The sequence below is a fragment of the Vidua macroura genome, chromosome 2 (assembly GCF_024509145.1).
Source record: "Vidua macroura isolate BioBank_ID:100142 chromosome 2, ASM2450914v1, whole genome shotgun sequence".
In the NCBI taxonomy this organism is placed as follows: Eukaryota; Metazoa; Chordata; class Aves; order Passeriformes; family Viduidae; genus Vidua; species Vidua macroura.
The window spans coordinates 88,979,338-89,051,426 of record NC_071572.1 but is presented as its reverse complement, the minus strand read 5'-3'; positions in this window follow the sequence as shown (position 1 = coordinate 89,051,426).

Below are 72,089 nucleotides of genomic sequence, written 5' to 3'. Positions count from 1 at the left end.
AAAAACAAACAAGAATACAAGCATCTTGAAATTTTGGACAAGAGGGTAAGTTACTCCAACTGGGATGGTGGTATAGAGCATAAAAGTTTTTTCTGTGAATTGCATGGTTGTAGAAATGCAAGACAGGACCTTCACATCACATAAAAGCATGCAAATGTAATGTAACTTGATGAAGCTTTCTGTGAACAGTACATATTTTCTCAGAGTGACAAATATGAGCAAAAAGAGATAATCCACTGAGTAAACTGCAGCATTTTCTTGGAAATTACTCCCTAATTCCTGCTTCAGATCTCACTGGCAGTGATGCTGGTGCCTCTTCTGAGGGTCTAGAAATTACCTGTGCCTCATGGGAGTAGTAATTTGGGTGACTAACCCCTGTGTTTTCCTCTTCAGGTGTGCTCTCTGCCTCCATGATGCTTTCCTAGGGCAGCACATCTCTAGGGATGCCTTGTGGCAGTGGCACAGCCACTTGCCATTGAAAAGGAGACATCCCAGAAAACACAGCCCTTCCAAATAGTCAGGTACAGGGAGAAGGGAGCAGAGGGCCTTAATTTGGGCACAGCTGTGGTACCTCTCAGCTTACTCATTTGGTGCAAAGTGGGAAATACCTGGCATGAAGTGATAACCTCTTTGATAACAAAGTTCCATGTGCTTGCAGCTCTGAGATGCTGTCAGGATGATGTGAAACCCTTTCCTTACCCTGGAGCCTGGCACTCTGTGAGGAAGGAGAGCCCTTCATTTCACCGGTCAAGGGAAGATGGGATAAGACACCAGGAGGTGCACAGCAGGTGGAAATGTTGGGTATTTCCTGGGTCGAGGGCTGGACTGCACACAGGGCTGAGCTCTGTACTCTCCAAGGGGTTTGTCCTCTGCCAGCTTTGGGAGTGATTGTGCTCCTGGCCATGGTGTGCAGGTGCATCTGGGTGAGGAAATACACCAGCACTTCCTTGGAAATTTTGCTCATCTGGTGTGACTTGCCGCTCTGGTGTGGGTTTTTTTTTTTTTTTTTTTTTTGGTCGTGACTTGCCACTCTGCAAGGACACGTGCCTGGCTGCATCCATTCGGGACGGACTGGAGCACCCCGGGATCCCGGGCCTGCTGGGGCATTCCTGCAGTGCTGCCTGTGATGGACAGGTCTCACGGGTGCGATTCGGGATGAGGGCATCTCCGAGATGAGGGCTGGCAAAGGGGGTCTTCCTGCGGCCCCGGGCGCTGCTACCGCACAGCGCCGGTCCCCTGGGCACACGCAGGACATCTTCCAGAAAAAATGCTGAGCTGGATTCCAACAGTGAGTGGTTTATGCCTTTAGGACGGCACCGTCTAGCGGGCTGTGAGAGCACTGCTGAGAGCAGCCTGAGACTGTGCTTAGCTCAGGGAGAGGCGAGGAGAGGAGAGGAGAGGAGAGGAGAGGCGAGGCGAGGCGAGGCGAGGCGAGAGGAGAGGAGAGGAGAGGAGAGGAGAGGAGAGGAGAGGAGAGGAGAGGAGAGGAGAGGAGAGGAGAGGAGAGGAGAGGAGAGGAGAGGAGAGGAGAGGAGAGGAGAGGAGAGGCGAGGCGAGGCGAGGCGAGAGGAGAGGAGAGGAGAGGAGAGGAGAGGAGAGGAGAGGAGAGGAGAGGAGAGGAGAGGAGAGGAGAGGAGAGGAGAGGAGAGGAGAGGAGAGGAGAGGAGAGGAGAGGAGAGGAGAGGAGAGGAGAGGAGAGGAGAGGAGAGGAGAGGAGAGGAGAGGAGAGGAGAGGAGAGGAGAGGAGAGGAGAGGAGAGGAGAGGAGAGGAGAGGAGAGGATTGTTGAGATGTGCCAACAGAGATGCTGTAGATGGAGGGGAGGGAGAGTGCTGAAGTCCATAGATCTGTGCAGTGCTCCTGTGCCTCCAGAGGTCTTAGGCAAGATGTGGAATAGTAGTGTCAGGGCCAGAGGATAGAAGAGACAAAAGTTACTGAAAAAAACCAAACTTGGAAAGCCCTGAACCACCTAATGTTATTTTGAAGTTGTCTTTGCTTTGAGTAGACACTGGACTACATGACCAGCAGAGGTGCACTGCAGTGTAAATTATTTTGTGATTCTAATTTTGCTCTTTGTCTGCCTTTTAGAACAGAATTCACCTTTGATGATATATGATCTTTTGGGAATATTACGGGCATTAGCCTCATAAAACTGACCACTTCTCTAAAGTGCTGACACATCTGTCTGCAGCACAGGCACATTTCAAGTGTTACTGGAGTCATCTCCCTTCCTTGGAATTACAGACATTTTCTGACAGCTTTGGAAAAGAAAGACTATACCGCAGGGTACAGCTGTCAAATTAGGGCTTTGACTACATTATTGGAACTATGTTTTAAAAAGAAGAAAAACATATTTGCTGTTCACAAAACTGGCCCCACATGGGACAGAAATGAAACAGTTTTAATTTGAGGGAAAAGGACACAGTGGATCTTTCCTGGCTCTGCAGAGTTTGTAGCAGCACTATTACTCCATATAAGCAACAAGATGGGCAGATTTCTGGAAAGACAGCAAGTGCATATTCCAGGAACACTTACAGTGAGTAATAGTTGAATTTCTGAAAAAAAAGCCACAAGGTCAGTTAGTGCCTTATGTTAGTACAAGCAATAGGTAGAGGAAAGGCTTAGTTAATTTTTTAGATCAGTGAACTTGAAAGACCAAAGTGCAGGTGGCATTGCTTGTGTCCCCTGCCTGCTGAAAAAGTGGTCCTGCCAGAGATTTTGTTCCCTGTGGTTCGGGGTTGCCCATGACTATATGAGGGTGCAGTGACTGAGCAGTGATCAGTGCAGGCACATGAGAGTGAATGCAACAGGGCTGGGCCGTGTTGCACAGGCCACTGTGCCCTGCTCAGTCCTGCTCTCCTCCCCTGTGCACACAGTGGGTATGGGATTTACCACTTCCCCCACATTTCACAGCGGAAATCTGAATAGCTGCCTATGCTTAAGTTCATAGAGGTATCAGGAAAAGAAACTGTTTTGATTATTCTGCATTACCAAGGCATAAGAGGCTGGGAGAGGGAAAAGAAATCCACGTCTGGAGCTGTCTGCAGCATTACACAGCCATGGCACTCCCTACTCACTAAAAGCTCATTTACCCTTCAGTAGTTTCCACATGATTAATGCTTAGGAAGAAAGGGGTGAGCTCTCCAGAGATCTGTGTGATGTGAGGCATGGCAGGTGCCCAGATTTGAAGCCACACCAAGTATCAAGTCAGAACCACAGCAGACTACTAGCCCTGCTGGCTCTACCCGATCTCAGTGGCTGGATTTTCTCTGGAGTGTCATATGCCCCTGTGTGCCCCCCAGGACAGAGCAGCCCCTGCAGAGGGGGTCGGGGAAGGAGCTGGTGTGAGACTGGTGCCTGGTTCCCAGTGCCAGTGGTAGAGCTAGACTTGTTGCCATGTGGGCTGTGGTCCTGCATCCCCTGTGAGCTGCCAAACTGAAAACTGGAGAAGAAACAAAATAACTGAATTTTAAGAAATAAATCCCCTCAGAAGCAATATAAAGAAAAGGATTTGCGCTCGCTTGTGCCTTCTAATAGAACCATAAAACAGAGCACTTTTGTGTACTTATATTTCTATTCTACAGACACCTGCTGAATATTTATTATAGTAATGTCTCTTGTGCCTTTCTGTCTGTTCATAAACAGCTCAGTACCACTGTTTTCAGCATTCATTGCTTTAAACTGAAACAAATAGTTTCTGAAAGTGCTTATTGCACACAAATTCCCCACATCTTCAGCAGAAAAGGTGATTAAGGGACAACTGTAACTGTAGAATATGATAATGATGCCCTGCCTTTGGGAATGAGCCATAATTAATTACCTGCCTTAGAGTGATTTGATTCTTGCTGGTGGGTTTCAGACAATCCAGCTCCCAGGTGCACTTCTCATTTTCCTTGTAGGAGGAATAGCATCTGTGTAGTTGAACTCAGCATTCCACAGCTGGAAGTCTTGGATCTCTAATGGTCTGTAAGCACCTGTAAGCAAGTGCCTGCAAGTTAAGAGCAAGGACTTACCATGTTTACATGTAGGCAAGGGAAGAAACCAAGGAAGTGATGATGAGTTACTAGCGATATGGCACTCAGAAGTGCCCCCAGCTTTGGAGGTGAGGCCGCCCCAGTGCAGAGCAGAGCAGGACAATCCCCTCCAGGCTGGCCATGCTGTGCCTGATGCCCCTCAGGACACCACTGGTCCTCTTGGCTGCCAGGGTACTGCTGACTCATGTCCAACTTGCCACAGACCAGGACCCCCAGGTCTCTTTCCACAGTGCTTCTCTTCAGTCTCTCATTCCCCAGTCTATACATACAACCAGGGTTGCCCCATCCCAGATGCAGAATTCAGCACTTGCCCTTGTTAAACATCATATGGTTGGTGATTGCCCATATATATTTTTTTTTTCCCTGAAGTAAGAACTTCACAAAAAGGTCAATTTTTCCCCTCCTAAAAATGGCACTTGTCCTTGGTGGAAAAATAACTGCCTGCTCACTCCTTTGCTTGGGCTTCACAGTTTTGTGAACATGCCTCAGTAAGTCCTTCTCAGTCAGATGTGTGGAATGGGGAATGCTGATGAAGACACCTAGGCCATGGAGCATGTGCTTAGAGCTGAAACTGAGATGAATACCTGCCCTGAGTTCCTGCTGATTACCAGGGAGGCAGCACCTGAATTCTGGAGCTGATCTGGCTATGGGAGCACACTCTACTCTGGTTCTCGCTGGCAGAGCTCCCTCAGGCTGCTTGTCCTGATCACTCAATCAGAGTGGTGACCTGCATTATCATGGGGTCTGTAGTTAGAAAAAATCACCATCTATCTTGGCCAAATTTATGTCTTCTCAGAATGCATTTCCTTTGGGGTTGTACTAGTTTTGCCCATCTTTTCTTTTTAACATGGGAAGGTGGGAGGAGGATTGGTGTAGCAGATAAGGCCAGTGGATCCACACCAGGGCTATGACTAGTTTTGGCTGTCTGTTAATACAGACTGTTTGAACAGTCTATCTACTAATTCCTGGCTGAATTTTCTCAGGAAATGAGGCTTATGGAATCAGGTCATTGCGCTCTCACTCTGTGCTTCTCTCACTAGTAATTTTGGATTCAGTTGCAACCCCACTGGACAGGAAAGTAGATATATCAGATTACCAAATAATACAAAATATTGGCACATATTTAGTGAAATTAGTTGGAGAAGCTTGGTTTCTCGTGGAGGCAAAAAAGGAGGTCAGGTCTTATGAGACACCAGAGAACCTAGCCCAGGTGGCTGGGATTGAGAGAGAAATGCTGGATGCTGGGACATCCTGGTTCTGCTGCTCACACAGCTGTGAGAGTCAGTGTGAGTCAGTTCAGCAGTGGGAAAACACAACCCAGACCACCTCCAGTCCCTCGCCAGCAGAGCACTGCTGTGAGCACCAAGTCCTGGTCTCTGCTGCCATTTGTGAATGGCTGCTTTGAGCAGTAGGGGTTTAGAGGAAGGTCTGGCCCCACTGTTTGAATAGGGGTGGTCAATGACTGGGCCACCAATGCCTTCAGCATCTAGTGGAAGAGACTGCTGGACCCAAACTGGGTGACAGGATGGTGCAGCCTCGGCCCAGACACTCCTCTGCAGGTGTGGTTTGTGGTGATACTTGGGCACATGTGTTGGCTGTACCCATTTTTTTCAGAAGAGGGAGGGAGGCAAGTGGGAACAGAGTGTCTTTCTGTGCTCCAGAGGGGATCATCATCCAGCAGGACTCAGAATGTGCCATTGCAGGAAGGGAAATTGAGCACCAAGTTGTTAATCCTATCAGTCTGCTCCAGTAGTTTAAATATGGCTGTCTTATGTTGGAAATGGGTGTGTGTATTCTATTCCTATCTGTGGAGCAGTCATCTTCTGTTAATTGGGCAGTTTTCTTTATCTCTTCCAGAACCAATCCTCCCTCTTATACCTTCTGTTAACGGGCCATTGAGTGTCACTGCATGACTGATAAAATTACATCATCCCATTGTGAGAAGCTCCACACAGAGGAGCCAAGCATTCCTACCTGGATATAATCAGAGATTTGGAACACCACAGCCAGCCTTTTCCAACTGGATTCTCAGAGGAGCAGCTGTCTTCTCCACTGGATTCCCAGAGGAAGACCAGGCCCATCTACACCACCACTGGACCTTCAGAGGAAGACTACACCCTTCTACAGGATCACTGCCTCAACAGAACCACACCTGTCACTGCAGGAGGACTGCAGCCACCATTCAATCAGACTGCTACCAACACCCTGATCCCACAGGGTGTCAGGTCCTATTCTGACTCTGTCTGGAGGGGTTGTTTTGTTTGTACTATTACATTTGTATTTTCAGTTTTCCTAGTAAAGAACTGTTATTCCTGTTCCCATATCTTTGCCTGAGAGCCTTTAATTTCAAAATGATAACAGTTCGGAGGGAGGGGGTTTACATTTTCCATTTCAGAGGAGGCTCCTGCCTTCCTTAGCAGACACCTGTCTTTTCAAACCAAGACAATGGCGTTCACCTTCTTTTTCCCCAAGCTGGGTGCAGAACTGAGACAGTCTGTATCAACAAGGGCAGTTGCTCTCTAAGAAAGAGTTTCATTCATCCATCCATCTGCTTAGTATCCATGCAACAGCAAAATGGAGCAGCTCTTGCATATTTATACCCTTGTGCAGCCTGTGGCATTATGAGAGCCAAATGACATGATCACAGGGATGTTTGCCCATTTAGAAACACTCCAGCAACCATAGCAGGATAAATGCGCACTGAATGTTATAATTTAATTTTTGTTAATGGTGGAGTGGTGGAGCTGCCCTTCAATACAAGAAGTGGTTCACACACCATATTGAAGCAGAAAGCACAAGGCCAGGCTTAAGACAGGAGAGCCTTTGGCAGGGTGAGAGGAGCTGTGAACAGCTTATTGACAACATGGAGATAGCCAGGGATAATCTCAGGGCTTCTGAACCCTTCCCATGAAGAGACATTAAAATTACTTCTATGGATAGCTCCCAGACACAGGAAAATGTGGACCTGCTAAAATATTTGCCATTATAGCCACTACTGTGTAAAAGAACACTCTGGCTCACTGGGTTTTTCATGCTGCAGCAGGATGGGTATAACACTTTTCTATGTGTCCAAGATACACGCCCATATACATGTTCAAAAGAGATTATGGTTGATAGAGGCAAAGCAAACACCATGTGCAGGGGCAGAAATGGCATATTTTTTGGAAATTGCTTCTGGAATAATAGAATATTATTATTAATAATAATATTTAAGAAAGGAAAAAATGCTGCCCAACTGCAGCCAGAGAGAGGAGTGAGAAAATGTGAGAGGAACAGCTCTGCAGACACCCAGGCCAGTTCAGAAGGAGAGGCAGAATGTGCCCCATCTCCAGAGCAGAGATTCCCCTGTTGACTCCAACCCCCATGAGCACATTTTCTCAAAGCTTGAAGTAAGATTGAGGACATATCTTATTGGGGAATATTTGCATTCAATTTGTTGTGACTGGTTGGACAGTTGCTGGTTGCCTGACATAAAGTATGGATGTAGCTGGGCAGGAGTAGCTGGCTGTTTTGAGCAGGTGAGCATCCTTACTGGCATCAGGTCTTTTTTTGGGGGGGAGGGGGGGGGGTCAGGCTTTACAGTTTGTTCCTTTTCCAGCTCTTGTAGTTTAGTTAATTCAGGTTGTTGTTCTTAAAAGGCACTAAAGTTCACTAATGTCTGCTAGCTTTTATGTTTTCAGCTTCAGTCCTCAGCTCCATGATGTTCTGAAATTTCCTCTTCTGTTTCTGCCTCCAGTGTTCTGCAAAATTTCTGGCCTTTGCCTCAGCTTTGAAATACTGGTTTTCTCCATTAACCTTCTCTTCTATGGAGCAAAAAATTAGTGACATTGTTGCTGCTTGGATTGTTTCACAGACCTTACTCTTTCTCTTTATGTCTTCTAGCTATCTGTGCCTGGTAAAATTGTTCTGCCAGAATGATTTTTCTCTTAAGCTAGAGCTGAGTCAAATGCTGTTGATTTATGGGTTCAACTGCCCTAGCAGTTGGTACCAATTCATCCATCACTGCAGGTTCACTGCAGGTTTGAACCACAGCATTAGGTTGGTGTCTCGGTGCCTCCTGCATGAGAACTGCTCTTGCATTCAGTACCTGCTTTCTTGATTAAAACCACCCCCTCTGGTCCTTGCTCAGCTTTCTCTTCTTCCAAACTGAACACCTGCACCGTGTTAGGGAGAGAAACAGTGCCTCTGCAGTCCTCTGCAGTGGGAGCTGCTGTTCTCCCACAGCTTCTTCCCCCGGTGCTGCTGACACTGGGATGAGGTTTGACAGCGCTGCAGTGGGGTTGTGATCACTCCCAGCCATTCCCAGGGCTCTTGCACCACTCCTGTGCAGCAATATCCACACAGGGTCCCAGCAGCTACCACAGAGCTCTGACTTGTGCCAGGCTCTGACTGTGGTCTGGGTCAAACCTGCTACTGCATCTCCTCAGCAGTAACTCTGTGCCAGCGGTGACCCGGGACATGAGGAGGGCCAGGGGTCCAGGGCTTTACTGAGGAGAGGTCAGAGGGGAAAGAAGGACCTGGTGGCTGCACATGAGCCAGCCTGGGATCTGACCACCTGCCTTCCCTCCCTTGCCCAGGCGTTAATATCCCCCCTGGAATCTTGGAGGGCTGCAAGCCACTGCCTGGACAGCTATTCCAAAGACTCCGGCAAACCAAAGCTTCAGATCCGTGCCACTAAGTCTCTCTTGCCATTGTTCTCACAGGTGGTCGTTGCCAAGCTGGATCCTGATCTCAATTGTCTGCTTTATTAGTCCTTGTAAGCCATCTCTCACATCCTGCCTGGGCTTGCTTCCCCACGGGTGTGGATGAGGACCTCTGCCGCAGCGGCACACGTGTTTGCTTCAATCCTTAAGTAATTCAGTCTCTTATTTAAAATCAATCTTTCCTTTTTCTAGACCTGCAATTTTCTCTCCAAGCCTTCCCTTTATCATTTTTAGTAGTCAATGTAGCTTCAACTTTCCACAAAGCCTATTGCCAACAACCTCAATAAGTCCTGACTTTAGTGCTCTCCTGGCACTGTAAATGTTTCTCTGCTTCCTCTGGAGCACTTTTCACCCATGCAGTTCACCAGCTGCTGTGGCTAGGCTCATACTGCATTACTGAGATCCTAAACTTTGCTGTGACTATATTCTCCCTGGGAGCAGCCTTGTTTGTACCTGGTTTGTGGTGCTCAGCACAGGAGCTCCAGAGAGAAATGAGCCTCCCCTGGGGTCACTGTTTGCATGTGCAAGGAGGTGCTGCAAGCAGGACACACAGACCTGTGCAGAACAAAGCTTGAACACAAGCTGCCCAGCTGAACACAGGGAGCTACCAACCCCCACAGAGCACCCAGCCCCTTTGCTGCTGCACAGCCACCACTTCAGGGGAAAAGTTGGTCTCTGTAGCCCCAGAGCACATCCTCCATGGTGCTGAGTTTCCTTATTTCACCTCCTTTTTTGCTTCTTGAGTGTTTTATACCTTCTTGCGGTAGGGCTTTTCTCACAAACCCTTGAGCTGGTAGTGTTGCCATCTCAGCTGCCCTGTGTGCCTGCAGTGTCACCTTTGTGGCCTTTCCTGGCTCTGTTCTGCAGATGTCCCAAGTTTTCCTGGTAACTCTAATAGCCACAGCAACCCAAGCCACAGCCACACAGCCACAAGGGTTGTATCAGAGCTGGGCTCAGGGGCCTTGGGTGCAGACAGCCGGCCCCCAAGGGGTTAAGGAGATGACAACTGGGACTGCAGACAGAGGTTTACATCCCCAGCTGCAGCAGCTGCAGTGGAGGGAGCTCTGGTGACCCCCTTCTCAGCTCATAAAAACAAATGGGTGCTGCTGGTATCAGGTCTTCAGGACCAAAACATCTCATTCCTGAGTCCAGCACCATCAGTTTTGGGACAAGGTGGTGTGGTCCACTATGCAAGTTGTAACACTGAGCAGAGACCTACACCAGTGAGCCCTAGGAATGGCATTAAGATTTTTCCCTCCTCCACAGAACAGAAAGGTTTCCCCTGAGCAAAAGAACTGGCAGTAATTGCGGTGTATCAGCAGGATGTTTGAGCAGCAGTGATTGTTTGAGTGCAGAAAATAACAGGACTGAGCTGCAGTGGTGCACAGAGAACTGGAAGTTGTAATTTTGTCTGTGTGTGCAGGTTGGGACATCACTTTTGTAGCTGCAAATCAAGCCCATCTGTATGATTTACCTTCTCCTCCTCCTGTCTCCCTTCATTAAGGGAAATCAATCATCCCACTGCTCTGTGATTTATGGCTTTATGTTTTGCTGGGAATCTGTTACAAAGTAAAAAGTGGAAGTTTTGATGTATTAGTAAAACCAAATTTTCTGCCTAGGGTGAGATTGGAAGAATTTAATTTCCTCTTGGGTGAATTCTGATGGATTATAAAAAGTTCCATCCTCCCCTCTTCTTTTCTCCTCCTCCTCAACTCACACCTACAAAGAAAGGCCTTGAAATAGGTGATGGATAGGCTCAGGCATTTCCCAATCTGTCAGCCTGTTCTGGCACACCTTGACCTACACCCTGCAATTACCTTGAAAGTGACACTTTAGTGCTCTGTGACAGCTCTGTGTGAAGCCATGGATGCATGGATGGAAGGATGAATGAAACAAGCTTAAGAACTCAGCCCCATCCCAGACTGCCCTGATGACCTCCAACAGCTGAGTATGGCTGGCATCAGCTGTGGCCAGCTGAGCGTTCAGTGACTCCAAGGATGGAGATGTCATCATCTAGCTGTCTGAGCAGCAGTATATGGTGTGGCCAGTCTTTATCTTCCCCAGGTTCATCCAAAAGAAAAAAGGTTAATCCAAGGAAAATCTGACCATCGCAGGAGATGTTGTGCTGAGGGGAAATGGAAAAGGATTTTCCCATTGAAGTGAAGGCCCAAGGTCACAGCCTGTGGAGAACTGCAGTCCAAACATACTGGATTACCCCACACCCCATGTGTTTTCTGTTCTAAATATTGACATAGAGTTTTATTTTTGTGTTGGAGGAACAGGCTGAGGGGCAGGTATGGCTCTGCTATGGCACTGTTGTCTCTTTCAGAAATGGAGCCATCATCTCTTCCTGTCACATCCCTTAAATTGTGCTGACTAACCCAGGCAACACCCAAGATTTTCCTTCATGTATCTCATCCTTTTCCTGGGCCCTGGTTTACAGAGCCTCATAACTATTCCATAGGGGCACCTGGAAAGGAGAGGAAGGGGATTTGCCTGCCACCTCAGGCCGGGACCTGCCTCCATTCCTCCCTGTCTCTTAGGTCCCCTCCTACCTGCTGGGGAGAGGATATGGAATCCTCTATGTCCTGAGGTGCAGTTGGCTAGTACTCTGCCTCAGAGTGCCTGGGATGCTCCACATGGGACACAGTGTCCATATCCATTACCACTGTGTGTGGTCAGACCAAGCTACAGTTCTGTGAATGCAGAAAATTCTACTTTGCTTCCTGCTAAAAAGACAGATACAATGTTTGTCCAAGCCTTACATCCTTAGCCACAGCTCATGCCCCAGCCACTGCAGCACAAGGTTTTACTTGCTTTCCTCTTATGCAACTCAGAAAGAAATAAAAGAAATTTTCTCAATACCTGAGGGAGAAGAACAGGTGAATTAAATATGAGGCATTTGTGAATTCAGCAGAGCATAACGACAGCTGGACCCTGTCTGTCCAGGCAGAGCACCCTACCCATGTGAAGTATGTTCAGAGCAGGAGGAAAAGCACTGGGATGAAAGCTGAGCATAGTGATGAGACTGCTGTCTCAGATGACCAGGGAGAGGCATACAGTGAGCCAAGGACATGTGTAAGCAGGGTCAAGAGGTCTGCAGTCCCTGGGCAAGCAGTGACTGTCCAACACTTTCCCCTCACAGAGTAACACAAGTGTTGAGCTGTTGAACAGCAAGGATCTTCGTCCTTGCAGCCTTATTCAGCCTCACTGAGCAGGCAAGCTGCCACAGCCCTTAGCTCAGCTCATGCTTCTCTCCAGAGTTCTGGCAGGTCCATCAGGGTAGCTGGTCTTCATGCTGTGTTCCTTAGGCTTGTCCCCAACCCGGAGATCTCCACTGCACTTCCGAGCTTCATACCCACATGCAGAGTGGCCAGTGCCCAGCCCCGGGCACATGGGTGGTGGAAGGCACATGCAGACCTGGCTGCTGAGATCCATTCCTGGTCCCAGGGTTCATAGGTACCCTCTGGCGGAACAGCCACCACTTCTAATACCTTCTGCCAGAATGGGATCTGCTGTACCTGCCAGCCAAACTCAGAGAAAAGGCATCTCTAGGCTCCTTAGGAAAAGCAGAGGAGCTGCCAGTTTGTCACTGAAAACACCTTGAAAGAAGCAGGGCTGAAAAGCTGCCAGTATCGACTTTATAGAACTGCACGGCTGAGAAAGGAAGAATACTGAGCTTGAAGCAAAACCACAGCATTATCATGTTCTCTTTGAACATATGTCTGTGTTACTCTATTGAAGCACTTGCTTGATTTATTGTTTAGGGTTTAAATTTTTCTAAACCTTGTATTTAAGCTTCATTCTTATTGTTCTTTATTTTTTTTTAAGCCAACCAGCTCGTCAAAAGAAGACACTTGAAAAGTAAAATTCCCCTGTGGAGTTTTCAGTGTTTGAACCTCTAAATCCTGCTAAGAACCACGGATACTGGCATTACAATGCATCATATTAAATAAGCTGTTTGCATCAAGGGATTCTGAAAACAGAGTAGCAGATGTTACTAGATATGTTTTGCCTGTTTCTTTATCAAAATACAAGTGCAAAGCCTGGCTCTGTAACATAAACTACATTATCTAGGAGACCATTGTCTCTGTTTACATTAAACTGACAATTGCCTTATCTCATTAATGTCACTTCATCACAATACCAAATTTTAAGACTAGAAAAATATTCTAAGTTATCATGCTAAAGTCCCTATCACTATTCCAAGCAGCACATGTAGTAGCCAATGAGCACTTCAGCTGAATTATCTGTCATTTTTATGTAATTTGTATTTACTCAAATCATTCTTGCCTAAACAATCCTTTTGTCCATGTCCATGTGGCTAGAGTCAAGTAGGAAGAATTCTTCCTACAGGGTTTTCAAGTAGCAAAGTTATTTAGTCCTGGTGATATATTAAAGCAAGTACTTCCAAAAAAGTCTCAGCCCCTTCAGAGAAAACAGATTAAGTAGTTTGTTATCTTTTCTCCTGATCTTGTTAGAAACTGCCACTTTATTTTACCACCAAAAGCAATACTGTGGGGAATGATTTGTGTGGCAACATGTTGCGGTTTAACCTCAGGCAGCAACCGAGTCCCACAAAACCACTCACTCACTCCCCCCATGTTGGGATTGGATAGAGAATTGGAAGAGTAAAAGTGAGAAAGCTTGTGGGTTGAGATAAAGACATTTCAATAGTAAATCAGAAACCACACAAGCAAATCAAAGCAAGGCCTTTATTCACCACTCCCCACAGTCAGGCAGGTGTTCAGCATCTCCAGGGCTCCATCACATGTAACGGTGACTTGAAGAGACAAATGCCGTCACTGTGAATGTCCCCCCTTCCCTCTTCTTCACCTAGATTTTATATGCTGAGTATTGTGCTGTATGGTATGGGATATCCACCAGGTCAGCTGGGGCCAGCTGTCCCAGCTGTGTCCCTCCAGCCTCCTTGTGCACCCCCAGCATCCTCATTGGTGGGGTGGGGTGAGAGACAGAAAACACCTTGACTTTATTATAAGTTTTGCTTAACAGTAACTAAAACATCCCTGTGTTATCAACACTGTTTGCAGCACAAATGCAAAACATAGCCTCACAGCAGCTATGAAAAATTATCTCTATCCCGGCCAGAATCAGCACATTCTCCACTCATACCATTTATGTCACGCTCATGTCCCACACTATCCAATACATCCTTAGTAACAACCTGCCTGCCTTCTCATCCTTTGATACACAGATGTCACTCCTCTGGTCTATGGACCACCCCAGCAAAATGCATGTGAAATATCCACAAATGTCCACTGTGTTAATTTAGTCTATGAGTTTGGGCTCCATCTATTTTGGTGGTCACTCAAGACGGGAGGGTGGTGTGTTGCATGGAGTTAATTGGGCACCAAAGTCAGCTCAGGCCAGCTCACTTCTGCATTTGCACTGCTCCTTGCAAGGCTTTCCTGCACTGGTCTAGAGGTTTCCTGCTGATGATAAGCAGCACAGCACTACAGTAAGCAGTGAAAGCAAAAAGCAGCTACCAAGGAGCACTAGGCTCTAATTTACAGCCTGGCAAGCAAGCCCCATGGCAAACGCTGGAGCCTGTCAATTAATAGCTGAACAGCAAGAACAGTGATAAATTCAGTCTAGCACATTCCAAACAAACCTGTCATTATCTTGAACCCTTTGAGCCCCATGAGAGCCAAAAAGGACTGTTATGGTTTGAACCTAGCTGGCAGCAAAGCATCACACAGCCACTCACTCGCTCCCTCCATGTCAGGATGGGGGAGAGATCTGGAAGAATAAAAGTGAAGAAAACTCTTGGGTTCATATAAGGGCAGTTTAGTAGGTAAAGCAAAAATTAATTCCATCCCAGACAAAACTAGCACACGACAAATACAGATTAGCTGACTGAAATAACAATTTCTTGAAATGGGGTCATTGTAGGTATCAGCCCTTAAAAGGTTTTCAGCTCAGCAGAAATACAACTAGAAGAACAGCTGCTTCTAAGGCCCATATCATTCAAAATAAGTGAATGAATTGTGAATAGGATGACATGCAGCAGCTATAGTTTTACCAAGAAAAGATTAAAGTGATTTTACTTGTTAGAAAAATGTTCAGCTTGAATTCATGGCATTTCTGTAGAGTTGCAATGCTTGGGCTTACTCAGGAGGATTGATTTGGGTAGCAACCAAGTGTAAACTTTAAACTGTAAAGTAATGCTGCTATAATGTCGAGAAGTGCTCAAGATGGTATGATGTATGTGAGAGACATACATGTAAGGTTAATCTGTAAAATTCAGATGCTGTAGTGCCAAAACAAAATCTAGAACAGGGAAGGCTTGGAAAAGAAAAAAAAAAAAAAAAAAGAAAAAATAAAAAGACTGTCTGAAGGTGAACGTTTATATGTATCTATGTTTTGATATGTTTCTAATCTTCCCCTTAACTTACCACTGCAGTTACATCTTACTTTTCTGCTATGCCATCTTAGAAACCTAGAGAGTACCAGCATGCCAGAGAGGTCATAAGCTAAAGTTGGTCTTGTGGATATGTTTTATCCCCTGATGGAGAACAACTGCTTTGACTCAGAAATGCAGGGATATTTACTCATGTCTGTGTTCATGTTCTGTTGTGGGAACATAAGGCCTCCTAAAGGGAAATACCCTCTGCTTTCTTGAATAATCCACCTCTTGCTCCATGTGCCACAAACATCTTAAATATTCCCTGTCCTTACCAGTCAGGAGCTGGGCTCAAAAACCACAGTTCTCAGGCCTCTGTTACTCCCACCAGCCTTTGAGAGGGCTGAGGAGTCACTACAGCCAGCTGTTCAGCTTCTTTCCCTTTCCCTTCACTGTTGGTTATTTCAGTCAAAGTTTTATACCTAAGTTTCACTGAGGATCTGTTCCCAAATAGCCAGATGTGTCTTGAAAATGAATCTTAGAGTCTGATGTTCAAAACATTGAAACATGCAGCCGGATAACACTTCATTTTCCTCATAAAAATAATTAAAATCCTACTCAATTCAATGTAAGTATAGGCTTCAAAATTGTTGTGCTTTAAATCATGATTTTGCACTTCTAGAAAATCAGATGTTCTTTTTTATTTCTCCCCAAGGTGGTAGATTTCATTCATCTCCTTCCCTTCTTTTATTTTCTTATTTACTTTATGTCTTTTTATTTCAGAGACCCTTAGTCCTGTTGCATTTTCTGGGGAGTGAATGTTCTGGTGAAGTAATGCTGCCTGATGTCTGGACCAAAGCTTAAGCCAAACCAAACCTTTGAGTTTGACATTCATGAGGCTCCTGATCTATTGAGGTACTATTTTAATCCCAGCGCTGCTTTCATTTTGTCATTGAGAGAGAAAGAATCATTAGGAAGCATCAGAACTCTCAGGAATCTGGAAAAAAAAACCCAATGTAAAGCATTTTGCAAGGCACAACATTTGTTCTAAATAAAATGAAATCCTGGCATGGCAATACTGTGATTAAAATGTCATGAAGAAGCTTTAATCAACATCAAAGACATCATGGCTATCTCTTGCTTTAATGACCCTTGATTAATTATCATATGGTGCTTATGCTGAATGTTTCTTTGGCAAATTAGAAATTCTGCCTCAGGCCTCCAGACACTGCACTCCCAAGTGCTGTACAAAATGGATGTGTGCTAAACAATGACAGGATTTGGTTCAAAATGCTGAAAGCAAGCCAAAGCAACTGCAGATCTTCCTCTGTCTAGGGGCATATCTGCAGAAGGAAAGCAGAGGTTGCCCCACAGCACAGCTGTACAGGGAGGTTGTGCGAGAGTTATGTGGTAAGCACAGAAGACACATTTTAATTCTAGAGTCTCTTGCCTCCTTTGGTTAAGGTTAGAAGATGAAGTTAACCTACCTGCATCTGATTTGTGGCACCTTGCTTTTGGGAGAGTGACAGTGCATGCAGGTAATGAAGTAGTTCATGTATTTGTGTGCCTTAAGGCACCTCTCAAGCAGTAGAAGAGAAGAGCTCAAACAGAGAGATTTAGGTGCCATTTCTGAAAGATCTTGTGGAGTCTGTGATGCAAACCTTTCAGAGCTTGTTCAGAAGTTTATTTAATTGTCAGTATTTTCTCTCCTGATTCCTCACTGATATGCTTTACAACACTACCTAAAAGTTTTCCAAATGAAATCAGCAAAATGCATATGCCAAATCAAGATATTAATCTGATAAATTGTGAGTGCAACTTATTTACACACCCAGAGACCTAAGAGCTATACTTGTTCTTTAGCCATATAGATTTGTCCTCACTACCATAAAACTCAGAGAAATCTTAAATTCTAATTCTGCAAACCATTTTTAGCCATGTAAATATCAACATAAGTTCCTCTGTTTTCTTACCATGCAGTTATAATGGGCAATAAACTTTTAACCTTTAATTTTCAATGGAAAGAGTTCAAGCTGTAGTTCTGTTCTTCTAAGTATTTTAGCAACAGTTATTGTCTCAGTGTGGCATGCTCCCCTGGCTGCATCTCCTCAGTAATCCTTCTCTCTTAAGGAAGAGAAATAAGTACTTAAGAAATAATCTTAAGTACTTCATGTATCTAAAGACTCTGTTAATTTATTTTGGCATATTAAGACTAGATCAGGAGGAAAGTGAAACTCTTTCCCCCCGCTGTTATAATCTGAATTATTCTATCTCTGCATTTACCACTGACCAATGATCCTTTTCCTTCCCTTAGGGTGTTTTTGGTTTCTCCCTGTAGATATTTTTCTGGTGGCAAAATGCAATACCTTTTCAAAGAGCAGATCATTTCGAGAGCACACAGACTATGTCTAAGTTATTATACTTGGGTACATATTTATTTTGTCACTGGGATTTACAGCATAGCTATGTATTTCTCCATGTTTGGTCTTAAGTGATTGCACAAATCTAAGTGACTGCATGCTACTTTGCCCTGAAGAACAGAATAAGTGGTTGTTCCTGAGTTGCCCATCTCAAGTCTTTCTAGATGGTGTTAATCAGAGCTACACAGCTGGTCCATAGGTAGCTTGGGACATGCTTAGCACCCCATGGTTTCTGACTGAGAAAGTGCAACAATTTGTAAGCCTAAAAGCTCAGCGAGCTTTTCTGCAGCGAGGTATTAGCCAGCATAGACATGCATAGTGCTGTCTCCCTCCTGCTAGTTGCCAAAAGCAAGTGAACCCCTGCTCAAAAGGGCAGCAAGCAGCTTATCAGTTACCCAATATGGACCATGACTTTCCCCATATGAAAACTTCAGAAGTTTCATACAAGCAACTTAATTCAAATATCATCAGTGTTTCAGTGAGTGTAGCTGAAAACACTTCAGTCTGCTGGGCTGTCACAGGGCAACAGGGTAAGAACCCCTTTGTCCCAAGGAAAAATTACAGTCCAGCACCCCCCTCTTCTCTATCTGAGTAACCCAATCACCTCAATTAATTTAATGTGTCTCTGTGAAGGTTATTTGTCACTTAGAGCAATTTATCCTCAGGTGCTTACTGTCTACTCCAGTAATTTGATGTTAATTACTTGTTTACTTATATAATGTTGCTAATAAAGGGACTGTGGGGGGATCTCATTTAGTTTCCTAAATAAAAGCCATCTGCTTAACCATATTTACCCTTACTAACTCCTGTTTTCATAGCTATAGAGTTGTCAAAGACTTTGGCTGTTGCTGCCATAACCTTTTTTATTAAAATCCATATGTTTAACAAGGTAACAAAGATGTACTGAGCACTCCTGGTGCCTTCGTTTTAGCTCAAAGAATCATAGAATAGTTTGGGTTGGTAGGGACCTAAAATATAATTTATTTCCAACACTCCTGCCATGGGCAGGGATGCCTTCCACTAGACCAGATTGCTCAGTCATATACAGCCTGGCCTTGAACACTTACTTTCAGAGATGGGGCTTCCACACCTTCTCCAGGCAATCTGTGCTAGTGCCTCACCACTTACACAGTAAATAATTTCCTTCTAATCCAAACCTACACTATTCAGATTAGAGTCATTACCATTTGTCCTAACATGTCTTTCCAAAAAGTACCTCTTTATCTCTCCTGTAAGCCCCATTTGAGTACTGGAAGGCTGCTTGAAGGTAGGAGCCTTTTCTTCTCCAGGCAAACAGCCTCAATTCTCTCAGCCTTTTCTCATGGGAGTGAGTTCCGTTTCTCTGATCATTTTTGAGTCCATCCTCTGGATTTGCTCCAACAGGTCCATGTTTTCCTTATGCTGGTGATCCCAGAGATGGACACAATACTCCAGGTGGGATCTCCAGAGAGCAGAGCAGAGGGAGAGTATCAGTTTCCTCACCCTGCTGGCCATGTATCTGTGGAAGCAGACCAGGAAACATTTAACTTTCTGGGCTGTGAGTGCATATTGCTGGTTCATGTTGAGCTTCACATCAACCAATGTCCCCAAGTCCTTCTCCTCAGGGAGAAGCTATTACTTTACATCCATACTTGTATCCATCAGGTTAGATCAGTGTTTTCTTCCAGAACTCCTCTTCTATGTATCAAAAGAGAATAGAGACCTCTGCAGCTCTAAGAAACCAAGAAAAAAGACTAATGCTTTCAATATTCTCCTTTTCTAGAATATTTACCTAGTTGGTAGTATTTATGCTTAAATATTGGTTTCTTGCATCTTTATAATTTTGTGTTTATTTCCTGAAAGCCCATGCCCTTCTCTTCTCAGGGAACCACTGCTGTTTGGCTGTTGCTTTTTGATGAGATTAATCCAGGCAGTTGGTGACCTTTCCTATACCCCCTATTGATTCTCTGGAATGGCTCGGCCTGACAAGGGGAAAACATCTACAGTGTTTTAGGGTGCCCAGTACTTGTTTGTTTACCTGGTTATGCAATGACTAATAGACTGTTGGCTCATTGATTTATTGCTGCTTTGTACTGCTGCTGGCATCCTTCTGGGAACCAGGACTGGAAAAGGCCTTTCTGCAACTGGGAGTTTATGCCAGTGTCCACGCATTAACAAACTACATGTAAAGCATTTCAGTCAAAACCACTCCTTGTAACCCATGACTGTTCATTTGCCTGGGGTTTTGGATGGCAAATCTAGACTTATACATGCTGTCAGACTGCCTGGTGGCAGTGCAGTGAGTTACTGCTGAGACAGGCTTGTGTCAAAATCAGTATAAATGAAATAGGGAACAAGAATTGTAAAACACAGTAAAAGAACTGCTCTAACATTTGATACCACTATGGAACAGCTTCTAAAAGAGTAAAATAGATATGGGACAAAACCAATTTTTTTTGGTTCAGCAATATCAATTCTGTGATTGTTCTGTGAAGACCTAGGAAAGAAATTGTTGGATAACTAGCAGAGCAGGGATCTATGGCCGAAGTATGACTGTAAAGTGTGAATGAAAGGGGGAGACTTATGTTGCCCTGGCAAAACAAGAAGAAACCACTTCCCGTGGTCCAGAAGCCCCAGCATGTTTTTTACCTCTGTATCTAACTTGAGACAGCTGATCCATGTGTTGTGGGGGATGGGGGTGTTAGGTTAGATATAAGGGAAGGGTTTTGCACCCAGAGGGTGGTTGGGCTGACTCTCCAGGGAAATGCACACAGCACTAAGCTTGCTAGAGTTCGAGAAGCATTTGGACAACACTCTCAGGAGCAGGGTGTGGGTGCCTTCCAGCTCAGGATATTCCGTGACTCTGTGTGAGGAGCAGGAATCGTTTGACAAAGGAGAGTGAAGGTGGGGTCTGGCTGGTCACCGGGCAATAGGCCAGTTAAATGCTGTTGTACATCATGGTCTGCCACATTCCCTGGCCCTTGAAGGCAGACCATAGCCACTGAAGGAGCTGAGATCCATATGAAAAAAAGGAAAAGAAAGGTGGGGAAAAGTTAGATTTCGGATCTGGGAAGTGGGCAGTACCAATCTTAGAGATGCTTATGCTCCTCTCTTAGGTCAGATAATTTTCTCATACTTTAAAGCAACAAGCTATCAGCTGATCACTCAAGAAAGAGTAAACTTTCTTCTAGTGACTCAGTCAGCACAATACTCTGAAATGTACATGCTCTGACCCACATCTCTTATTTGTCTGCAAAGCTCTGGATGGTGTGATGGAGGTACCACACTACTCCTCTTGGCTGAAGCTGTTTATGAGGGTAGTTAATCACAGTGGGGTTACAGTGTGTCTGGGGTGACTGATCCCCAAAATCATTGTTAAAGGGATAGATAATACCACCCCCTTAATATTTGGGAACAAGAGCCTTGAAACACGCTAGTGAAAAGTTTCCTCTGCCTTTTAGTACTAATCAGGAAAAGAGAAGAACCTGAGCAGAAGAACTATATAATACTGGAACGGCCTAGCTCCATTGGAGGAAGCTGAAGTCACGCTGTCTGTGAAAGAAAAGGTTTAAGATTTTGGTCTTCGGTGCATGGTCACAACAGGTGTGGCAGTGAGGTCCTGGCTGCGGGACATGTGCCAGAGGCACCGGTCGGCTGTGACTTCCCAAGCGCGTGCCTTTGCAGTGCCACTTCCAGCCTTTCAACACTGGGTGGCACCAGGAATATAAAGAATCAGGGCCACGTCTCCAGACTTGCAAAGGGAGTTGCCATCCTGGGAGAGTGAGGTGCAATCCGTTTATTTGTTTATAGTCTTTACGCAGTGGATGAAAGAAAAACATTATTCTAGAAGGAAACCTCAGGTAATGGTAAGATTAGGACCAGGTGAGGATATAAGACTGGAAAAATTCTCTGTAAAGTTTGATTACTTCTACTGTGAAACTATTTCAGCTAAAAAAATCTCACCTGTGATTAAAGGTTTTTTTAAACTGTTGTTGTCATAAGTAAACCCTCTCCTCAAGCACAGGAAAAAAAAAAAAAAAAGAGAGAGAGAGACAGAAAACAGAAAAGAAGTGCACCAGTAGAGCCAGTCCCAGGTTCTGTGCCAGTGTTGTCCATGTCTCAGAGATTGCTGGAGTCAGGAATGGCCCTTGTGGTTCCCCCACCTTTTTGCTTTTTGGCCACGTTTCCCTGTGCACCAGCCAGCAAGGCAGGACACCAGGGAGAGGCAGAGCCTCTCCATCAATAACTTGTTCTTTCTCACACCTTGTCTAACATGGAATGCTAATGGCAGATAAAACCAAGTTCTTTAGAGAAATACTTTGTTGTTTTTTTGGGTTTTTTTTTTTTTGGTTTTTTTTTTGGGTAGGGTTGCTTAGAGGCAGAAGTTTCTAGATGTGAACTGGGGGAAAGCCATGTGCTCATTATTGATTGCTAATTGCTGACTGATAAATTCCAGAAGTGTAGTAACAGGAGCAGAAAGTCATGGAGGAGCTGCCACCTTACAGAGTATTTTGCATGCCTTCTGTTTGTGACCAATGCCACTGAACGCAGTTATCCAATAAGATGCCAAACTGTCAGCATTTCATTAAAATATGCTGCAGAGAGTAGTTCAGTAAACTCCTTAGCATGCCAAATGCACAGTGTGTGCCAACACATTTATCGTATAATGTTCTTAGGAGCTCCAAGCCTCTGTTCATTGGGAGTAATCAATTCTATTTTCATATGCAGGGGACCTTGAACCTTGCACTTACACTGCAACAATTTAATTTTTCCAAGGGACGACCAGGGTAAGTAGATGCAGTACCTCTACCAGGAACATTGGCAGTAAGCTTTATTGATATTCTGAGCTAAAAGAGCCCCGCAGATCTTTGCACACTGTGGGGAGGATCTAAAAATACATAATAAAAGCTTGATTAGTACAGCATGCAACACGGCAAAGAGCATGTGCTGCTGAACAGAAATAAAATCTTGACAATGTAAAAGCAACAAAGCCAAATAAAGTAATTCAGCAACCAGAGTATTAAGCTCAGCCTTACTGCAGTATGAGAAAAAGGACAGTTGCGTTTGCCATGGAGCTGAAAGAATCTACCTCTGTGATGGGTAAGTAAAAGTTCAAGGACTGCTTCAGTCCCCCGATCAGTCTTTGGGTTGCCTCATTAGATATTGTCAGTTTCTGGGACACGCAAATCCTGTGTGTAAAAAAGCACCGGTTTTCACACACTCAGTGACCTTTCTCATCTTTTGTATCCCTTCTTTCCCTTCTGTCTGACTACCCCAAAGTGCTTATAGAGACAGTGTTCCCAGGGAATTACTTGGTGTCCAGCTCTGCCACAGCCGAGTAGGGTCTCTCTTCTATACTGAGAGGTAGGCAGCACTTTGTTAAGGCTGGATTTGTGTACATGTTCAGCAACCCTCCACAGCTTCTCTTGGTGGGAAACCCATCTCCTGAATCCTGGGGTTTTATCTTTCCTCAGTATTAGGTGCTACCAAATAGCTAAATAGTAAAACCCCAAGGCCAGCAAAGAGGCATCAGCATGTTCCTGAGCCCTGTGTCCCTAAACCTTCCCATACCTGGAAATGGGCTCCTGTGCCCTATTGTCCATATCTCTTTCTAGGGCAGACAGAAAATATCTGTGATACCACATATCTCTTTAAATCCTAAAATGCGATTCTGGCTCTATAGCAACACTAATATATATCATCTAGGGTTTTTTTATAGCTAGAAGGCTCACAGAGGCCCTATTGCAGAGTTTTGCTGCTACAGTTAAACAATTCAAACTGAGAAATGAGAGCAAGCTAAAATCTTTATACCTCTGCTGAGCATCCTGGCCTGGATCAGCACTGGTGTGGCCAGCAGGAGCAGGGCAGTGACCGTCCCCCTGCACTCAGCACTGGTGAGGCCACAGCTCCAATCCTGTGTTCAGTTCTGGGCCCCTCACTGCAAGAAAGACATTGAGGGGCTGGAGCGTGTCCAGAGAAGGGCAGCAGAGCTGGGGAAGGGTCTGGAGCACAAGTCCTGTGAGGAGCAGCTGAGGGAGCTGGGGGTGTTCAGCCTGGAGAAAAGGAGGCTCGGGGGGAACCTCATCACTCTCTGCAACTGCCTGAAAGGAGGGTGAAGGCAGGTAGGGGTTGGTCTCTCCTCCCAGGCTACAAGTGACAAGAGAAGGGGAAACAGCCTTAAGTTGCATCAGGGGAAGTTTTGATTGGATATTAGGGGGAAATTTCTGCACAGAAAGGTGTGCCAAGCATTGGAATAGGCTGCCAGAGAAGTGGTTGAGTTACCATCCCTGGAGGTATTTAAAAAATGTATAGATGTGGCACTGAGGGACATGGTTTTGTGGGACTTGGCTGGGTCAATGGTTGGACTAGATGATGCTAAAGGTGTTTTCAACCTATTCTATTCTATTCTATTCTATTCTATTCTATTCTATTCTATTCTCTGATCATGCTTCTGGGACTTTATTTCAGATCTCAGTGCAATCTACAAAGAGATATATTTACATGATTTACAAGCTTCAAATTCAGACTCCATATTAGGTTTCCAAAATCAGATGAGGAAGCCCAGTTCTAAGCATCAAAACCCCAATAAAATAGAACATGGAGGATACACTAATACTTGCAGAGACTGTGTATACATTCGAAATATCCTCATAAAATCAAATAACAGTTTCTCCCCCAAATGGGTGTCTCCTCAGGACAACATAGCTGAAGGGGAAGATTTGGGGAGGAGTTAAAGGAAAGAAAGGAAGAAGCACAGGAATAAATTAATTTGGGGAGGAGTTAAAGGAAAGAAAGGAAGAAGCACAGGAATAAATTAATTTAAAGTGTGCACAAAAGGAGTCAGGAAACCTGTAAATATATCCAGGGTTATAAATGATAACTGAAGCAAAGGGCTTTTAAAGATGTGAAATCCACTTGCTCTGCCAAGCAGAGTTGAAGACAAATAAAGACTTATGATCTGTGTGAGACCATTTGCCGGATGTTTGTCCTTGCCAGCACTGCTGTTTTTCCACTGAGGAAAGTGGACTTTTTTTCTTCTATGGAAAAGATAGTGGCCTGGAGTGACACCTGGAAAGCAGCTCCTGTGCTGCTGCATAGCCCTGATATATATAAAATGAAAGTTACTCTTAATTATAAGCGAGTCTCAGACCTTGATTATTTGGAGGAGAATACTTGAGTGGTCAGCTCCTATTGCAATCTTAATCACAGCAGTAGCATAATGAAGAAATTCTTCTCCTGCATTATGTAAATATTTTTATGGTCTGTGTCAGCTCTTCTGTGAGTGAGAGCTTGTTTTAATCACTCGAGAGAGGATGTGACTGACATAGATGCAGATCTGCTGAGTATAGGAATGTGTAGTCTGGTAGAGTTGTTTTTCAGAGCGAAGTTTTCAGACCTTCCATTTATTTCCAGCTGTTCTTTTGTTTCATACCTTTGATACAGCACACGTGACAAAGAGTCAATGCTTGAAGGGAAGGCTGCATCAGACTAAGAATTAATTTGAAGGGATGAGTTTACTTCACATGTATTACAGGACCACAGTGAGACTTTGGTCATACATTTCCAGTGTATGTGGCAGTTTTTAACAGGGAAATTGATGCAGCCATATTTAACTGGTACATTTTTACTGTTAATGATAAAACATGTTTGGGCAATGGGTTGATAATAATCATGCCATTTACTGGTGTATTTATGATACTGTTCAACACACAGTTCCCATGTCTTTAGTACATTAGTGTCCTTCCTTCCTTCCTTCCTTCCTTCCTTCCTTCCTTCCTTCCTGCCTGCCTGCCTGCCTGCCTGCCTGCCTCTCCCTCCTTCCCTTCCTCCCTCCCTTCCTCTGACACAGGATGAAAGAGGCCTGTGGTGAGCTGTCCAACTTTGTGAGTTTGTTGTAATTTTCTGTGTTCCTACTGGAATGGCATCCAAACACTGTTGATACACTCTCCTCACTTTTTAAGCTGCAGGTTATGCTGCAGTCAGGAGGGGAAGAGCCTTCATGCTGCAGCTGGGGATGTCACCATTTCTTCACACTTGCAGAAACACAGGTCCCACGTCTAGGAGCTTATTTGAGTTTGTACCATACAACTTCTGCTGGGTAGGACTCAAAAACGTATACAAAATCTGGCAAAAAAAGAAGAAAGGGACCATGTTTTGTAGATTTAGGCAATTCTGTGTCACACCCTGTTCTCCTGCTGCTTTTTTAATTACTTTTTCTTCTATCCAGCAAGGAGGATAATGAGAGGCACTTGCTCTCTGTTAATTTTGTTGTTATTGTTGCTTTACGTTGTTTTTTTTGGGTTGGGGTTTTTTTGTTGTTGGTTTTTTGTTTGTTGGTTTGGTTTTTTTGTTTTGTTTATTTTTTGGAGGGCTTTTGGTTTGTTTTGTTTTTTGTTTTTTTTTTTCTCAGATTGTGCCTATCACCAGTGCAGGAAAAAATTTGCTACTGTTTTCTTTTTGTTTTTTTAGTACTTACCAGTTTCAGAGGCTATAATTTCTTTTTTTCCCCAGTGGGCTAACTAGACTTTTCATGGCCTGGGGAAGAGAGACATGAGAGAGGAGCACAACTGGCCCTGGTGAGGCTGGTAGAGGCATGTGGTGGGAGTGGGAAGTTCCTGAACCTCTGTGGCTGCTCTGGTCCAGCCAGCCAGCCCTGTATTCATTCACTGCCTAGCAAAGTTTTAACAGCTTGCACTGAATTTACTTAGTGGCAGATGCCCCAGGGACACAGACATAGCATTTATCAGGTCCCAGGCAGCAAACTCTGCTACCTTAGTCAGTAGGCTGAAGAGCCACTGCTGTGTCAGGAAAACAATATTATATACAAAGCACCTATTTATAGTCTTATCTCTGTCTACAGTGAATCAGCGTGGAATGCTCAGGCTTCTACCCAAACTGCAAATTCAAAATGTTGTTTGGGTTGAGCACACCACAGGGCAGAAAAGCAGTCTTGAGCAAGCTCCTAATCCAATATAACTGCAACTATCCACAATGAAGCTCCAAGTGATAAAGATTGCTCCTGAGCACATCCATCAGTCTCTGTGCAGCCTGACTTTGCTGCCCTTGCCTGAGCATTGACTGTTCTCTTTTCAGTGTTTCTCTCCCCAGTATCACAGGTTGGAGGCTATGGCTCTTCTCCAGGAGGTGAGTTCTGCCCTCCTACTGACAGATGCTGCCTGTGCCCTTCTCTGACCGAAACCTCCTTCCTACCTGTTTTGTATGCCAGTTCAATCATCAGTGTTCATGGCACTAAATTCTGTCTAGCCATCCATCACAAGACATTCAGGGCATCCATTATGATATGATTCATTTGAGCAATCTATGTTCATTATTAATCTTCCCTTACTGCAGGGTAAAGTAACCCTGGCTTGTAAGGTCTCTCTTCTTTTCAAAGCTGTCTTTACTTTAATTGCATTTTCTGCTGGATCTGCTTGCTTTCTTGCTTCTTAGTGCTTTACAGGGTGTTGTCCCTCTTCATAACTTCCGAACTGTGCCACTCTTCCTGAAAATATTTATTGGGGATTAATATACAGACAATCACTGGTGTGGTTGCAACTTCTGAAAGTCTGCTTTGAAATATAGCTCATCTTTCACCAGACTGAAGGGGTTAAACACACAAATCCCAATCTTCTTTCCTAAATTCTTGCTCTCTTGCCCCCCCAAAAAGAGGATTTTGGAACCTTAACAGAACAAAGATTGTGATTTTTCAACCTTTTTAGTGTTTTTAGTGTTAATTTTAAAAAAATCTACCTGTTTTCCCCACTGACTATCCAGACACTGCTGGGTGCACAGCGCTGTTGAGTATGTGTACTGTTGCATGGGTAACTAAAATGTCTGTAGCTGTATTACTTCTTTTGGCTATTGAGAGCTGGATTGTCCCCTCCCTGCCATGCAGAATCAGTGCTGTGGCATTTTTATCCTCCTAGGAACAGAAGGAACATCAGCTCACTTTGCCTCCATCACACTGAAAGAGGCTACATTTTACGTTTTAGAGAGGAGGTGCAAGTTGCAACAACAGAACTGAAAGCAAAGGAGCCGAGAATAAAAGGCAAGCGCCTCTCAGGAGAAAAGGCAGAGGGAATACACAGAAAACTTCTGCTTGGCTGATCTGATGCTCCTCTCCCCAGCAGTGCCCTTTCTAATCACAGCACATTGTGCACGCTTGCACTGCTTTTCTCACCGGCAATTTCATTTTGGCTGTGAAATTAGCCAGGAGAGGCAGGGTGGGTAAAGGAACAGCAATCAGATTGCTCGGTAAATCTTGACTCTGCCACAAACTCACTGCTCACCTCCTGTTTGCTTCCTTTCTCATCTTTGTCATCTTTGCTTCTGGGGTACTGCCTAGGGTCCAGATGCTTGTTTAGGTATCTAAACAAGCATCCTTAGGATTGCTGCTGCAAGGTACAGCATAGCTGTGTCCAGACACTCTGTGTCTTACTCAGATCAGCACTGTCCCCATCCACCACCCTTGCACACCAAATCTTCACAGGGAATTTGGTCCATCTAGTCCATCCCCCCCACCCCAGCCAAATTGTTCTTCGGTATCTTGGACTGCATATGTGCAGAATGTAACTTGGAGGAAAGCTGGTCTGGATTAGACGTGGTGGATGCTATCCCCTGAAAGTGGCTAACAAGTAAAATCCACATGACAGCGTCAAATAAACAGAAGAGGATGTTTGGTTCCTGCTACTGTTGTAGGTCAAGTTATAGATTTAGGCATACAGACTTAGGCATTCTGAATGTTGTGGTTGTGAAAGCCAAGAATGAGCACAGCAGCTAAAGCTTTTCAGCTACAGCAATTTCAATCTCTTAAAAAGGGAAAAAAAATATTGTAGCTTGAATATGACTCAGCATTTAGTGGTTTTCTTTCCCTTTTCAGTTGATTAAATGTCCTCTTCTATTAAAAACCTCTTGATAACAAAATGAGACCTTCTAGCAGCTCATAAGAATGTTTGGTGTTGCCACCTGCCCCCAAAAGAGAGGGTAACCCTGGTTCTTCCTTGGGGCAAATTAGAGTGAACCAATACTGAATGATTGGTGCTTAGAAATATATACGTGTGTGTGTGTGTGTAGGGTTTATTTTAGAACAATTTGGTTGCAATGGAAAGGAGGCATGTAGCCATTTCGGTTATTATCTATACTAATATAGCAATATAAAAGAATAAAGATATCACTTAAGAACATATATAAGGAAAAGAAAGAGAAAGGAGGGATAGGAGTAGAAAGATATCACCACCTGTGGATCCAGTGATGAGACTTGATTGCTGCAATTTCAATATCCTTTGGTTGAGGTGCTGGTCCCAGTCTTAATCTGCTGGGAGTGGGGGTAGCTTGGGAAACACCAAGTTTGATGTGTTAATATATGTTCAGGCAAGGTAGGAATGATAAGGTACCTCCCCTGGCGAGGGTGGGTGGGTAGTTTAACACTGTTACAATGCTGTGGGTCATGCTCAGTTGTCCGGTGGAAGACCCCAGAAATGAGTCTGGGGGCATTTTGGGGATCTTTGATGGTTTAGGACACTTTCTAAGGAATGACAGCTGACTCTCATGTCAGTGTAGTTGAGACAGTTATGCTCCATCAGAAGGGATGAACGCTGTCATGCCTGTGTGTGAATGTCCCAATACCTTCCAAGGGGCACAGGGGGAAGTTTTAGAACTGTTGTGTAATTGTAATTTTGTGTCATTTGCATGACAAAAGCACTATCCAGCCTCTGAAGGATCTGTTTCTTACCTGCCTCTTCCCTTATCTGGTTCAAAACCCTGCTTGTAGCCTCTGGTAGTGGCTGTTCCCCCACTCTATCCTATGTGGACCAGAGGTTTCGTTACCACACTCAAAAAACTCTCCTCTTCCCCTTGGGTTTGCGTTCTGTTCTGGGGAGGTGCAAACCTGGCCTCATCAACACACCTGCTGCCTCCCACATGGCCTTTTGTTTGAGTCATTAACCATTAACACTTTGGTCTCCCACAGTTGGTAAATAGAATTACAACTCTGAGCATGAATACTGCAGATAGCATACAGCAAGTAAGTAGCATGGCACTGTAAGCAGGTTAAAGTACTGTGTTATGCTATCAGGTGAGTTCCTAGAAGACAATCAGGGGAGCTGTCATAACCTGGCTGAGGTAATCACTGAGTGATAAATGCAGGAAGACAGAAATATATCACATGTACAGCTGTAAAATCTACAAGCAACTTTGTCCATTTGATGTGCTCTGGCCTGAGCTCCAGCAATGCCCTGTTTACAGTAGGCAGACCGTGTGCACTGCAGACTCAGCTTGGGAAGGTTCCCCTTGTCTTCCATGGATGACATCCTTCATTCAAAAGGCACTAAGCTCACAGTAATCTCCCCTTATTCTAGTGCCTGCTTCCTCGCATATTAAAATCCTCAACTGGTTCAGTTGGCAATGAGAGCACGTATTCCAGACAACAATATCTGTAGTATAGACACAGCCTCGAGAATGCTGAAATCAACCCAAGTGCCAGAGCTGCTCTTTAAAATATTAAATACACAAATATTCTACAAATAGTATTCTAGCTGGGAATAATAATCAAGTAGTGCCTGGCAGAGGCAGACAATTTACACCCTTTCCATATGAGCTGTTTTGCTGTAACTTCCAGATGCCAAATAAATTATTAATCAAATCTGAAAAATACTCTGAAGCCTTCCTTCCTGAGAGGAAGGGTAATGTTAGTCGCCAGATGAATTTGGCATGTAAAATCACATTTCCATGAAAAAACCAATCAACATTTTCACCACCATTTTGCTGTGTTCAGGGTTTTACTTGCCTAACTCAGAATATGTTGCAGGTGTGCACTAATTCCTTCTTCTTCAGTGGCACCACTGATGATGTACATTTGCCCTGTCATTGGCATGGTGACACATGTAGACACAATCTATAGTGCAGATGGCAGAACTGCACAGGGTGTTGACAAAGCTTTAGAAATCACAGGAGAAAACCCCTGTGGATCTTTGTGTTTTGAGTTGGTTTTTTATTTGTTTGTAGTTTTTGGTTTTTCTTTCATTTGAGCTGTGATTAATGGCTGTGTCAGACATCACAAACGGAAGGATGCAGTTGTGAACACTCCTGCGTTGACTTCAGGACAAAGTGATAGGGAAAAGGAGAAATTTCTGCTATTTTTATGACTGAAAAAAATCAAATGCTTTCCCTACTGATTCTCTGCTACTATCTTTTAAAACGTATTTAGAGCAATCTTTTAAGTGTCCAATTCTACACTGACTATTTTTTGTCAAGAGAGATACCTCTCTGTAACCAGAATGCACAAAGGCAACCCACAAATACATTCACACACAACATATCTTGAGAAGAATAATACTATTTCTTCACTCCTCTGCATGCCTCCAGCTCCCAGTATATCAGAATCATCTCTTGGCATCTGGCTTAGTGATAATAAATCAGGCTCAGCTGCTATGATCCAGAGCCAGGAGGAATCTTTGGTACATACCTAGCTGCTAACCCATCCTCTAATTATCCAAGTGTGTACGTATTCATAGTGTCTCATTTACTAATGAACTGAGTCATTGGGAAGTCAGATGCAGTCCCAGCAAAGCAGTACCAATTAATTTTCTTTCCCCTTTCTCCAATCAGATCATGGTATAATGCCTCTGTCTTCAGTGTGACCATCACCCTGTTTTGTTAGGTACTGTATAAAAACAAAAGGCTCTGTCTCAAACACATAAACCACATATAAATTAGGAGGCAACACATGGTAGAGTGAAATGGTAATATCAGGCTCTCAGAAAGGATTCTTGGTGTGCAGTTGCCTGCCCACTGTCAAGATTTCTGTGACAAAAGCTACATTTTCCAATTTGTTCTTTACAGCATAAATATAAATAGTTGGTGATGATGAAGGAAACCCAGAGACCCTGTAAATTAAATCACACTGAATAAGACCCTGCATAAAGAGCATAAGCTGGCAAAAGATTGTGACATGTTTTTGATCCCCCTCTTCAAACAGAAAAATATCTCCCTAATTAATGACTGGGGGTATCAATATAACACAAGATTTTTATGTCTTCAAACTCAGTTCTGCCCAGAAGGCCGTGATGCATAGGAGTGTATATCCAGACCAACACAGACATTTTCAGTGAATGAAGACACCAAATCCATCTCTTCTACAAGCACATCTGCTGGTTTGATCATTACTCCCAGGAAGTAGCCAAGCAGTTGGAGCTGGTTCCTAGCAATGGAAGAAATATTAGAAACAAGGCAACTTAAATCAGTAGAACACAAATGAAAATGGAAAGTTTGGGTTTCCCTTTATATTTCTTCTATTTTTTCTTTCTCACACTTTATTTCAGGGAAGTGTGAAAGAGAAGGTTTCATCAGCCAAACAGAAGCTCTCTCTGTTGCTTGCAAAGGCACTGGGGGTCACAGCAGCTGGTGGGACCTCCCCTTCACAGGAATTGAACACAGGGAAGGCTCTTCATCCTGCAATATTGTCTCCTGTACACTGTTTACTATGGGCATATATTCCTGTTCTGTATAATCCCCAATGACCTTTCAAAGACACTGTCCTTTATCATAGAAGATATAAAGGAGATCCATTTTTCATGTGATCCAAAGCACAAAAAACGTCATTCAAAATGGATCATGAGGCACCCATTTGTGAAATCAATGTAAGCAGGCCATTCAATTTTTTGCTTGTTTAGGTGATTAATTTGCCTATGTTACATGGTACACAGGTATGATAAACAATGGCTTCTCTCTCTTGCAATGTTATTTTCTGTTAACAATGTGTTCTAAGAGGGCTATAAATAGACACATATGACACATAAATGTTCTTCCAGAAATAGACAGAGGGAGAGACTTCCTGAACAGAGACTTCTTGGCATTTCAGTGTCATGGGATACAATACTCAAGTTGATCCTTGAACCTGATTGAGAATGATCAAGAAAAAAAAAAAAAAAACAACAAACAAGGGCCAAATTCAACTTTGTAGGCACCTCAAAGACCATGGAAGTGAGTCTCAAGACTTCATGTGAGCTTGAAGAGGCTCTAGTTTTGCATTGACCTTGCTGACAAATGAGCAAGGTAAAAGGTGCAAGGTGCAAGATTGGCGTTTTGTTATGATGACTTTTAACTGATAAATATTGTGTTGAACAGCAGCATAATAGCGAGAAAATACTTCTTGTAAATCCTCACACAAACAAAGAATAGCAGTCTGCTAGAAGCTGCAAAGAAAATATATAGCAACATTTTCCAGAACAGCTTGGAAGAATTTAACTACAAATGCAGTACACAGGGATTATTTTAGTAGGATGACTTAGGGGCTCTTAAACTTCAGTTACTACCTTCCCCTCTCCACTGGCACCTCTTGCATGCATGAGCTTCCTCTGGAGAGAGCGCATGGGCAGCCCTGCTGCCTTTCACTGGCTCTCAGTGCACAAGATAAATGGGCTTTGACCCAATGGTGTAAATGGAAAAACTCTCATTTCAAGGTGATTTTTGCCATGGAGTTCTCCTTGAAGAGGCAATGAAATGGTATCTGTGATTGCCTCTCTGCTCTGATCATCCTGTTGTACCAAATTCGACATAGACATGCTCCCTTGGAAGTTTCCATATGCAAGTTCTACAAGGAAATGCAGTTCTGTGTGCTCCATGGACTTCCTTACTTGCTTACAGGTTTTAAGCAGAATTGATTCAGATCTGAACTGAAGGCTCTTCCTGTGCCTATTAATCACCTTTCCTCACACAGCATTTTTGCAGCTGCTACTATGTACATTCCTTGGGCACCACTCCACCTTTTTGCACCTCCCAAAGTCATGCCATAATCACTAGCACTGATTTTTCATCCTAGGTGGTAGGACAAATCTTCTAGGGCAGCTCTAAGTGATAACTAACTCACCCAATTATCCTGACACGTCACTGCACTCTCAGCCAGTTGACTAGTGGTTTAAATTACAATGATACTTCAGTAATATTCAGTAATATTCAGATCAACTTTCTGACCAAGACATCATTTCTATCTTGTCATAGAACATAGAACCAGAAGAAACCACAGTGATCATCTCTTCTGATCCATGCAGAAGTCTCAGGATCAAGGCCTGAGTCCAAAAAGAACTACAACATATCCTGTACAAACGTGTCCTGTATTTGCAGAGATGGATAACTTGCAAGCCGTGGGAAGCTGCTCCAATGTTACTCAGGAAAGTGGCTAAGATGAGATCATTTTGTGTGAAAAAATCCTTTTGAATTTGTAATTACTATGTAATTTGAAATGTCTTTAAAAATAAGATAAAAGGGAAGTATTCATACGCAAGGGGAGTAGTGTATAGAGAATGCAGGTTTCCTTTTATGTCCCTATTACTCTGTTTGATCCTCTTCAGTTTCTATAATTGCCTTCCATGTGATTATCTTCAGCACAATACATTTTCAATTCAGTGCAGACTAAAATTGTACTGTAATACTGAGGCTGCTTTGTCTTCAGTACCTCTTTAATAAATTCATAGTCAGCAGCAACATTATTTGGAAAATAATATAAAACCATGACAGGTTTGCTTAAAGCAGGAAAAACCTCAGGATGACTGAGATGTAAGAAACAGCTCTGAGTGAGCAATTCAAATGGAGGAGGCATGTAAATAATCAAGTTCCTTTTGATAGGATTTTCCTGCTGCAGTGGAAGAAAGGAAAAATGAATAATAACTAAAACTCTCTTTCTTGCCTGAGCTGTCTCTGACTGCATGAAACAATGGGCTTCAGTTCAGGAAAGGAATGGCGCTCAAACTATCCTCATAGCTGAAGAAGATCTTTATAAAGGAAGAGGAGAAGGAGGTAAAGGGGCCTAGGCTCTGGGGACAGGAGGGTGGGGTGTGAGCTTTTATACCTGTGCTGATGATCTAAACAAGGAGATCAAGTGCACACACAGTAAACTTGTAAATGACACCAAGTTCGGCAGGAGTGTTGATCTGCTGGAGGGAAGAAAGGCCCTGCAGAGGGATCTGGACAGGCTGATCAAAGGGCCAGGGCCAATTGTATGAGGTTCAACAAGGCCAAGTGCCAGGTCCTGCCCTTGGGTCACAACAACCCCAGGCAGTGCTGCAGGCTGGGGAGAGTGGCTGGGAAGCTGCCTGGTGGAAAAGGACCTGGGGGTGCTGGTCAACAGCAGCTGAGCATGAGCCAGGGTGTGCCCAGGTGGCCAAGAAGGCCGATGGCATCCTGGCCTGGATCAGCACTGGTGTGGCCAGCAGGAGCAGGGCAGTGACCGTCCCCCTGCACTCAGCACTGGTGAGGCCACAGCTCCAATCCTGTGTTCAGTTCTGGGCCCCTCACTGCAAGAAAGACATTGAGGGGCTGGAGCGTGTCCAGAGAAGGGCAATGGAGCTGGGGAAGGGTCTGGAGCACAAGTCCTGTGAGGAGCAGCTGAGGGAGCTGGGGGTGTTCAGCCTGGAGCAAAGGAGGCTCAGGGGGGACCTTACTGCTCTCTACAGCTGCCTGAAGGGAGGGTGCAGCCAGGTAGGCGTTGGTCTCTTCTCCCAGGCTACAAGTGACAGAAGAAGAAACAGGTTGCACTAGTGGAGGTTTTAATTTGATACTAGGGAAAAAATCTTCATGGAAGGGTTGTGAGGCTTTGAAACTGACTGCTCAAAAAGTGGTGGAGTCGCCATCCCAGGAGGTATTTAAAAGACATGTAGATGTGGCACTTGGGGACTTGGTTTTGTGGTGGACCTGATAGTGCTGGGTTAATGGCTGGACTCAATAATTTTGAAGGTCTTTTTCAACCTAAACAATTCTGTGACTCTCTGGCACCACAGTACCTTCACAACCTTTGAGGCACCCATGCCAACTATGCTGCCCAGCATCTGCCATGCTGCTTCAAAACTACTCATAGATAATTAATGCTTTCCAGCACCAGGACTGGGACGAGGGCTGAAGGTCTTTCAGAAAGGACACTCAAATAGGTGGAAATAAAAAGGAAGGGAAATGTAGGTATATGTCTCAGCTGCAGCATGAGCATGCTTCACAAAACTTACCCAGTGCAGCTGATAATAAAAGGCAGCAGCAGTCATCTCCAGTGCTGCCCGCCTAGTCAGTGACAATGCACATGGGATTTAGTCACACATCTGCTGCAGGAGGCCACACACATCACACTGTGTTCACTTAGGCAAATAGGAGATAGCCATCCCCTTTAAATACAAAGTGTGTCAAACTGTATTACACCATCCAAAAATAGGATAAGCTCAAAAACTGTCTTTTGAATTGTCTTCTGCTTGACTGGAAACTGAGGGAAGAGCAGTCGGCTGTGAAGCAAACTCCTTTGTTGCAGAGACCTACAGAAAGGCCATTCCATGACCCATTTATACAAATCAAGCCATATAGCAATACTCAGCATTTTCTCCTAACACTATTAACTGAGAATTGGCCATTCACTGGGTACCACTTGAAAAAATAATCCTCATCTTTTAAAAATGACAAACTAAGGACTATTTCTATCTTCAGCATAATTCAATTTCATCCTAATCATTTGCATTTGGAAATTTGCTTAAAAAATGAAAAAGAAAAAGTATATCAAGGCACATGGTTGGGAATAAGACTAAGAAAACATACTAGAAAGTATTGATGAGAAATGCAGACTGTGTGTCTTTGTAGTCAAATGCCTAGCAGTATATGACTGAATGGTAATCCTGGTTCTTGAACACTATTTACAGCAGTCATTACGGGAAAGCAAACACATGCACACAAACACACACAACATACACATAAAACACACACACACACTACAAAAATACCCTCTGAAAATCAGCCCGGTCTGAAGGAATGGGAGTTAAAAGCCCTCCCTTTAAGAGTCCAATTGAAGAGAAAACACAGGAACTGACTGAGCTTGCCAAATCTTGATAGTGCTTTTCTGGCCCTATGTCTCTGGTCTCTGACTGTGACAGAATACTTTTTCAAGAGCATTTCCAATTTCTTCTACAACTTCAAAGAGGATGTTCTGTGAAAAAATGGACAGAAGTCTACCTTGTTTTCTGTGAAATCTGGAAGGGGAAAGTATTTTTGGATGCCTTCCAGGGGTGTGACATATTTAGCTGAGTCCTGTCCAGGAGACTTTTATATGGTTATGACTGAATTCTTCCCCAAAAAGGAAAAGAAGAAACAGGACCAAGGTCTAAAAACATGGAAAGGATGGTACAACATGGCTGTGGACAAAAAGGGCTTGGGTATGAGGAAAAGGCAGAGAGGCAAGGTAGGTCTCCATGCCAGTGAGGAGGGGTAACAGAAATGAAGGAGAAAGAGAAGCCTGGTGGATAAAAGGAAGACAGTGCATGTAGTTTTTCTGGATTTTAGTGTAGCTTTTGATACTGTCCTCCACAGCACCCTTCTGGACAAGCTGTCCAGCTGTGGGATGAGTGGGCTCATGGTGTGCTGGGTGAAGAACTGGCTGAAGGGCAGAGCTCAAAGTGTTCCAGTGAACAGGGCTACATCTGGCTGGCCACTGGTCACCAGTGCTGCTCCTTCAGGGCTCAATTCTAGAGTGAGTTCTGTTCAATATATTTGTTAATGGTCTGGATGCAGGAGGTGAATACACCATTAGCAAGTTTCTGATAATGCCAAAATGAAAGGTGCTGCTGACTCTCTCAAGGGGACAGGAGGCCCTGCAGAGGGATCTATATAGATTGGAGTAGGTTATGATTAATGGGATGAAATTTAACAAGTCCAAATGCTGGTTCCTTCACCTAGGACAGAATAGTGCCAGACATTACTGTATGTATAAACTGGGAGAGGAGTGGCTGGAGAGCCCTTTGGAGAGGGGCCTGGGGGTGCTGGTGGGCAGCAGCTCAGTGTGAGCCAGCAGTGAGTCCTGGCAGCCAGGAGGGCAAAGGCCATCCTGGGACAAAGCCCATCCTGGGGTGCATCAGGCACAACATGTCCAGCCATGGGACAATCCCAGAAGATGGGATTGAATGCATCTGAAGGAGGGCAACAAAGCAGGTGAAAGTGCTGCAAGGACTGGCCTGTGAGGACCTGGGGCTTGTCTAGCTGGAGAAAAGGGGTCTGAGAGGTAACCTCATTGCTCTCCACAGCTTCCTGGGGAGGAGACTTGGAGAGGGAGATGCTGAGCTCTTCTCCCTGTTTTCCAGTGGTGGGGTGTTTGTGAATGGTTCAAAGCTTCACCAGAAGAGCTTCACACTGAATATTAGGAAGTATATCTGTACCAAGTGGGTGGTCAAACACTGGAGCAGGCTTCCTGGAGAGGTGGTGAGTGCTCCAAACCTGTCAGTGTTTAAGAGGCATTTGGATAATGCCCTTAATAACATGCTTTAACTTTGGTCAGCCCTGAAGTGGTCAGGCAGTTGGAGTGGGTGATTACTGTAGGTCCCTTCCAACTGAAGCAGTCTATCCCGTCCTGTTGTGGTGGGGTGACAGTGTGGGATGCTGGAGATATGTAGTGTAGTGGAGATTAACACCTTCAGTGCCTGTGTCTGAGCCAAGGGTGGGTCTTTGTCATCATGTGGGCTTGGACAGCACCCACCTTTCACAGGAGGGATGTGAGAGTAGAGGAATCCTCATTTCTAGGAGAGGGTTAGAGTGGCCCATGTGACCTATGAAGAGGTGATGTGCACGAAGCTATGCATACTGTGGGATTAGAGCTTTGGGGGATTTTGAATTTTGTAGGTGGTTATTAATATTCGTAGCCATCTATTGCTGTGGTTTCTCTGTCATATTACTGATATTGATCCTGCATGTGCAGTTCACTGATTGCCTGTTAATTATACATCATTAAAAATAATCTCAAAATTGCTTTGATCCTGATTTGTTTAAAACCCCTTGAGCTAAGCAGTTTTTCCCCTGTGACAGAAGACATAGTAGCTCTTACAAGAAAAGAAAGAGTACAGGCTGCCATGGTGCAGCCTCAGCTCTCTCAAAGGACTAGGCAGGAGCAGCAAAGCTGGGCTCCTCAAGCCACAGGCAATCCTCAAGCAGCGTGAAGGCAGGTCCCAGTCTGGGGGGATATTTCACATCTTGGGGCAAGGCTGCAAGAGGGAGAGAGCCATCATATCTTGCCAAGGATGGATGGGACCAACACATGCCTGCGTCTCCCTCAAAGGACCTTCTTTAGGGGATGCCCTGGAGGACCATGATCTGGGCCTTGCAGGTCTTGCATGCATGCAGAAATTTATGTCTCAAACCCACAGCCTATAACAGTCTTAATTTGTACTACAGCAGCATAGACATGCTGGGGGAGATTTTTCTTTCACTCTGTGCCTTGTGCTGAGCTCTACAAGACAAATATTGACCTTTGCAGCACCACTGGTTCATGTGGGCTCTGCTCCTCCTCCTGTGATGGAAGTTGTATTGAGAAAATGCTTTGCATTCACATCCATCATCAGATGTGGTCCATTCAGATCAGCCAGGGGTTTTTAATCTCCTTGTTGGACCCTTAGGCAGCCCTCTAGTCCACTTTGCAACCATGGTGAGCCTAATTCCCTTCTCATGAAGGAAGAGGCACCCGTGAGGTGCTCAGACTGGCTTAATGGTAGGTTTTAGTCAGAGCATGAAGTAAACCAGAGCATGCAGAGGTGATAGGTGCTACTACAGGGGTTGTGCTTACAGCTCACTTTGCAGACATTCATTAGTAAAGGCATTGCCAGACAAGTTGTCTCCTTTCTTTGGCTGAAATTAGTGAATGTGATGAGCAATTTTTCCCATGCTGTGCCTGAAAGAGGCATTTCACCAAACTCTACCCTGTGGAGACAGGACACGACTGAAGAGTGCACTGGTGAGCTGACAGGGTTCATCCTGTGCACCTACTACAAGCAGCTGCAGGGATCACCATGAAGTGAGCAGTCATTTAAAAAGGAGGTAAGAAACATGGTTTCCCCTTCTTCCTGTGGATTCCTGAGTCCTCAGGCTGGGAGCGCTATACCTATAAATGGTATCTATTAGGATAATTTTATAAGCTCAAGGCTTTCCCTGCTGTCTTTCCCTGCATTTGGGAGGGAGGGAACTTGAGAGGGAGCAGAACTTGGTGCGACTGTCCCTATGTCACCTTGTACAAGATGCTGTGAAGAATCATCTACCCAAATGTCCTGACACCTAGACTGCCTAGATGAAGAGGAGGAGCAGTGCTGGGACCTGACCACAGAGCTGCCCTGTGGTAGGTTGGTACTGGTAGTTTCAGGTCAGGGTCCTCTTGACCAGACCCCATACTCTACCCCATAAAGTGCATGTGGCTCTCAGGTCTTTTCCCCCCTTTCAGCAGGTACAGACAGGGCACTGTCACAAATATTTTCCTGTTGCAAACCAGGAAGGCCATAGACACTTTCAAGGGGCTGCAGAGTGCAGCCTTCTAAATCTTCCTTCATCAGACAGGATGAAGAATTCAGCTTTAATGTCAATAACTGCAAATAGTCCAAATTTTAAGCTTTGAGCTTATAAAATTATCTTGATAGATACAATTTATAAGAGAGCACAGCTTTCAGTACTGCCACAACAAATTTGGAAAAGCACTGCCCCTTTCCTGCATGACACCTTCAGAGAAACAACAAGAGCACAGTTTAGCTGCAGATACCAAGCAGAGGCTGCTGCTGCTACTCCATCCCTGGGACAAGGGACAAGAAGGGCCACCTTGGACACAATCTACCTCTGAAAGAAGTGCATTTGTTTAAATATTCAGGATGTGATTGTGTTGTCTATGTCTGTCTAGTGTCATTTTGATCTTTTGTGCAGAAATATCTTTCTGGGTCTCCCACACAAAATTAAATAAAGGAGCCATGCACACTATGTGTTGGATGCTCACCAGTCATGCACCTGGGTCATACAGGACAGCTGCAGCATCTCCAGCTTGGGTCAACACCTGCATCTGTACCTGTTCCTCCTTATGGGTAGTCATCTGAAAATCCCTGGTGAAAGGGAGGAGGAGTGAGGGGGAAGAGAGATAATAATAGTTGAATAATCTATTCAATGAGATTCATGGAATTTGGGGACTAATAAATTCTATGAATAATATTTTCATTATTTTTCCAACTCCAGTGCTAACAGAAGTTATGAATAGTGATTGAAGCAAAGCCTTGAATTATATAACAATGCTATTGAACTTTGGAAGCATATATTACATAGAGTGAGGGGACTCTAGTTCTGCCCATCATCAGCTTGATGTAGATGTTTTTGAAAATGGTGAAATGTGTATTTGACACTTTGGCCTTTCCTCACAGAAAGTCTGTGCTCAGATTACCTGACAGTAAGAATCAATCAATAATTCATATGCTGTTTCTCCCAGAAAATTGTTAGCAATTTCTTTCTTTCAGCACTTCAGAGATTACATCCCTGGAGATGGCAGATCTCCTCTCATTTCTACAGTCCCCTCTCACTGCAGGGCAGCATGCCCTCATCTCCAGAGGGGAAACTTGTTCCTCAGGGGAACTGCAGCCTGCCACTGTTCCTCAGCAGCATGTGCTGACAGCCCCTGATGTCGTGTCAGCTCTGCCTGCAGCGGCTGCAGATGCATCATAGGGGGATGCTGTCACGGCTCTTCCCATATCTCATCTTTCTCAATATCTCCTCACCACTGGAAGTGAGTACTGAATGTGGTCTCTAGACACAAGGGCAAAAGGAGGATTAACTTGTCACTGTGAAGTTTTGCCAGGAAATACAATCTGCTGTGATATGCAGAAGTCAGAGGCTTTCAGTTTCTACAGTGTTTCTGCTGCTGTTCCCCCATCCTCGGCAGGCAGAGGCACTGACTTCAGCATTCAGCAGCTGCGGGTTTGTTTCCAACCTGTGTGCAGAAGTAGTTCCTGATAACATCAGAACAATCTAAGACTTTATTACCTGGGTAGATTTTAGCCCTTAATTATTTATGATATCCTCTTACCTTTGTCTTAACAGAGGAGCTGGACAGTCAGTGGACATTTCCTAACAGCCTGAGATGTTGTGGTTGAACAATAACATCTGTTCCATCACCAGCTCGAGCAGATCAAATGATTCCAGACAACATGGGTCCTACTGCATCTCCTGCCATACCATGAATAAGGTTCACTACTGAAGGTAAAAGATAACATGCATTCCTGGTATCAGTTCACTGACACCAGATGTACAACACCCTTTGACATCAGTGATGAAAGATCACAAAGTTCTAATCTAGAACCCCTCAAAGTTCTAATCTAACTGATAACTGAGCTTGCTGCAAGGGACTGCCCGTCATTCTTCAGCTAAATGTTGAATTCATCAGTTCCTGGAGGGCCTCTACTCAGTCAGAAATTAACATGGTTCGTACACATATTTAATTCTAACTTTGAAAGTTGAGAGGAATTTAATAGAACATTAAAGAGTGATGAATAAATTATAAAGGCATTAATGAGGCTGATGCTTATATCTAAAGGAAAAAGTCCCAGAGGGTTCTGGGAGCTCCAAAATTACTAATAACTTATTAATTTTGGTGTTGGTAGTAGATAAAAAATTAAACATGCTAAGTATGAGTATGTACTGTGATTTCTGCTGCAGAAGACAAAGTCTTTCAGCTTATTATACTATGGGGTATCATTTATAGGGCCAGAGAAGTAATTACTCTTCTTTATATGTCTCTAGGAAAGATTGCACTTGGATAACTCCTAAGCACTTGACTACATGAGGATATTGACAAACTTTGAGAGATTCCAACTATGAGAAAAGGAAATGATAAAAAATCTCTGATGAAAAGAGTAGGGGACAAATCCTCTTCAGAAAGATTGAAAGAACTAGATATGAACAGAAAAGAAAGCTGGTGAAAAATTATATGACAGAAGAAAGAAATTGTAGCAAACAAGTCAAAGGTCATAAGAAAAAAGAATTCTTCACCAAATAAATGTGAAAAATGGCCATAATTTTTACATTAAGTACAAAACCACAAAGTGATGAATCAAAACAAAGCCACCAAAGAGAGAGTACATTTTCTGAATCTGTATTGTCTTCAGTCTCCCGAGTTGTGTCCTGAGGCTCCCTGCCTTTTCTTCCTGACCTAGGGCAATAATTGGCAAATACTTACATAAGCAAATACCTTCATGCTTATGAGGTTTTCAAATCAGATCAAAAATTTTTGTGCAAATGAAGGACCCAATTCTTCCTCTCAGGATTGACAGAGCCATTTTGCCCTTCACTGCCAGCATGCTGGCAAAATCAGCCCTGTTCCAGCATCACTCTGGCACAACCATACCAGTGTTAACATGAACACCCAGAGCAGCAGAAGTGGGATAAATTCACACGTGTCAAATAAAATCTGAGAGGCTGTTGCTGAAGAGAGGCATATGAATAGAAAAGAGAGAATGTTGAAGGAAAAGGAGCATAGAGGGACACCAATCTATCTAATTGAAGGAAGATACAGTAATTTAAGTTAGAGGGAGCAGAGGCCAGGATAGGCAACACACTGTGAACTGCCTAGCACAACACACCCTCATTATGTGTGGGAAAAAAAAAATTGTAATCTGCCTTTATCCTTCTTAGCCCTTGAGTGTGCTGTGGGCACTTTGACTTTAGTGAGGGTTGGAGTCTACATAACAACAACAACAACAAAAGTCATTGAAAACAGAGCATGTATGTGGCATCAAGAATGGAAACATTAAGTAAGTCTGGTTGATTTCAACAGGAGCTTTCACAAACACAGAATCACAAATAGTGTGGTTTATTGGAACAACAGATTATAGATTCTTTTAGATTGCCATTGATAAATTCACTAGACCTGCAAAATAGGAAATATAAAGCACTATGTACATCTGCTCCCAGTTATACTCCGACACAGTCTGAGGTGCAAATCTTACCAAAAGAGGTGCTCCTGCTTTGGGGAGAAGACATAAATGAGCCTGTTGACTTGTTTGCAAGGCAATCATATTTTCATCCTCTACCATGGAGGATTTCAAATGCCAATTTATACATTTATAAGAGGATGTGAGAATGTAGCCAAATATTCTGTTACTATCATCATAAATGGGGTCTGTGTGGGGGCAGCCAATTTCTATGTGAATGAAGAAAATAGAGAGTAAGAAAGAGAGAGATTACAGAGATTTGTGCAGGGACAGAACTGGACCCCGACACCTTAGCATAACTCCCTTTCCCACCTGGCTGGTTGCACAGTGGCAGGAGTCATCCAGCCTCTGCCCAATAACCTATCCCCCCCTCAGCATGTCATCATGCCCATGGAAATCCTTTAGCCATGCATGTCATGGCACAGCTCATGGAAATCCCTCACTAAATATATCATGGCATAGCTCATGACTCTAGGTCTCATCCCTACAGAAGTCACAGGACCATGGGATAGCTCAGACTGGAAGTGACCTCAAGAGGCCACTGGTTTGGCCTTCTGCTTACAGCAGATCAACTCTGTGATCCTCCAGTTGGGTCGGGAGAACCTCTAAAGACTGCATAATCTGCACATCTGACTGTCCTCATAGGAAAGATTTTTCTCCTTATAGCCAAGCTGAAACTCTGCTCTTTCAGCTTCTCTTTGTTTCTTACCTCCCTCCCTGCATGGCTGTAAAAAGCCCATCTCCATTCCCTCAAGGAGCTCTCCACAGGCATTAGGGGCTGCTGTTAGGTGCCCCCAAAGCTGTTGCTGCTCCAGGCTTAACAAACCCAGGATCCCCAACATGCTGGGGCCCTCACCTGAATTCATTAATTTATCAGTGTCCTTTTTCCACAGGGGGGAACACTAAACTGGGTGCAGTAGTCAGGTGTGGTCTAATGAGTGCTGAGTAGGTGGAAGCAATGACTGCCCTTGCTCTCTCTTTCTGTCCCTGTTCGTACAGCCCAGGCCACTGTTGGCCATTGTTGTTACTGGGGTTTGCTGCTGGCCCATGCCTCTCTCACTGCCCACCAGGACCTTCGGGGCCTTTCTCACAGACTTGCTCCTTGGGTAGTTTTGAGTCTGTGTTGTTGCAAAGGATCCTTTGATCCACAGAAAGGACTTTGCATTTGCCATTGCTTAATTTTTTGTTGTCCTAGTCAGCCCATTTCTCCAGGTCCCTTGGAGTGGCAGTGGTGGCTCAATTTGAAGTCACTGCACACCAGGTGAAAAAGATCTCCGTTCCCTCCTCTCAACTACTGGTAAAGATTCTAAACAGATCCTTGGGACAGGTCCCAGTGCAGATTGCTTCGGTATTTCCCTTGTTGCCAAACTTCAGGTAATGAGTCACTCTCGAAACCCAAACATCTACCCAGACTACAAACCATCTGACTTTTTCCTATTCCTACTGTAGCATCCCATCTTGAATACAAGAATGTGATGGAAAAATCCTTGAATGCCTTGAATGCTAAACTCAATGAAAATAACATCTGCTGCTCTGCCATCAACCTGCAACACAGTCATGGGTGGAAATCAAGCTCGCCAGGCATGACTGACCCTTGATGAATCCATGCTGACTGCTACCAATCACTTTCTTCTCCTTCCTGCACCCAGAAATGGGCTTTGAGAGACTCACTGCATAACATTTCTAGGGACTAAAGAGAATCTGACTGCCCTGTGCTTCCTTGGTGGTCCTCTGGCCTTTTCTGAAGGTGTTGTTTTGAAGAAGTTTCAGTACAAATGAGAAGGAAGACCTTATTTAGGCCTCTAAATCTACACCTAGTGTTAAAAAACATTTCCCAAATTATCTTTATTCATCATCATACCCAAAGATGTCTCATACCCATTTAACAGTGCTGGAGAGTTTGCTCAGTTTTGATCACAGTTTTATGATATCACAATGAATTGCAGTTTACATGAAAAAGCATTTTATCTTCCAACTCTCTCAGGTGTTGTGAGAAAAGATGAGGGTGTTTGGTAAACCACCATGTAAAGTTCCCCATATAAAATCTGTTAATCTGGGAAATTATAGCAAGTATCTATTTGTCTGTTTGATGCAAGCCCATATTTTTAGACAGATGATAAGGCTGTTCTTAAGAAGCTGTCAGCTTGAGCCTTTTAACATCTTCTTTGTGGGTAGATTTATTATAGTCCTTTAATCACAGACAGAGAACATCAAAAGCTTTACAGAAGTTCATGAGTCTCCATGCCCAAAATGCAAGGCATCTGAGACTAATTTACAACTTCAGACTGAAAAAACAAAATGCAAATGTCAAGTACAACTCTTCATACACAGCTAGAAAGAAAATAAAAACCCAGTAAAATCATGCAATTTATTCTGGAACAAATTATCTTGGACTTCCTGGAGAGCATATTGAACTACATGTGACTCCATGCACAAGTCCTCAGAAACCCAAATGAAAGAAGACTCGTTGGCATTACAGGCCTGGTCAGGATGTTATAAACTCTGTAAAACAATGTTATAAACACTGCAATACCACCCCTTTTACACATCAATCAGTCAAAAAAGGGAACATCTATATACATGCTGTGAAAGTCAAAGAGAGATTAAGGCCTTCCCTACACCTCAGGATTCAGACTTTGAACTGCAGCCAGCAGCTGCAAGTAAATACTTTATTAAACAGCTACTGTTAGATGCAAAATACATGTTGCTCAATTGAGACCCACTGGTGGATGAGGAGGAAAGATTGAAACTGGGATGATTAAACTGCGAAAAAGTGCTGTACTTGTGGCACCATAAAAATTACAGTAGCAGTTAACTCATCTGAAGCTACTAATAAATTATTAGCATCCTGAAAAAAAGAATATAAGATAGAGGTTGATACTACAGTATATTTCTTGCAATAATTTTTAGTATTTATTAGTTCCAGTCTGCAAACTACTTGGAAAAAAAAATACTATTAATTTAATCTCTTTGCTCCCATCTAACTGAACATGGATTCAGATAGTTGATTTTACAGTATATTTAATTTTTTTTTAGGTAAGATATGAGTAATAAAATAAGGCTATACATACATCTTTGCCAAACAGCAACAAGAGTTTGTACCCAAAAATCTGTGCGATTAATTTAAGAAACAGCTTTTCAGAAAAAATCAAATACTGCTTCTAGTCACTCCATAAGCTGTTTTATGGCTCAACTATGCTGCTACTTAGTCATGTTTATCTCTACTGTATCTCATACTTTTATATGTGTTACTTGTCAGTAGAAAGCTTAAAAATTAGTTTGGTATAATTTTACTCTTTTTAGGTGAATAAGTAGTTTTGGGTTAAAATTGAAAAAGTATTATGACTATCCAATCAGTTTTCTCCTGTGCTGAGGGAACCAAAGAAAGGCTCACGTAAAATGGAAAAAAATCTACTCAAGGGTTAGTTTGTCCTATAAAAATGAACCAAGCTCTCTCTACTGTTACTATTTTGTCTTGTTCAGCAGGCTGTTATTTTCTGAAATAACATTCATTTGTGAGACAGGAGGGAATTTCTTCTGCTTGCTTTCATCCTGGAAATGCCGGCTGCCTATTCTAAGCCATACAGCCATTTCCTAAGGGAGGCCTTGCTTGAAACCTCAGAATGGTTTATCATTTAGACAGGCATCTCTCTTTTCTCTGATGGAAGCCCTGGACAGCTCAGTAGAACTGCATACTTAGCTTTTAGACACCTTGAATTGCATTTGGGAGGGTGTAAGAAATTCTGCTTATACACAGGATGTTTAATTCATAAGACGTGTGAAGTGTCATTAATAAAGTGCTAAAATGATACAGTAACAAATATAATCTGTGGCTGAGATCTTATAAATGCTTCTGAAGGTGCATAGCCTGATCCCTGGGAGCAGTTCTACACATGCCAGGAGAACTAACTCCATGAGCAGAGGTACGAGTGGAAGTGTATGCTGGGGTATTTGAGGTACATGTAGTCAACAGCAGGGAATTTTATAGCATTGTCTTTTGCATCAGAGAGACCTTGGTATGACAAAATGGTTTAAAAGTAGAAAACTTAATTTTATAGTATCAAGACCAGGCAATTCAGGTTGAAAAAGAAAAGATGAAAGCAAGTTCGAGTTTTATACACAAGATATTCTTTTCCAGTTAACCAAATGGCAGAGTATGTCACCATGTGATTAATAGCTAAATATAATATGCTGCAGCATAAACAACCACTGTAAATATAGCTATCTTCACAGCAGGGGAAGCCTGAGCACATATAACAGCAGGCTAGCTGACAGCCAGAGAGATTACAGTATTTCATTTTCAGGCACAAGCCTCAGTTGGAGTGTCTGTGGTCAGCAAGAAACTGTTTCTAATATGTTTGGCTGGACCTTGAAGTTAATCTGTTGACTGCTGCCAGATTTACTGGGCAGGCTTTAGTGGTCCATTGACTTTAATGGACTCTTAATCAACATGGCAAATTAACTCTTAACGCCACCAGGAAGAGAGAAACAGGAGAGTATAGGCAGCACTGGTTTGATGTAGTCAGCAGTGATTGGAGAGAGGTATCTCAGTTATATGCACAATATTACTATTTTCTTTCCATATCCTCTGAGCATACAGCAAGCATAAAACCAAAATATCATATAGCTGACTGCAGTAGCAATGTTTAGCCCCCCTGCCCACATCAGAAATAAAACTTCCTTCATATATTTAGGTTGGCCAGAAAGTTACATGTTAAAAAACGGAGTTACATACCACTATCTTCAAAATACAAAAGTAGATCACAAAAGAAAGCAAGTTCAAGCTTGTCTGATCAGACTGCACTGTTTTTTATCTGCACAGGAGGAATATAGCTGGCCAGCTCCTCCAAAGTTAAGCACATCATTTACACCAATCTCCAGGCTTTGTCCTGAACTAATTCCTTCTTCAGAGAAAATCATATTGCCTATCTTCCACACCCCATCTCCAGGTAAATGTACTTTTCCCTGAGGGCTGGTTAGGCAAGATCCCCAGATGCTTGAGCCCCTTTGGCTTTTGAATAGAATCATAGAGTCTTCTAGTTTGGAAATCACCTCTAAGATCTCTTAAGTCGAACCTTTACCCCACCACTGCCAAGTTCACCACTAAACCGTCTCCCCAAATGGCACATCTACATGTCTTTTAAACACATCTGAAAAGGAATTCGAAAACTTGGGCATGTGAACCTAGTGCACTGTATCTCCACAGTAAACTCTGACAGCAAGGAAATAAAGGTAAACCCAGGCATGTGGCTAATTTCAACTCCTCATCACGTTCACAACTGTGTCAGTGTAACAGATGCTATTCCTGTGGAAGAAGATCAACTTTGTAGTGCTAGAACATTGTCCAGAGGGGCAATATAGTATAATTGCAAATGACAAATAGTTGCAGCACTGTGAAAGCCATATGCACTTTGTTTCTTATATGCATATTGATTTTCATGTTCATGTAGAAAGTTAAATTTAGCCTGGCACATGTCCTGGTTATAACACACCTAGGAGACATGAGGAATGTAGAAGAGATGACTGGAAAAATTTGGCTTGTTTAAAATAGGAAAGTAGAGACTGAGAATGTAGAGAAGAGATGACTGGAAAAATTTGGCTTGTTTAAAACAGGAAAGCAGAGACTGAGAAGAGAAACAGTTTCGATTTATATGTAATATCAGGGGGTAGTTGTCTACCAAGAAAGAAGCTGCAGGGCAGTTCTAGCAGAAGAATAAATGAGTACAGCCATGAATAGATTTCAGAAAATAACTGAACTGTTTGACTAATAAGAATTATGTCCTAGCAACAGTTTTTCAACAGGAACAATATAAGCAAAAACCGAAGCTACTTTTAAGATGCAATTCAGTATTTTAAGAAAAGGATTATAGAATGTGTTGGTGTGTGACATCAAGGGATTGAGCCTGATAAATCTGAAAGTTCCTTTCTATCCTGCACTTCCTGTAGCCAGCATGCTGTGATGCTGGTTTGACAGTGCAAAAAGGTTACATGTGGTTTTCATAATCCTTCTTAGACAGAGCCAGGTTACATGATGCAAAAAACAATGAGTCCTCCAGGAGCAAGATGTCCTTGGGAAAGCTGGAGAAACTGCTGAGTTATTTTTTTCAGTTAAAGACAGGTCTCCCAAGTATCCATGTTTTTTGAAAGCTGATACATGATGAGATTAAATCCAGTAGTTACAAATTTCAGTGAATAGTGTTCAGCTGGAGATAGAAGCAAAGAAAGTAATTTTGGGAAGCTGGTGAACAAAACACAGTACACACTTAGACCAAGAAAGACATTTTTTAAGATGCCAATGGACAAAACTAAAAAGTTGAACATGTGGGGTCATAAAACTTCTCCGTATCCTTAGTGCAGTTTGCAAACCCCCGGCTTCACAACATTTGAAAGCTTGTGGGAACAAGCTCTACCCTAGATCCTAGCTCCTGTGGATGGCCACTTTTGGATGGGTAGAAAGAGGAGGCAAAAATGCTCTGTTAGAGTTTTTTGGCCCTTCATTTTTTAATAGTGACCAGGACTCAAAACCTGTATAAAGCTTGAGAAAATTTTGAAAACAGGGAAAATGTTCTCAAAACTATGAGGAGTCCTGTTTTCTCTGAAAGGCTTTACACTTTCCTGCACAATACTCTTTTTCCATAGGAATTCCAAAGAAGCCTGCAAATGCAGAACCAGTGAATGAAATGAATGAATGAGTAGTCAGGATGAAATGTCGAGAATGGATGGTAGCTCCTCAGACAGACAGACAAACAGACAGACAGATTTACTCAGGTCAGTGTTTCCATGGCCAGGGCGTGGCAGGCTCCCAAGCCACCTTCTGTCACCTGGGAGCAGGGTTTGACGCGACACATCTGACAGCAGCTCTGATAAATAGCCCTTGGGGCTTTTACAGCTGAACCAAACTCTGACACTTTTGAAGCTCTCAGTTTACAAAACAAACTTGTGTAAGTGTTACTTCATCAAAAACCACAGTGGGTTACGGCAGCTGCTTTACAATCCTCAGGGACCCTGGAGCAGACCTTTCAGCAGCTCTGCATCTCGGCACTCATGATCCAGCAGTCTGTCTTCTGTGGCATCTAAGTGGAAGTGACAGTCTGTCATGACCTAGAGGACAGCCAGCCACCCTCCCAGTCACAGAGGAAATGAAGAACATCCTTCTTGAATATGAGGGCTTCAGAAATGCAAAAGCCCTTGAGATTCAGGGTGTTATTTATAAGAGTCCAGTGAACGAGAGGCACAGAGACTTCAGCTGGGAACTGGGGATGAGACGAGAATTCTGCTCCTCTAGGAACAGTGGCTGCTAACCTTAGAGAGGCCCAAGGGCTGGGCTCAGCACGGGGCTGAGCACCTTCTAATCTGTTTCAGACTGGGGTTAGAGTGACCAGCTGGTACAGCCAGGGGAAATCCCTATGCTTTCTGCAGGCCAGATGTAAGGCATTTGGTTGGATTCTGCGCTTAATACTCTGCCTAATTCCTTCCAGGTGTTCCAGTCCTTTTGCACCATAGGGCCAGTCATAGGGCTGATGAGGCAGCCTGGGGGCCTTACTAGAGAGTCTCAGGATTACAAAAGTCAAAGAGGATTTTCATAGAGACACAGGTTCAGCAGATACCAGATTTCAGGCTACTTCTCTCCAGAGAGCAGAGTATAAACATGTGTTTGTACATATGTAGACTCTGCTGTTTGAAGGATGCATCCAGAAGCCCTGTGTTTGCTGGCCAAAGGCACAGTCCTGGCTGTGTTGTGAAGGTCAAGAGGAGTTGGGTGCTTTTTCTGACCATCAAGAGGACAGACAGAATGGACAGACAGATCCTGGTATTGCCATGGCTATGCTCATTTCAGTCCCAACGATACTAGAAACTTCCCACAGCTTCCTAATAAAAACTACTATGTGGGTGAAATAAATATCTTTTATTAGACAGATCAATATAGTTTTTCCAAGCTTGAGTAGCTCATTTAATAAAAGGATGCAACCTCTAGCCTCAAGCCTTACAATACTTCCAACGGGCCTTATAAACATTTAATGCAGTATACAAATTGAATCTGTGGGGTCTTTAACCTCGGACAGCCTGGAGCATGGACTTACCCACAGCTATTTCTCCACTCTAGAGTGGCCTTAGAAAATTGAATAAAGCTTCAAAAACATATATTTGGTCTTCACAAGGTAGTAAACTATGTAGAGGATATTATAAGAGCATAAATAATGAAAACTGTGACCAGACGTAAAGGATGACAGACACAAATAACAGACAGCATATTGTAGAGCATCAGTCAAATTATGTATGAGTTGGATGTGATGGGTCCACCCCTAATAGGAGAAATAACAGTGGTTCAAATATCACCAGTAACAGCACTCCCTAGAATCACAACATAATCTTAAGAAGGTTCAATTTTCATTTTAAATTCAACACAAGATATATCCTTCAGCAATCCCTGCATTTATCCAGGGTCTATTCCCCACTGATAAGAAACTCAGATAATTTTTTCTGTAAAGTGCAAGATCTCTTAATAAACATAAGAGAGACATAGCTGAAGCTCTGATTCTTGTCTGCAATTCCATATGACATTTATCACAAAGAACAGCTCTGATCAGGTACTGCATTCATTTGGGGTCTCTAGATTTTGAGTCCTGGAAGAATCTAGATTTTCCAGTTTGTTTAGTAATCTTTGGTATCATTGTTTTTGGATGACTGTCACTGTTCCACAGTAGTTTGTTTTCCTTTTGCAACTTTTATACATGAGGAAGAAAAAATATTTTGTAAATACCAGTAAACTTCAAAGTCATAATTGGCAGAAGGGAAAGAGCAATGGCTTTTAAATATTTTTTAAAGGTTTGAATTTCAAGTTGATAGCATCACTTCAAACTAATGAGACAAAGTAAGAGGTGGAAAACATTCAAATACACTAGGAGAAAGGTTGGCACTATTGGCAATTAACTAAAGATTATTAATTCCCCTGATACTCATTGTAATAATGATAATTATGATTTACTTATTTTGTTTCATTGTGGAGGCTGTTAACATTTGATTTCCTGTGCTCTTCCTTGCAATTTCCATTAATTACTGTCCACCTTCTCTCTAGTTCTTCTACTGAAACTAAAAAAAAAACCAAAAACAGTCTTTAAATTCTGCTGCAGTGCTCTTTTTCAATTGACTTTCAAACTAATTGGAATTGAAGTATTTCTGCCCATTATCACACCTCAAAATTTGAGTTTTGTTGAAAGAAACTTATTCCTCATTTTTCTGCCTTCACTTGCAGACGTGCTTTTCCCCTTTGCTGATTCCAAGAACTGACTTATTTTCCAGCCCAGATCCTTACCTTTGTACATGGCTCTACTCAGTCTCATCTTCTCTTGAGTCCAGCATCTAAGCTACCAACTCATTTCCTGGCCCTTTCTGCTGAGGGTCATTTGCTGCTGCTTCATCCACACCCCTCTGCTCGATCCCCCAGCTCCTTGCACAAGTAACCTTCCTCATTATGTTCTCCTAATAAAGTCAATGAAGACCACTCAGCTGGAGATCTAGACCATCATCACAAATTATGGGTAATCTATATAATGCAGATGTAGGAAGAATAAGCTTGACATTATTCATTTGATACAATAGATAAAACAATTTTCTTTCTAAAATCTAGCATTGGCTACCTCTTATGAAGCTCACACCCATTCCAACCTACACTTACTCTGGACAATTAATACCATGCATGAATTTCCAGATTTTTTCTGTTACCAGAAAAATCCCCTCAGAGTCCTCATATTGCTAATACTGATAAAGCCTGGGAAAGCTTCAGTGACCCCTGTTACAGTGACTCCAGACTTTCGAAGTCTGTTGAGTCCATTTTAGGGAATTTTTAAACTGTAGTTTAAACCAAAAAATCTACGTTTTCCAGAAGCTGAAGGAAATCTGTGATTCATAATAATATCTCACTAGATCTGTAATTTTTGCTTCCTCCTCCTCCAGCAAGTGCTGAATTAAGTTGTCTCAGTCTTCTGGTTGTTGCTTGGCAGGTGCAAAGGCTTCACTGCAGCTTAGCTGCCCATGAACCTTGGCCACCCAGTGCCACCCTGACCACTGGGAGACAAAGGCAAATTATTCTGTGAAATTCCTTTTGGAAGGCTGACTCGACCTGGCTGGTTGCTTCCCACCAGTGCAGCTGTGGATGGCAAGCCTGTGCACAGAGGTGAGGTAGCAGAGCAGTGGCTGAGATGCAAACAACTTTGGGGCTGCCAACTTTGTGAGAAACAAGGCCTCAAGTTTGCAGAAGAGAACAGAGTAGTGAGACAAGTACCACGGTCCCTTTTGGCCCCACCACTGGACAGTCAAACAGAGTCAGCCTAGGAGGTGCCAGAGGGCTCTCTAGGGCAAATGTGCCAGCAAAGCTGCTCTGCAGAGATCCTATGCATTGATTTTAGTCACTTAGATTTTCCTTGTTCTTTGCTGGCAGATCAGCTGTCCATGTCTTCAGTGTCCTTCCACAAAGAGGCCTAAGGACTAAACCTGTGGTAATGCAAGCACATAAATATATTTGCATACCACATGGTGACTTTAGCAGAAAATAAGTTTTTCCAGGCCTTGTGTAGATGAAAAGAGCAATTATTATTGCAACAGTACTACAGCAGTGTTTGCAGAAGCTTTTGCATCCGACTGCTACTTCACCATTGGAAACAAATCCACAAACCACAATTTGTACCTACTTGCAATCGAGTTCCTTTCATCTGTTCATACCTAAAGCAAAAAATGAAGAATTGAAAAAAAAAAAGCTTTTTGCCAGTATCATATCTCTGAGGCTTCAGGTTTCCTTCTTCACCATGTCCCTAAAGTGCTTGGGGATGCAGGAGCATTCTGCAAATACTGGGAAATTCTGAGGGGCATTGCTTTACCCTGCCTAAAAGCAGACACACTGTGAGAGGTAGGTATGCAGCAGAGAGAGGCAGGAATATGAAACGCATTCCTGGATGTCCATTTGGCTTCTTTAGCCACTCAAACCATGTTCCCAAAATGTAGGTGCAGAGCTGGGCTGTTGGGAAGGGACTCAGGAGCTGGACTAGCTGAGAATAAGTTGGAGCCCTACAAAATCATAATGAGTGTCATGGGAATGCAGGTCTAATACCTTCAGTGCCTTCTAGATTTTCCATGACATAGGTCCAGGAAATTTGTAATTGTAGAGGAAACTCATCAGGACTGATGGTAAATTCTCACCCCCAAAAAAGGGTGATTTAATCAGAACAAACATTACCTTTTTTGAGAAAAAGCATAACATTTCAGCCCACTGAGATAACCAAGGTGCTGACTTTGCCTTCAAAGATCAGGAAAACAAGAAGTATGTCAGATGCCGTAGTGAACCAGAGCCTCTGGCTCACTATGCAGAGAAGCACCTGATGCTGAGATGTTGCTGAAGGAGTTGGTGTTGGGAGGCAGCCTGACCTTTTGCAAAATAATGAAAAGAGGCTGAGAGATGTTCCTGATAGATATGGGGATAATATCTGCCCCTTTGGCATGCCCAGAAAGAACTGAAAGTATAGGTCAAGTGGATCATTGTTAGAGGGGTCTCATGGCAAGGAGGGGGTTCTCAGGTTTATTAGAAGGAGAGAAACGGCAATTATTCATCCAACATTAAGAACTTTGGGGAACAGCTATATTGTATTATCCGGAGAAATTCAGAAAAGAAGTGGGAAAAGGGAGGTGAAATATTAATATAAGATGGATGTGCAAAAGGGTGTTATCTTGTGGGAATGAGAGTGAAGAATTTGCTAATACCTTCCAGTGCATTTCATCAGTTTTTCTTGTTATTCTCCTGGAAAATAAAAATGTACCAGATGGATATGGTTAACTAAATCCCTTGAGGAGAAAGGTTTTAATTTCCTTCCTTTGCTTCTCTTCACCTTTATCAACTCTAAGGAGAGGATGGGACCAAAACAAATTCACAGAACCATTCATCAACAGCCCAGGGGAAGTGAAATCTCTGTGCAAAGGTTTCACTGGCAGGACAAATATATGCTACATGCCAATGGCAGCCCAGTGTCTGGACTTCCTGCATATTAAGTCTCCTGCCTGATATTTTATGTTGCAAATATGGCAATAGGAGAGTGGCATCCTCATGGTGCAATAAGAGATCAATATGCCATAAATAGCAGCAAGACAATGTCTGAAAGCAATCAAGGGCTACTGTATATGGCCAAGTCAGTGCATTTAAGATTATTTGAAATAGTCTAGTTTGGCTCCCACAGATATGAATAAGGGTTTGTCTATTTAAATTCCCAGGAAAGCTCATCTGAATTTACTTCTGAATGGAGTAGCATAACCCCTGCATGCAGGATTATAGCTGCCTTTGATGATACAATTTAGTTCACTCCCAAAGGAGCAGTGGATCAAAAACTCTCATTAAGGACAGGTTGTCTGTTTAAGATTAACATGGATCTTCATTTCCTTTTCCTGTGGAGCTGTGGCACCCAGGGATGACTGGGCAGCAGGTGTCATGTCTCATCCCTTGGTTTTTGTTTCTTGTGGTCTCTGGACAGACCTTGGGTTTGGATATCTTTGCTGGCATACAGTGCTTCTTCTAGGGCAGCTTGAGTTGCACAAAGAATGGGGTTTGGGGAAATTCAAATGTGTTCTCTGGTGGTCACATGTCCAGAGCTTGCACATATAGGCAAGGAAAGGATGCCCCCCCTTACTTAGGCATCTGGAAGCAGAAGTGTGTCCCCTGGTTACACATTTAGTGCTGAGCAGCTGCTGTGGGGCTGTTCTACCTGTCCCTGTACAGGTTGAAAAGTCCCCAGCATAGGACGAATGTGGAAGGAGGGAGATCCCCGTGAAATGTGACGATTTCTCACATTTTTGAAGTTATTCTTTGAAACATAAATATAACTGTTTATCTGCCTGTACAATGGAGGCATTGATCTTTGTTAATTAATTCATACTGTATTAAATTTAGAAGTTATTAATTTATCTTCTGTAAGTAGGTGTTTTATCTGCAGAAAATTATGACAGGCACTGAATCGATCTGACCTTTACCAGTGGGAATACGTTCCTGCAGCTGTTCACACTGGGAGGAGCTTCAGCAATGTCACTGATTTTACTCTGTAACAACACCCCACTTGCTCTCTTAGACCAAACACCTACCCCACTAATGTGGAATCGTTCATGTCTCAGCTGCTTCATTAATCACACTGATGTTTGGGTATTTTGCATTTCTAATCAAACCCTTACCTGCCATATCAATACCCAATTGATTGATTATGTTTACAGACCTAGTGAATGCTTTGCAAGAATACTGATAAACGTTTCACTTAAAAAGCAAGACTACATCATCAGGATTTAAAGAAAAGATAAAAATCCAGATTCTCGGTATTAGAAATAAACAGAACACCAATGACTTAATTTCATTGAGCTATCTCTGTACTGAGTCTCATAATTTCTGTTTGACTTAGATAAACTTCAGAAAGGCATTTGAACACATGTGGAGATGCAGAACAAACATTTTTTCTGTATTTTGCTTCAATAGTTTATAACCTCCCTAAAATATATTTGCACCTAATTTCTCATGTAAATTTGTCTAGTCTTGCTTTGAATCATTATTTCTTGTTATGCCATTGTCCATAATTAAAAAGTGAATTAAAGAACACTTCTATCCCCAGTTAATATTCCTTTTGAGGTCACCTTAAACTTTTCTTTCCTGAGCTGAAGTGATGGTGCCCTTTACATCTCTCATGGAATTGTATTTCCTCTAGTCTCCACAGTTTTTAGGGTATTTTTGCACTCTCAGCAGCATTTCATTGTTCTTTTAATATAAGTATGCCAGAATGTAACATTATCCTAGACCTATTCTAGCCAATTTTCTACATAAAGGTAAAAGCTGTCTTTCCACCCTTAATCATTACTTCCCTCTTTACACTGTCAAGAATGTTTTTAACCCTTTCTATCACAAAATGCTGAGTAGTTTATGCATTCTGACTTCCCCAGAATGCTTTCTAGAACTACTTTCCAGAACTTCAACACCCATCTGGATGCCAAAAACCAGTTCTCTTTTGGCCAAAGCAATTACTGCAGGCTGTACTCAGACACACAAGACACAAATACTGCCTGCATGCATATTAGGTTTTCCAGGTAAATATAAATTTAGCCACGTCAGTTCAAAGCCAGCACAGGAATGGGCAGATATGAGCATTGCAATCACTTTCTTGTTCATATGGAACTTTCTCTTCTTGATTTCTAAAAAGCCTAAAAACTTGTATGGACTCCACCATCTAGAAATCTGACTCCGTTGCAAGGTCTTCTTTATTTATGCAGAAAACACAGCTGGATACATTCAGACTGGTGTCTGAAGAAGAAAAAGAAGTCACTGATGCAAAAAAAAAGAGCTCCTGTGTGAAATACTCTGCAACTTTCCCAATCTTTGGCATGGAGAGCACCCAAGTCCCTGCGTTACTGGCTAGCCAGTGGGAGGCCACCCTCCAGTCCTTCAGATGAACTTATTCTGTGCTTTGTAAAGGAATGAGGGATTTGCTGTGCAGTATTCACTCAATTTAAATGTGTGACAATAAAAATGTTTTGAAATGCAGCTTTATCTAGGGTTGAATTATTTACCATAAATACTTTGCATTAACTTTTGATTAAGTTTTCATATGGTCTCATTGATTTTGGCACATACATTTCATTGTCTGTCTACAGGACTATGTTAAGCAAGCTATTATATGAGCTATAGAGCAATTTTTCTGGTAATAATTCGGTTACACACTGTATCACTTTTCTCCACTGTAGTCCTACTTTTCCCAAATGCTTTATCTCCACCAGCAGCCTCAAAGATTTTATTTTCTGTCTTTGCACTGGGTGGTAGTTAATTACGACCTCCAATGAGCCTGCTGAATTACACCAATCAAGAAATACATTTACTGGGGCTTTCCATGGATGCAGCTATATTGGTGTACTGAATATATGCCCTCAAAAAACCGTACAGGCTTCCTAACTGCTCTGTGCTAGTGATTAGACAAGATTAACATTTCATGGGAACTGTGTCAGCACGAATGTGAATGTGGTAAAATTGAGCACAGTGATAATACTTTGTGGTGAACAAGTTTTCAATCAATGATTCAAAATTATAGCATGTTATCTTCCCGCAGCTAAAATTGCAGAGGCTGCAGATAAAATATTGACTTTATTTTCCATATTTGACTGGAGATTATGTATTTTCCTGTACTGACAGCTCAGAATTCTCATTAAAGATTAGTCCTATTCACATCACTTTCATAGCAAACACTGAGAAAAGTATTTAAAAGTATACTCCAAGTCAATTTTTATATCTCCAGCCACAGGCAAAGGACATAGCTTTTCACTTTGCCCATTGCTACTGTTTTGGGGTGGTGACAGGGATGAGCAATGCAGAGGAGTGCTCATGGTTGTCGGGGGACAACATATCTGCCTGTGCCTGGTTGTGAAAATGATGGTAAAATCCAGTCCCCAGCCTTTCCCTCCATCAACCAGTCATGTCCACACCTCTTCCCTCAAATCCTGGTCTCAATACCACCATGTTCCTAAGCTTTCCTGGCTTCTTGTGATCCTCTCTTCAAGCAACAGTGCCCTTTGTGCTGTGAAGCACAGGACACGAAATGGATGAGATTGCCTCATTCACAGGGAAGATGATGTGGGGGAAGTGATGCAATCCTGCCCTGTGTCCAGGGGATTCCTGCCAGGCAGCAGGGGCAAAACATGGGCCTTGGAAAACAAGGGTACTCAGAATAATTACTTTTGTCAAAAAACAAAAGAACAAACTTTGCCAAAACCTCACAGGTGTGTGGTTTTGGCAAAGTTTGTTGAAATCCTGGTACTGAGCAGTGGCTTGTTGCAAACCTCTAGGACCTGGTGGGGATGTCCCCAGCGTTTTTTGTCTTTTAAGTCCTCTCCTACACCACAGCAAAGGTTCAAAGGTTGCCATTTTCTTGCAAATACACACTCCTTAAAATAAGGTAGTGAGCTTCTATTAGTGACAGCTACATGTACAAACACTGGAATCAGATGCACAAAACAACTAACAGCATGGTCTCTGTGCTCCCCACAGGACAGCAAACAGAATCAGCCAACAGTGTCAAGAATTTCCACAGCTGATCTTCCCAATCTTATGAGGTCCTTGAAGACTTATGGGAAGTGAGTGAGTGAGTGAGTGAGTGAGTGAGTGAGTGAGTGAGTTGTCTGGCTGCTGGGCAAGGCTGACCAGACAAACTTTTATCAGAGAACTCCAGCTATTCTTCATCTTAAGATGCTCTTGTCTCCATCTGGCAACTCATGAGGGAGTCCCAACAGCATGTTTGACAAGGTTTAGAGTCTTAGACAGCTGGAGGCCCAGTGCACACTGGAGGGAAACAAAGCAGTTTTTGCAGAAAGGTGCCAGGAAGAAGCTGAAAACTCAGGACAGAATACACATGCTTAGTACTGAGGGAGACACGCCACAACACATGGTCCCCAATACCAGCTAGAGCAACACAGCAGGATCCTTGTCTCAGGCTCAGCTCTGAAGCACTACACAGGTCTGTCCTGGGGCTGTTCTTCTTCAATACCTTTACCAATGCTCTGCAGGAGGTGACAGAAGGCTTGCTCGTTGCTTTTCCAGATGACATCAGACTGGGGAGACAGTTGTTATGCTCAGCAGCAGGGCTGCCATTCAGGTGCAGAGACCTTGTCTGGCTGGAGGAACAGGCTGACTGAGACCTCATGAAGTTTTACCAGGACAGACGTAAAATCCTGCATCTCTGATGGTGGGAACCATCAGAGTGCAACAAAATGGATGGCTTGGATGAGCAGCAAATGGAACATGGGCCAGCAGTAAGTCCTGACAGCAGCAATAGCCCATGGCTGAATGAACAGGAGCAGACATAGAGATCAGGGGGGAGTTTTCAGTTCCCTACCTGGCACTCATTACACAATATCTGGACATTGCAGTTTTGTCTCCTCCCACTGGAAAGAGGACTGGGGTGAGCTCAGGGTAGGTGCTGGGGGTGGAGCATGTGTCCTCCAAGGAGATGTTGGAGAACTCCCATAAGGGAAGTAGGCTTGTTTAACTGGAACAAAGGTGGCTTTAGGTGGCCTAGCAGCAGCCCAAAGTGCCTGTAGGAAAGTCACTGAGGATGCCTTCAAAGTGAGACTGGGCAGAAAGAAAGACACAAAAGGCATTACATTTGAGATGTAAGAGTTTCAGCCTGGGCATAAGGAGACACACTTTGTGCATAAGGACAATTGGTCAGAGGACAGAGAGATTTTGCAATCTCTGGCTTTTGAGGCTTTCAAGACTGAACCACTCAACAGCCTGGTCTGAACTCAGAGCTGACCTCCTTCTGCATTGGTTCTTCTACCCTCAAGAGAGCAGTGCTCACCTTGCCAAGAGAAGAGATGGGGTGGGGGGCTGCATTAACAACCTTTTCAGTTACAAGTCCAGCATGTAAAGATCTTTGAGAAAATGAGAACCTCGGTCATACAACATGGGGCAAAAATACACAGTTTCTTCCTTAAGAACTGCCCTTTCTGGAGACATTTGATATCATTTGGTACTATTTGTTTTGTCTCTGGTGGCAAGGCATCAGCTGAAGACATGATTTCTGTGACACATATCAGATAGGAGAACCTCATCTAAATCAGATGTAGCTCAGCTTTTAAAGTTGATGTGGCTGTATGCAACCCACAGGAGTTCAGCAGTACATCCATATTCCTTCTGCCTGCAAAAAGGCCTGATAAGCTGGGATCTCCCTCCTTGCTTTTGCTGGAAAAACCTTGCTCAAATTACTTTAGAGACCTGACAGAGAGTGCAGGTGAAAAATGCTTGATGCTCATTTTGTATGAATAGAGATGACTGAAATAATATCAAGAGTGGCAGAGGCTGCTATTTTTGAAGTGAGCACTGAGAATAGTTCAGATTGTCTAAGAGAAGTGGTGGTGCTGGAGGATATGAGGATGGAGGTGTCACATGTCCCCAGCTCCCCTTTTGCAAGCAGTGATTGCTGCCACTCACAGCTGCAGCATCTGCTGCTGGAAAGGCTGGAAGAACCTACGCGGCTGGAACTTCACTACAAAATTTTAAGGCCCTTTCACAATGGAACTTTATGGGAAATACTCCCTGGCGCTCACCTCAGCTGGCTCCAGCTGACACCAAGGAAAGCGAGGCACTGCTCTGCAGCTCTGTGTGCAGGCGAGGGAAACTGCTGTCCTCAGCCTCCCTGCCACCCTTAGGTATGTTTTTAACCAGGCAGCTTCAGGAAGCAGATTCATGGCCACATTCTGGAGACTTGCTGTGCCTTCACTAATGTCACAAAGGTTTCAGATACAGCTATAAAGAGTAAAGTGAAACATAACTTCTGATAATGCAATGCATTGGACTCAGGAGTTGACAGGACTGCTACTAGAAATAAATTAAGCTTTTGGCACATGACAAGAACATGGGTTCTTGTCTCTGAGGCTCAGGATGTTTCCTCCCTATTGGGTCAGACTCCATTTCTCTCTCATTCTTGTACTGCAATGTGCTGATTACATGACCTTCTTCAGGATTTATTACAGCTCTAGATGGCACAAGGAAAGCTAAATAATAATGACAGATTCATGTCCCTAGGGAGCATCCAGTGTAAGAAAAGCACACTAAAAGAGATGGCAAGGCACAAAAGATGAAGGAAGAAGAACAAGATATCCAGAGAAGAAGATGCTTCCATCCAGCTTTATACTTGCTGTCTCTGCCCCTTGTTGCTGTCAGAATCAGGGACAGCATCTCTGATGATAAGCTGGTAGAAGCCAAAGTGATGTAGCCCCAAGCCAGAGGTCTGAGTTCCTGCTCCCAGGGCACATGGCAACATACAGAGGTGTCAGTGTTCCTGGCGGAGATGCAGGCAGAGTATTGTCACAGATGGACGAGTGTCTGTTGCTGGTGTGACAGATGAGCAATGGATCTAATCATATAACTGGAAGAGAAGAGTCATCTTGCACTCTTCTGTGATTTAGGGAAGTCATTGCAAAGCTGCTGTGTAGTACAAGGAGTAGTGTAACATTAGCTGCCCTACAGCACTGCAATACATCACACATGTACCCATTTCATGACCACCCTAATATATGTCACTGCCTTTGCTTGCCAGTCCATCACTTGAAAAAAGGACAGGAGGTGTAAAAAGCCTCAGTTACAGAACTGCACTGAGAGTGTAAGTTTCACACAACTCATGTAGGGAGCAGTGAACTGTAGCAAGGGCTTATATTCACTTTCCATTGACTGCTCAGCTGCTATTCATAAAAGAGCATGGAAAAACAGTTCCAGCTGACTGCATGTCCTAATGCATTTATGTTCCTGTAATCATTCTGTTTTATCTTGATTATAACCAGAACATGTAGAGCAATGAGACAGGGAGAAAGGCAGCAGAAAGGAAGAGGTACAGCTATACAATAGTAATCTATATGTTATATACTGAGGCACATGGAAAATTACGTGATTGGTGAGAGTCAACATGGTCTCATTAAGAGCAGGGCACCTGACAAATTTGGAGGCCTTCTACAGTAGGATTACAGCATTGGTGGATGAGGGAAGAGCAACAGACATAATCTAGTGCTAGGTATTTGACAATGTCCTGCACAATATTCTTGTCTCTAATCTTCAGAAACATGGATTTGACAGCTGGACCAGTGGTGGAGAGGAAGTAACTGGGCACTGAAATAGCTGCAGTCAACAACCCAATGTCCAAGTGTATGGACAGCATGAATGGCATTCCTCAGGGTTGGTGATGTGACTGGTGCTGTTTAACAGCTTTGTCAGAGACATGGACATTGAATGCACCCTCAGCAAGTTTGCCAGTGACACCAAGCTGTGTAGTCTGATTGACATACTGAGGGAGAGGATGCCATCCAGAGAGACCTTGACAGGCTTGAGAGGTGGCAATTCATAAAACACAATACACAGTGGAGTGATGGGCATGCAGAAGTATGCACTCTCCTGGTTCTCACTGTGTATGAAAAAGCTGCTAATGAAATTGAATTATCCAATACAGTCAGCTAACTATCTACCCTTGGGCTGCAGAGGTGTTTGAGGCTTTGCAAACCTACAGTTTTTTCTTTTGTAAAATATGGCTAAATTGAACAGGCAGGAAAAAAGATTATATTGTAATCCTCATAAAAAGTGTTTTAAAGAAACTGTCTAAAGATATTAAAAGACAGAATTTGTACTGATGCCTTCTCTAGCTTAGCTAACAGACTTCCTGCAGCTTCAGTAGTGGATCTACGTGCTCTAGGATATATGGCACTGCATTGTTACTCAGTGCTTAATGACCTTCTCAGCAGAATGATTTTTATATTTCCACCTGAATTCCCCAAGCATAACCCTGCCATTTGGGGCTGGGTGTAAACAGATCATACAAGAGGTATGTGAGGGAACAGTTGAGTAAAGATATGGATGTGCTGCACAGGTCAAAAGCAGCCTCCATTATGGAGGGGTGCCTAGGGTGCTGGGAATGTGCCTGACACCCCTAGATGTGGTAGGCATTGCAGGGCTACAAAGGATTTACACCAAATCACTATAGTCACCCATTATCATATTGCTGAGTCCAAGAAAGCAAGAAACTCATTGCTGCAGACTTCTTGAGGCTCTTACTGCTGCTCTGTTGTTTGAACTGTCTGTACAGGTGTATTTTCATATGTCAGATGTCTCAGCAGGGCAAAACAGAGGCATAAACACAGCCTAATTGTGGAGTATATAAGATATCTGTCATGGGTCACATTTTCTTTTTTTCCCAGACCTCCCAGATCTTCCTCTTCATCTGCTGATAACAGTTTTTAGAAGGTTGAAGCCCTTGGAGTGCTGCTGTGATCCGGAAGGAATCATGTCTCACTAGTGATTTTTATTGGAATTGTTTATAATCACTACCTGCAGCATCTCCTCAAGTTTGCTGGCCGTTTGTGCCCTGCAGAATTTTTGAGAAAAAGGCTTGGTAAAAGTTTTGGAAACAGGACTCTAGGCAAAACTGAATGTACAAATAGCCTTTTAAAATCTTCATCTATATTTTATGCATTGTGACAACTCTCAAATTCTTAATATTGGGCTAGTACAGTTGCTTATGCGCTAGATACCTCACAAATGCATTTAAAAAAACCCCAGATGTTCTTTCTTGATATATTTGCTGTACAGGCACATAGAGTTTGCCTCTTCATTTTTGTATCACTTTAATAAAGAATTTTAAAGAATGAGTAAAGGATACACCTTTGAGATTGGTGCACAGACTGGAATAATGCTCACATAATCAGTGCAAATCTGGTGGTACCTACATACCTCAGTAGACAACAGCCTTGGTTTAAAGCTATTCATTTCTAATAGACTTTCTCTGACTATACTTGCTACAAATCTTGCCCTTGAAATGATCTAACTTGTGCATGATGGCTGGGATTTAAAAGGAGCCTATGTGTATTATTTTCCAAAATCCCATTACATTTTAATAACATTTCTCCTTCTAATGGACTGTGGTCTTTTGAAAAGCTCAGCTTGAATTCCCAATTTCCCACTAAGTCAGTGCTATCACTAAATCAACTCCATGGTGATTCCTTCCAGAAAGTTGAGTGTTAATTTTAATTTTTGTTAGCAGCTCCTCTCCTGCACTTCAGTGGTTTAGGACTTTCCTCTTGCTTGACTTGTTTTTGTGCTTCATGGTTTTTTTACCATCCTTGCTAAGGACATCTCTGAATATAGAGTGACACTCATACCTGACACCATTAACAGGAAAATTGATGAGTCACAGCAGCTCCAATTTCCCACCAGAAATGGAGAAATATTCAGCTAGGAATAACCATGTGCTTTATAGTCAGCTTTTTCCATTCCTATCACCCTGAGTTACAGGTATTTTCTAAACTGCACATTTGTAAATGTGCAAAAAAAAATTTAAAAAAGCTTCAAGTTTTAAATGATAAAGGGATAGTCAAGACACACTGTGCATCAGCCATCACTAGAACTGTCCCTCCACCTGGCCTCTTTCAATCAGCCTGAATCCTATTTCCCTTTGGTCACCACTCCTAGGACAGGATGGAGGAGGATGCTGCAAAGTCTGATAAGGTTATTGTATCTCACAAGCACTTCAGGGAGTAAAATTACCAAGGTAAAAAATCTTATACATCCTTTACATTCCCCTGATATCTCTGCCAGGCTTCCAGGAAAGCTGTTTACAGATGTTTTGAGCCAACAGACTATGTATAGTCAGCCTGTAATGTATGTCTCACAGGCTGTCCAGCACTACATAGACAGATTTGCTGTGAAAGCCCAGAGTGGGAGTGGGGGGAGCTGAAGCAGCTGCTGTGCTTGGGGAACTCCAAGGCTTCTGGTGGCCCCTTGCCAAAAAATTCACCAGTACTTTTCAGGATTTAATGCCTGGGAGATAGAGGGTGGGATTAAGTGACTCCTACTGCAGAAGGGGAGTGAGGTTAGACCTCACAGTATATAGGACAACAGATCTGTCCATCTCTTTGGAAGCAAATTGCAGAATTTGAGAATTTACCTAGGGCTAAAATCCTCCCTAATTATATAGTCATCATCAACCTCTTCCAGGGAATCCCTTTTCTCTGTAAAATTTAATTGTCTTTAACAGTTATTCCTATCTAACTCTTAGCATTCGTGTGCATTCTTGCACTTAAATAATATGATAAAATATATGGGCATTTGGTGAATACACATACAGATATCTGCTTGCTGAATAAATTCAGAAATACCTCAGAGGCATTGTCACAGTGGGAGACACTGGTTTCCTCAGAAACACTCTGCTGAGCACTTCTCACTGGAATGTGCATCTTATGATCCTTGGCTCAGGGCTCTGCTTGGCATTGTGGCCTCTCACTGACAACAGCTCTGTCCATATTTCACCAACATTTCTTTTGCATTAAGTGCCTTGCAAGATGCAGGGAACAATTCAGAACCCTTGCCCTCTGATGGACTGTAAGGGACATCTTTGGAAGGATGTGCAACCTGGTCCCAGGGGCTACCCTTCTGGCCATTAGCTTTCACAGGCTGTGCTAGGGCAGGACACTGTTACACCTACACACACGAGGGCACCTCTGTGAGGGTAAGCCTCAATGCCAGAGGAACATGGTTTGTGTCATTTCACAAGTAATGTATTGCAGATTTTGAGCCCACAGTATCACGGAGTGGTCCTGTGTCCAGAACCCTTTCTAGGCTCAAGGACTGCCCCTGACCCCTGCTAAAGCCTGAGGACTGGCATGGCAATGGTGTCCTTCTGATTCTGCTGCTTGAGCCCACATGTCAGGGCATGAAGGTGCTTGTCCAGGCTGATGCTATCCCACAGGACTGACTAGTGAGGTGGCCTTCTGCACATCCAGGCAAAGTGGGGGCTGGAGCCAGCCACGCTCCAATGGGCAGTTGTGCAGAAACCCTCCTCCTTCACCCACGCAATGCACCAAACTGCAGGCACTGGCTCCATACCATGCTCCCTCCCACCTCCGAAGAAACTATTACAACAGCTCTATGCTACCAAATTAAATTAGTATTTTTCACATCTAGGACATCATACTTCTTGGAGGTGGAGAGGTCTGTAAGTGACTCGCTCACAAGGACTCATCTATCGTGTCTCGCCTTCCCACCTCCCACCTTCTCCCTGAGGGACTGAGGGAAAGCCCATAGTGCCAGACTGGGAGGCTGGGGACAATCACCTCCAGGGGAGCCAAGAACCATCTCATAATGACACAAGAATGGACCAGGCACTCTTTCTTCCAATTAAGGATATAAGTAGGGCCCTACACTTCCAGCCTAGTACTTCCAAACATTTTGCTGTCTGACTGACTCTAACAGCTGAGAGAATACTCAGGATGGCAAATTCTGATTGGAGCCATCTTCAGTGTGTACTAAAGAGAGTCAGAATGGTGAAGGGTGATCAGAGTGATGTTTGTAGATGTAGAACTAGAAATATCATTTCAGTGCAGAGTTGTTAGAAAACACAATAGTTTCTGTCTTGTGGTAAGCTGTGTGGTGTGCTCTCAGTGTACAATGAGCTGCACTGATTTGTCATTGGTCTTCCTGACCTTCTCCCTTACTGTGATATCTTCCTGCAGAAAGGGAAGACTCTCCAGGTACATGTTGTAAAGGGTTCTTTTCACTTCTGCATATGTGTTCACTCCTGCAGTGAGGATAATAAAAAGTGAATAGCAAATTAACATGATTGTATATGTTTTGTTAAAAACAAACAGCAAGCTATAAAAGCCAGCTTTTACACACAGATTTAACTTGGATCCTATGGAGTTGAAAGAAGTCGAAAGACTAACCCAGAACTAGAAAGTAAAGTCTACCATATTTTATTTGATTTTTCTTCCTGACTGGATAAGCTTCTGAAAATCAATTCTTAAAAAAACCCCAAAAATCTAATATGCTGCTTTGTTTTGGATAATGATCTCTGCATTCACTGTGTTAATCATGCCAGAATTACTTGCACATTATCCAAACATACCTGAAACTTGATAAAACTTGCTGGAAAATATTAATTATGTTTTTAATATGTTTAAGGGGGGAGAAGAGAAACAAGAATTTAAATATGGGAAAAATACATGTTGGTTTCTATAAAAATGTTAAAGTATAATATTTAGGAGAAATGGTGGGTGTTTTTTCCCCCTGCAGAAAATATTTCTGAGGCAGAAGTTGTTGATCAGCTCCTGCAAGCTTTCATGGCTGCGGTGATAAGAAAATGGTGTAACAGCCAGGTTCTTTTGAGTCTCATCTGTAACACTGACATCATCTCTAGCTCTCTGCTTTCCTCTTTGTGGTTTTCTTGCCACCTTGCTTTAAAACACAAGCTCTAAACTGGAGTTGTTTGGTTACTGTCAGACATTGTTCCCAAAGAAAAATGTTTTACCTTTTTAGATTTTATTTCAAGCAGCTGTATTCTTTTAAAGTTTATCCTTTTTACCATCAGCCATGGTTGCAGACAGGCAGCTGATTGCCAACAATTTCCTACAGCACTGATTCATCTCTCAGTGTCTTTTCATTTTTCCATCAAAAAGTATTTGTAAGTAAAAAATGTTGACCAGTTCTATTGTGCTCTCTGGAACATCAAAAAAACAGTGGTTATGAAGTCTTATAATGAGCTGTCATGCCTTCCTTTCTTCAGTTTTTGACCATAGCTGAGCTCACTGATTAAGATGCAGGATTTGTGCTGTTGGATGAATATAGAAAAAAAAATCAGAATTCCCGATACCACAAGCAATTACAGTGAGACAAAGAGTGAAGGAAAGAGTGAGGAAAAATATTTAGGGTATTAAATGTAGTTGTCTTTGGAAGAAGCCCCTCAAAATCATAGCAATACTTCCAGCTGCATGAGAATTGTGACGATATTTCACTGGCAGTGGCATTTCAGATCAAATCAACTCAGGAGTACTATTTAAACCTGAGTCAGTAGTTCCCCTTCACTGTGTTTGGGTCACCTTACAGAAAGGTTTTGAAGTGTACAAACAAGCTTCCTTCTGGATGAAACAGAACCTGGAGATATTTCTCATTAATTCACCAATGTGATGGGTGTTCATCCTCTAACCAGACCGGATCTAGTCTGAGAGAAACTGCCTTGAAATGGGAGAAACATGGGTTCCCACAGCTCAGCATCAATGCTTCTGCACAGACCCATTCCAAAGCGTTGCAGACACACCCTATGACTAAAGAAAGGTGGCAGAGTACTCCCTAAAATCAGCCAACACTGTTATGTTCAGAAATCAGATACCTACAGTGAGCTATTCTATTCTATTCTATTCTATTCTATTCTATTCTATTCTATTCTATTCTATTCTGCAATGGCCTATCACAATCCCTGCAAAATCTCACTGTCTTCCAGGAGCACATTAGTCAATATGAGTAAAGTTTGTCAACATTTACACAGGAGATAATCAAGAGCTCATTGTTCCCCAGCTCTCCAGAATTGAACAAGAAGCTGCAATAATGAAATTCTCTTATTGATTCAACAGATCAAAATGTATTTGCATCAGTAGCTCAGGATAATTGGAGCACATTATAACAAAACAACTGATTGGTAGTGTAATGCTGTTCAGAATATAAATACAAAATCCTTTCATGCATTTAATATTTCCGTTAATCACTAGCTTGACGCCATCTTCAATTTTGCTGAACAGCCTTCAAGCTGGGAAGCCTGAAGCTCTTTAAATCTGTTCTTGTATTTACAGACCCTCTTAGACTGCCTGACAATGTGAACTTTTAACTTTGAATCAGACTGAAAATCAGTGTGAGATAATGCTTACATTGGTATTCTTCTTCCCTGTCCTCTGTTATGACATTTCTTCATATTTGTTTCCTTAGCAGAGAAACAGAAAGACTTGACAGATGTAGAACTGCAGCCGTTTCCCTCCACAATGTACTAGTACGGCCTCATTTCCAGACTTAGCTTGGTTGCCTCATGAAGATTTCTAGTGCAGGGAGTCCCACACTTCTCCAGGCAGAAAACACAGAAGACAAGGTGGAAAAAGCTGCTTCTCTGACCCAAATTTCCCAGATTTCAGCTGCTATTAACTACTAAAAGGAAACCATCTATTTCCTTTTTGTAGTACCTGATCTCCAAGAAGACAGCAGAAGAAACAGGACAGTGTCCAGTTTTAAGAAACAGGACAAAAATAAAATGTGGCAATAAGATACTGTTTGTTTGATATTTTGTAGTTAGGCACACTTGTACCATTGGAAGAACAGATGCTGACAGCAGGTCAGATAGACACATGCAGCATATAAAATGTGGTGTGCAACCAACAGATACCAGCAAGGTTAATAGGATTGAAAATGCAAATATGCAGCCCTTCAAGGACCAGCATAGTTCTCCCGAGTGTTACAAGTGCTTAAGTCTTGCTGAAGGTAATTAGAGTTGAAAGTCCTCTGAATTTTTCAGAAGATCTAAAACATTTATCTTTGGACTAGATTATTTTTTGCTAAGGGGAGCTGTTCCTCTTTTCTGTTCTTGGTAACTTCTCTGATTTTGTCACAGATTTCCTCCCTTCTCACCTTAATCTCTTGAAGACAGGTTTGCACATTTTGCCAAATCAGTGAGCAAGATCAGAAGAATGACAAATCAGACCATATGTCAAAAATCTGTCCAATAGTCACTACTATAAAAATACACCTATAGCTTTTTGGATGATGCTTCATAATCTTTCCTTCAAGGTTGAAATTTAGTTTTTGACAGGAGCCATCACATATTACATCTTAAAATCCCACTCATGTATTCACAGATACAGTGAGATTCCAAATTATATCAGTCCATTGAATTAATAACTAACATAAGTGTCTGTTGACATTGTTGGAATGCATTGTAAATTCCTTCAAGATCAGAAACATCATGAATAAACACAGCTCTAACTCTAGGAAAGTGCTGAAAATTCTGTGAAAGCAAATTGATTTTGTCTCTTCTCTGGAATGGGTCCCTAGTGCACCCATTAGAGCAGAAGTAAGCCTTGCCAAATAAGCACTAAATGCCTCAAAGAGCCATCCGTGATGTCCAGTCCAGCTTCTGCTGGTACTTGTTGGCACAGCAATTATGATCAAACTAGGCAATTTAACTCAGATTATACGCAGCATGGAATAAGACTCTATATTTATACAGATTTACTTGGTTGTAGAAGTGGTCCTGAGGTGAACAGAGAATTTTCCATATGGAAGTTGCAGAGCACTGTGTTAAGAAATTATGGTTCTCTGATTTGAGGAGTTTTATTTTTGGTTTCTGCCCAGATCACTGAGCCCTTGACAGTCTTCTTGCATCCATACTCAAAATTCTTACCTGCTTTTGCTACTCTTATGCAGACTTTGCTACCAATTGTAAAACCACAAAGTGCATATGCATGTCTGAAGAGCCCCACACATTATCTCTTCTTTTTGTGGGAAGCACCACAGCTTTTACCCATGAGAAAGTCAACACATGTCTGTTCTCAGTATGTGACAATAATGCAAATTGAGACTTTGCTCATAAACAGAGAAGAAAACTGTTTTGATGTTGTACAGAGTTCATTTATGTCACCTACAAATGGGCAAAAATGTATCATCTGTGCTCCCTTCTGCTGTTCAGATGAGACACAGAATCTCTTTTTTTCTTCTGTTGCTTGTTTTTACCTTAGTAATATGAAAAAATATCAAGGTGAGGCTGGCCTTGATTGTTTGAAATCTTTTAAGTTCTCAGGGATGGATTAGCACCGTTTGCCTGTCTTGCAACGCCCATGGTTTATCTTTTCCATGTTCAGTCAGGCTATGGTCCCAGTCCCACACTGAGCTGCCTGTGAGCAGCTCCTGTATGCAATGCAGGTGGGGGAAGAGCCTGAGCATTGTCTGCTTCCTATCACATCCCAGAGATTTGATGTGTTCCTGTTCCCTTGTCTAGAAGAAAGCAATGACACAGTTACTGCCAACGTGTTTGCTGTATCTTATCTACAAATATTAACCAGTTCTGTAACAGAAAACAAGCAGCTTTTCCAGGAATCAAACCCAGAGCAGCAAAACTGCTTCCAGGACCAGCTCTGGTAAGAGCAAGTAAAAGCTTCATTGGCTAAATCCATGGCAAAAAAAAAAAGGCCTCCAAATGAGTAATACCAGCATCTGATGATTTTAAGCCTGATAATATGTCATTTTGCATTTCCTGTTAAAAAAGGCTTTAGGGGAAACTCTGAATGCATCTGAAAATGAAAGAATCTATTGCATGATGCCAACCATAAGCACCTGGCATTTCAAACTGAAGTGAAACAGAGGAAATGCAAGTTGTTAACAAAGACTTCTCCCTCAACAGAGTTAATGATTACAGTTAAATGTGTGTCAACAAGGGTAAAACAAAACACAGTCTTAAATGAACTAATAAAGATTTAATTCTGTCTGAATCAGGTTTTATTGCCTGAAAT